The sequence below is a fragment of the Carya illinoinensis genome, chromosome 5 (assembly GCF_018687715.1).
Source record: "Carya illinoinensis cultivar Pawnee chromosome 5, C.illinoinensisPawnee_v1, whole genome shotgun sequence".
In the NCBI taxonomy this organism is placed as follows: domain Eukaryota; kingdom Viridiplantae; phylum Streptophyta; class Magnoliopsida; order Fagales; family Juglandaceae; genus Carya; species Carya illinoinensis.
This window is the reverse complement of record NC_056756.1, coordinates 4,655,845-4,727,933: the sequence shown is the minus strand read 5'-3', so window position 1 is coordinate 4,727,933 and position 72,089 is coordinate 4,655,845. Positions and strand designations below refer to the sequence as shown.

The window sequence follows — 72,089 nt, the reverse complement described above, 5'->3', positions numbered from 1 at the left end:
CTCTCGACAACTCAGGGGACATCACTCAGTTTATTCCGCTCCCGAGTGACCAGAGGAGCTCCACCGAGATAATAACCCATCCCGGCTTGGGCTCGTGATACACACGCACCCGCAATACACTTACGCCAATACACAGGCTTTTCACATAAATCCACAAACACACGTGCATGCACCATGTAATGCCATAACAATGCATAATAAAATAATCCAACAATCAGAAATCAAATAAACAGGCAACTCCGTCCTCCATCCATCCGACCCCCGAAACTCCTCGGACTCAGTCCGGAATCAACAACCAACAACAGTAAATAATTGAATGAGCAATATATATTAAAATCTGAAAATAGGGTTTGGAAAATACTTACAGCACTATATGGCAATTTTAGAAAACACGCGGCGTCGCAAACGGCACCGGAAAAGCAACGTCACAGTGAAAATTCACTGTGGCCGTGGGTTGTGAAAAACCCACTTTCGAACGGGGACAAACTAGGACACGAAATTGATAGGGAATGGTCTAAGGATGGTTGTGAAGCTATTGGAAGTGGTGGTTGGCCGTGGGTGGCGGCGGAATCGCCGGAAATGGCCGGATTACCCAAAACTGAAAGCTAGCTCGTAGGAGCTGTTCCGGTGGTCGTTGGAGGCCGGAAATGGGTGGGTTAGGACGGCAAGGAGTCGGTGATGAAGTGGTGAAGAAGTGGTGGCCGGAGGTGGAGCGACGGCGGCGGATCGGAGCAAAATCCGTGCGCCCTTCTTGGAGCTTTTCCGGCCAAACGGCCGGCCGGTTGGGGTGGGCTTTGGAGGGGTGGTACGCCGGAGGGAGGGGAAGAGAATGGGACCGGTGGGGGGTCAAACGGTGGCCGGACGGCGGCGGTCTGGGCTGTTGAAGGAACGTCCGGCGTGAGGGAGAGGGAGGAGAGAGAGAGAGCTCGGGGGGGGACCGATCGGGGAGAGAGAAGAGAGAAAAAAGAAAAAGAAGAAAAAAGAAAAAGAAAGGAAAAAAAAAAGAAAAGAGATGTAGGGAAAAGAGAAGATCTAATCCTCATCCGGAAAACAAAACTAAACCGCCAAAAAGAGATTAAAACCACAAAACAACTAAAAGAAATAAAACACAACCTCAAATAAATTAAATTAAATTAAAAACCAATTTTAAAACGCAAATAAATTAAAATAATAAACTAATATATTAATTAAATAAAAACAATTATTTAAGCGAAAATACACTTAAAAGCGGGTCATCACATCCAATATGTTTACAGTTTCTTGACTCTCATTCCATGTAACATAAGGCTGGGTTCTAGTAATGTCAAAAGCTCGTGTGCTGTCTGCCACAACCTGATCCTGTTAAAATATTAACATTCAAGATCCATCATTGTCAATGCTTTCATTCTCTGAAAAAAATTATAAATATAAAAATAGTTCAACCACATCTGAACTTAGATAGTTTTGATCATATACCTGGCTAACATGTCTGTCAGTGGAGATAGGGGTCTCTGATGTGCCAAATAAATTTCTGCGTGTGTCGAGGACTGGTGTTTCTTCTCTTGAAAGCTAAGAAGACAAGTAACACAAGCAATAACACATTAAGTTATATGCTAATAACTTTGGTGGCCAATATCTAGAAGTAACAAGTCTACAATACAATTTAAATGAAATTGTATTAACCTGTTTACTTTTCCCCTTGATAGGTGTTTTTTGCTTCTTCGCTTTAACTTTCAACACTCGCTTCTCCAATGTCGATGCTCTCCTCAGAGACGGAGGTCTGCCTTTCCCTCTTACAACAAGTGGATTAGAACCTGTTTTTCATTACCATTTGTAGTCGTCTCAACTGAATGTAAGGCAACATTTGAACCCTGTTACAGTCATACATGGGGGTTGTTGGTTCTGAAGATATAAGTCAATCATTGCATGTAACTTTTGATATGTATCCGTGGTGTGCTCAATGGAACCCGCTGCAAGAGTTATCATCTTATAACATACATTCAATAGACCTGAATATCTATTTGTATCTGGCCTCTGATCCTCTACGTCATAGCTGCAGGGGATCAATGTGTATTGTCTTCTGATATCCTTCCTCCATCAATCTAAAATGTATTTACTTGGCAATGATTTTACTTGGTTAGATTTGAATATTGCCAGAATATGTCGACACAGTATCCCCCTCATCTGAAATAACCCACATGAGCACTTTGCATCACAGTTTTCCTCATTAAACTCCACAGAAAATGTGACCGGTTTAGCGAACTCCTCAACACAAATTTCATCCTCTACAATATAGGTTTTTATGGATCCATCCCTTTTATATAGAGCTGGATCCATATCAAGCACACTCATAACTTGCTGCTGAACTTCCTTAAATTTTGTGTTGGTGTACAACTCTTGAAATTTCTTCTCAATGGGAGATCTAGAAATGCAGGAAATTGTGGCACTAAATGAGTGAAAGTCTGCGCTTGTTTCATTCTCAATTTTCTTTCTCAGCGCGTTGTCAAACTGATCAATAAACTCCTTCAAGTTTGTTTTTGCATGAACATACCCATCAAAAAAGGCATTCATACTCTCGCTCCGCTGGGTTGTACTCATTCCAGCCCAAAAGAACTCTTTCAAAAATACAGGTACCCAATGCCCATGCTCAGCGTATAAACTTTGCAACCAGGCATTTTCGTGCAAACTGTAGGTGTTAATTAACCCCTCCCAACAATTCTCGAACTCTTCGATACTCTGAGTATCATATACACATTTTATCAACTCATTTTTCAACCCATTTTTATAGGCACCATGTGAGCCAAGCTTCTCAGGGACTTTTTTCAATATATGCCATAGGCAAAATCTATGTTGTGTTTTCAGAAATACAAGAGCAATTGCATTTTTCATTGTTCTGTCTTGATCTGTGATGATAGCTTTCGGAGCTATACTATCCATACATTTCAACCAAGTTTGGAATAACCATGTAAAGGTCTCTGTATCCTCACTTGAAATCAACCCTGCTCCCAAAAGAATGGACTGTCTGTGGTGGTTTACAACAACAAATGGTGCAAAAGGCATCCTATATCTGTTTGTGAGGTACGTGGTGTCAAATGTGACCACATCACCAAAATACGTGTACGTTGCCCTACTACGTGGATCTGCCCAAAATACATTCCTTAGCCTCCCATCATCATCTAAGTCCATCAATGCAAAGAAACCATTATTCTTGTACTGCATCCTCAAAAAATAATCTTGGAGTGCTCCAACACCACCAGCACCAAGTCATAGATGCCGTGCTTTGTCGATGTAATTGCGACAATCATTTTCCAAAAATGGAAGGTTCTCAAACCCACCTGCACCAACGACAAGAGATCCAAAACTCTTATTTATCTAGATGCCAGCCAAGTCGTTTGTGTCAAGAACTTTTTTTATGGTCTCACTCACTTCTCTATTACATCGAAAGAAGCGAGATTTCTTTGGACTAAGGCCATGATTATGTGTATTATGGATTGTTGTTAACCGCATCTTCCCCTCGACTTTTAATGCATTAATCTTTGCCTTACAGTCCGTCTTTTCGGTCGAACTTGGGTTGGCAACATTTAAACTCCTATTTCAAGCCTTCCCTCCGCGGGCACATCCAAGGGTGACATATCTGATACTTTGATCCTCTCCCCTCTCACTCCTTTGTGTCATCACGCCAAACCCACATTTCTTAGCATAATCCTTATAATAGCTTTGTAAATCTTCAAATTATTTGAATTCCATCCCCAACTTTGGCTCCTCTATTATATCACCACCATCCGGTTGCACTGACTGTGGTGACCCAGTCGTGCCATCTTTGGTTTCCCTGCAATTTGGTATATCCTCTTTACTTCCTTCATCAATTCTAGAGGAAGGACTTGGTGTTTCAGTTTGCTTACGATTTTGTGTAGTTTCTTCACCAACTCTTGCACTCGTTGCAGAGCTTGTAGAGCCGATGGGAGTCGGCGGTCTCATCCCATATTGAAATGCGTAACCAGCATTCTACATAAAAAAATTACACAAAATTAAACTCCACAAAAACCAAACTTATACATTAAAAGACAAGAACTAAATTAACCCACCTGCTCAATGTTGCTTGTATATTGGTTGCCATCTGCATATGGCAAAAAGGTTGGTGTCCATGAACACTGTGGTCCATAATAACCGTGCATGTAATTTGGCAAGTTCATTGTACCAGTTTGAGGGATGTCCTAAATTTGTATAATAATGATAATTAGGATGATAAACATTGAGCAGACCCATTACAATAAGTTTAATAAATTTTACAATAACATATTGAGATTGGGAGATTTGAGGTAGATGCTGGTAGCGGAGATGGGTGTTCTTCCCCATTTCCAATGCCCTGTAGTAATTGTTCAATATTCAAGGTAAATCTTTGGGAATAATATCAATGACCATGGATTCATGCACATGCAAATGTCCATGGGATTGTCTACACGTTTAACAAATGTTATAAACATCATCTATTATTTGATCTTTTGCCTCAAACATGCTTATAAATTGTGAAATGAATGCAGCATCGATATATTGCCAAACAAATCCACGTTATAAAAGGAAATTAGGACTCTAATTCTAGGTCTTCAAAACTTTTGGCCGGGAAGGGTTTACATGTTGCTTCTAATATCATATCCTTCTCTATATAATATTCTGTTTTTTATCTGATACCATTGTGACATCACAAGCTATTGATTATGATTGAAATGGATAGAATTGAATGCAATTAATTGTCCAATCAAGTCATTTTACCTGGTAAAACTATTTTGTTAGCTACAAAGAGCACTACTTGATTAGTAGTACTCCTTAGACTTCTATAAATTTTTCCTAGTAGTCTTACAGCAAAGGAATTAGTGCTCTGAAAATTCCATAGTGGAAGCCCACTTCAAATATCCATGCACACGGAAACATCTCTCAAAGAAATTTTCTGGACCATTGATTTCTTTTAATTGAATCTTCTTTCGTGGTGTGACTTCAATAAAATCTGCTGGGGGACATGTTATTAAAATCACCAGAGCCACAAAGTTCTGGTAAAGTTAAAATCTTCATAAACATCCTCAATTGTTGGTCACTTTCAGCCTAATACCATCACTATAACTAATAATGAGTTTCCGTTTATCACAAGCACAAAATCTTTATATTTCTGAGCAATTAACTCTACCCGAAAGCAATTTTGTTGCAAACCAACAGATTTGGTCAATATTGTTCCTAACAAAACCACAACCAAGAAATCAGTAAACATGAGCAACGCAAAATACGTTCTTTACCATTGTATAGTTGCTGAACTGTTTTACAATTCAGTGACGACTTGCTCGATGGTAGTGGCTCCGTCCTCTTGAAGATAACCCACACGACGACGATGAGCCACATGAGGGAGAAGACCCACGTAAATATCCACACAGATCACTTCAAAATTTGAAGACCACGAAGCCGCATAACCCAACTCACCAACTCCACGGTCTGAAACTTCTCCAGAAGCATGTATGAAAATAACCGAGCTGCTGGTTTCTAATACTTCTGCACCTGGACGCTGTTGCTCTGATGAAGACGAGCTTGGAAGAGGATCTTCAAAAGAGGGGCTTGAAGACGACCTTGAGAAATGGAGCTGAAGACCACACCTGTGCAATGCAAGAAGCGGGAAAACAGATTTCATTCCAAAAATGGTAACCCTGTTTCGGCTCTGTACTAACTTTTTTTTTTTTAATTGCCATGTCAGCCGACTCCGCGCCAACTGTACGCGGCGACTGTACATAGCACTTCTATCTCTATATATACCCATAACATTGACAGTACCTAGGTACGTCTGTAATATCAACCACGTACTGAACAATTTAGGTGAAACAACGATCATACTACTACGTCAGTACTTTGTACTTCCCTTCCTTCTTGAATCATGTCTACACTCGATCCATCTTTTTCCCAGCACTTGCAAGAAGATGAAATAACCCCAGATCAATACGGTGACTTCATATCCTCCCTCCCAACAACAGGCTTCTTAAGTCAGTACCGTGGATTTTGGTTTCCAACCATGTTCATGCAGGGAGTTTTATCCCTCCAAAAACACTTCCAAGCTCACGACACTGATATTCTAATGATGACCCCTCCCAAAGTTGGGACTACTTGGTTGAAGGCTATCTTGTTCGCTATTCTGAACCGAAAGCATCATCTAGAACTTCAGAAACATCCATTACTCACAAACAATCCACATGTACTTGTGCCTTACTTGGACTTGCATCTCTATAATAAAAAAGAGGTTCCAGATCTGACCTCTTGCCCCTCTCCAAGGCTCTTTTCAGCTCATTTACCTTATACATTGCTACCAACATCTGCTAAGAACTCAAAGTGTAAGATTGTGTATTTGTATAGGAATCCTAAGGACACCTTTGTGTCACTTTGGCACTTCTTGGAAAAGATTGGGATGACAACCGATTTGTTTGAAGAAACTTTTGATAAGTTTTGTCAGGGAGTGAGTAACTTTGGGCCATATTAGGATCATGTTTTGAGCTATTGGAATGAAAGTTTAGAAAAGCCTCAAAGGATACTCTGCTTGAGATATGAGGAACTGAAAGAGCAACCCACCACTCACTTGAAGAGAATAGCCGACTTCTTGGGATGTCCATTTTCTTCAGAAGAAGAGACAAAAGGTACGATAAATGATATTTCAAGATTGTGTAGTTTTGATTATTTGAGCAAGTTGGAGGTGAATAAAAGTGGAACAACCCACAATATGAAGAACGAAAGCCTTTTTCGCCGAGGTGAGGTTGGAGATTGGGTAAATTACTTAACACCTCAAATGTTAGAGAAATTAGATAACATTTTTAAAGAAAAATTTCATGGTACAGAGCTAAAATTTTAGGGCATCCAAAGATTGCATCATCGTCATTGTTGCTAATGCTATATATTATTTGATTTTCTTTATTATTTTCAATGTTTATGCTAGAATGTTGTGATCAATATAATAATAAATCTCTTGCATCCTATACATGTTTAAGTTTGCATTAGCATGGAAAAGTAAATTTGTTTGATTATTGTCAATCATCATGTGTACGTGTGTCGACATGGAATCAATAAAATGCATTATTAATGTTGTATTCTCAATTTTATCGTCGATGTTTTGGTGTCACTTCTTTCTCAATTTTGTTCATATACAACTGATATCACTAACATCCTAAATCAAAATTTGGCTTCGTTCAATCAATCGATCTATTTCTAGTAGCAATATCTCGATCAATAGATTTTGCATATTGGTTCATGCATACACACAGGGGGTTGAACATGATTGTTTTACATCGTGATAGCATATCTCTCCCGAGTTCTCTCTCAATAGGGACTCTATTTGGATCATATTTTGAGTTGTTGGAACAAAAGTTTAAAAAGCGCACTTCAAAAAAAAGAGCAAATTGGGCTATTTTTATTTCCAGAAACACTATTATTGTCGAAAATACTCATATTTTTATTTCAGGCAAAGTTTTGTGGATGTTTAGAAAAACTAGCCAGAATTAAAGGTTTTTTCTCGTGAGTTTTGGTCACCAGAAATAGTAAAAAAGTCACGGGAAAAAGTCTGGCCACATAGACCTCTATTTCCATTTCTAAGTCATCTTAATAACTTATTACAGCAACAAAAGTTTGCCACAATTTCGATCGCCATAAACTTGGCTTATTACCATGACTAAACTTATTACCGCGAATTCTAGTCGTTGTAATAAGTCTTTTGAAAACCTCTCTTCTCCCTGTGTATTAGTTTCCCCCCACTTTCTCCCTGTCTCTCTCTCTCTCTAATTGTCACTCGGATTCGAGAGCAGCATTTGCACTATCACGGAGTCCACCATTTCTCTCCCTTTTCTCTTTGATTTTCTTTTCGTTAGCTACCAAAAAATCTGATAGCAACATTTCTTTCGCACGAAAGCAAGCCACTCCAGTCGTGACTCGTCTACGCAGCACCGCGCAAGCCATCTAGTAAGTATGTGATTTGAGATTTTGCTATTGTACCATCTTTGGGACAATTTTGACAATGGATTTTCAGAATATGTGATTGATTTGTTTTATTGTGATTGTAATCAAGGGATTTTTGATTTTAGGGTTTGTAGTCAAGGAATGTTCGAATATAATTTCTTAATAGCAAATAGGCTATAAGCACCATGTATTCAAATCACAACTTGTTTCGTAGATTCACGCCTGAATGGAAAATTGGAAGATGAGTGTGTTGACGAACATCATCGTGTCATACTTGTTGCGGTTGCATTGACCATAGCTTGTGTATGATTTAGAAGGCTATTTTACATTATGTCTTCAGTTGGTATGTATTGCAAACTGCTTCTATACGAGTCAATGGTTTCACCCAGCCTCGAAGGATGCTTTTCCTGAGATGTGCTCCTCATTGTTTTGGTTTTCAAGTGTGAACTAACAGTCCTTTCGCATGATTAATGTGTCCTTTAAATTAAACTTTCAACTTCTTAAAATCTTTATGTACATATATATATATATTGACACACATTTCACATTGAGTGGTGTTACTTCTACGGAAAATTCAATACTGGATACCAATAGTGTAGATTGTTTCTTCTCTCTTTTTTTCCTTCTTATTTTCTTCAATCATTTTTAAACCCTTTTAAACATTTAAAAAAATAGTATAATTATTAAAAAATATTTTCTTAATCATTAAATAAAAAAATTAAAAAAATCAATACAAAATATGTGCATCGATAGATCTATCGTTTCTTGTTTACATTTGGGGTTGGTCAAAAAAGTTTGCTGTTACAGTGATTGATTAATTTGATTGGTGTAGTCGGTGAACATTTAACAATGTCCCACAAAAGAGTCATTCTCTTGGACCCATTAGCTGTCAATTGTGCCCAATTAATTGTTATTCATGATTGATTGATTAATGCGTGAATCACATTGTTTGTGATTAGGTACGAAAAATCCGGCAAGAATCAAATCTGTGTACCTAATCTACCAATAAGATCCTCATTTTGTTTGTTCATCAGGTTATATTCAATTAGTGTCTTTTCCCTTTACTGGCCATATGTTTTTTCCTTTTAAAAACTCCAAATTATATTTCATAAAACATGGCTTAAAAGGGTTGAGTACATGGGTTCATGATATATACATATATTGAAGGAAGGGAAGTTAGGTGCTAGAGGTAGAATGCAATCTATAGTTATAACTCCAATAAATAAGGTATTAAAACGGAAACTTTTTAGATCTTTTCGACCATTCTGATAGTATCCTTCGATCCAAGTAGATCATGGTAACAGAATGACTACAACACTAACAAAATTTCTGCTGCCTTTGAGGTGTAGGCTAGTGTCACGGACTTAGAATTTCTTCACACGTCCCGTGCGGTCTTAGGAAGTTTTTTCTCCATAAAGCTTCTAAGTAAGCCTTCTAAATGATTAAAGACAATAGAGAACAAAACTAGAGAGAAAAGAAAGAGAGAGAAGCTTTAGAGAACTTGTTTATCTTATTGTTTGGTGATTTACACAAATGAGAGTCCCTCTATTTATAGGGAACTCTTGGTACAAAAAATAGTTAGGATTGTGACACTTGTCACCAATCCAATGGTAAAGAACTTTCTAGATCACTACTCTAAAATTATCTATAAAGCCCTTTCCTAAAGGGTTCTACACCATTCTAGAATACTCCACACAATTCTACAACATTCTACAAGATTCAAGAGTAATCTACAAGGGACTAGGAGACTCTAGAAAGTTAAAGAATTTTCTAGAAAAATCTAGGTGGTGACAATAGGCTGTCCACCCAAATGTTGTGTTGTCCATGTAGGGGTGAGTACAGACTTTGTCTAACTCCGACTTTGTTGGAATTCAAATTTAAACTCTAACTTTGACTCAAAATTGTGTAAGCTCCAATCTCACTCCTACTCCGACTTGTTTTAACCAATTATGAAATACTTTTTGCCAAACCCTAGCTCCCAAAAGCTCTAGCATTGCATACACACATACAGCTTAGCATTGGGCCATTTTGATCAGTTCAACAATAACTGGTGAATGCACACATCGATTTCTGTTATTTCTCTCTAAAATTTAAGTTGTTTAATTATAATATTAATCCAATCTTATTTTCCTTTGCTGGATCAATTTTGTAATGTAAACAGAAAAACAAATTCATTTTTCTTGTTTTTGCAATGAGATGGGAAAATCATAATTCGATTTATCAATTGGGCATATATAAAAATGCAAAAGGGGAAAAGAAAAAGATAAAATGATAAAAAATAAAAAATAAAAAAAAATAAAAATAAAAAGATTAAAAGAGTTCAACCATATGCGCTAGATACATATATATTGATATACATACATACACATATATTTTACATGCATATAATAATATATAATATAATTGAGGCCGGACAAAATAGTAATTATCCTTCAGGCTAGTTTCAACAAATAATTTGTAGAGAAATGATATAAGATTTGTCCAAAACACATAAAAAACTTTGAATAATATTGATTAATAATAAAATTCAAAATTATTTTGTGAAACCCACAGGCTGGACTTAAATAGCTGTAAAATTCGAAATTATGAAAATTAAAAATGGAAAAATATTAAATTATTGTATAAGAAATTAATACATAAATAAAAAAGAATCTTACAAAAAATTTGGTCAAAATCAAAATCAGAATCACTTCCAAATTTGAATTCAAATTTTTACTAACAAAGCAAGAATGAGCATAAATATATGATTTGAAATAAAATAACTGATATTATTCTAATGATTTTAGAGAAAGTAACTGATATCACATACATTACAAGAGAATTGGTTTTTGGAGACAAAAAAATTTGTCTCAAAAAATAAGAATTTTGTCCCTAGAACTTTTTGGAGACGAAAATTTTGTCTCTATTTTGTCTTAGAAAGACCGTCTCAGAAGGTTTTCGAAGATAAAAATTGAATTTCGTCTCCAAAAAGTACTTTTAGGGATGAAATTGGGCGGAACCAGTCGAAACCGTTCGAACGGAAATTTCATCTCAGAATGAAGTTCGAATGAAAAAATTACTGCTCGAACAACAGGAAATGATAATTCGAACCAACAACCATCTCTGACCGAATTCGTTCGAACAACATAGTTTGAAGTGACTTTTGTTCGAAGAAAAATTTTAACTATTCAAACAGACAATATATTTACGGAAATATTTTGTTCGAACGAAGTTTTAAAAACATCGTTATTCGAATGAATATTTAATTGTTCGAACAAAGGCACTAATTGTATTTCCCGATATGTTCAAATGAGTTTTTTTATGTTCGAATGGATATGTTGTTGTTCGAATGTATGCATAAATGGTAATTTACCATTCGAACACATTATTTAAAGTTCAAACGGTATTGATCAGACAGAATAAAATTTAATTAAAATGATAATAGTAATACAAATTGTAATCTATATACATCAATTGTTCAAATGTTTACAAACACCATAAATAAAGGTAATTAAAAAAAATTAAATGAACTATGATTGTGTTGGTACTGGTGGCATAAGGTTTTGAGACATCATTGACTGAAATTGTAATCTATATACATCAATTGTTCAAATGTTTACAAACATCATAAATAAAGGTAATTAAAAAAACTTAAATGAACTATGATTGTGTTGGTACTGGTGGCATAGGGTTTTGAGACATCATTGACTGAAATTGTTTAAACATTTTTTGATTATTTAATTGTAACATCTCTTCTAATCTTGCCTCTAAATCTGCTGCTTGATCTAATCGGATCAGCAACTCTTTTTCCTTTGACCTCAATCGTTCTATCTCAAGTGTAGCTTCCTCTAACCTCTTAGTCTAGTTGTCATTTGATCTAGTTTTAGAAAAGGATGACGATGTTGAGGATGGCTTCACACAACGTCTTAAGCCCCTCAAATATCCAGAATGTGATCCAAGAACTTGAGAAAAGATTTGAGCATCGTTGACAGATGATTCATCAGATGGATCTGCAGCAATGTCTTTAAGAGATTTCATCTTGTCCTACAAAAAGAAAAACATTAAAATTAGTATAGGTAACAAAAATATATCTAGACAATGAAATTAAATAAACTTAAACATATATAATTTGCCTCTGCTTCAGGATTGTTCCAAATACCATCATGATTTTTATGTACTTTAGCATACAATTGGGTCAGATCATAATCAGCAGGATTTTCTTCTTGCTGCAAAATGAAAATTAATATCAGAATTTAAACCAGAAAAGTGTATGTATTAATATTTAATGGAAAATAAAATAACTAACCATTTTTTTTTACAAGCGATGAAAAGATCGAGAACTTGCATGATGGTGCATCGTTAAATTTGATCTATTTGGTTTGTTCACCGTACTCCGTTGTTAAAAAAAAGTATTATAATTTTATATTTAATACATCTATCATATTAAAAAAAGACAGCAGCGAAAGTACCTGATAAGCAGAATCTTCAAACAGATCACAAACTTTCTTCCATTCATTTGGTGGCATTGCCTGGAATGGATTTTGACACGCCTCTATCGTAGTACTGAACTTCTGATAGTGTGCATGGCATCGACCTTTGTACCTCCTGAATGCATTCGACATCAGTTCCTCAATCATTAGTCGATCCTCTCGTCAACCAAAATTTAGTTCAAACTCATCCTTCAAAAAATTAGAAGCAATTAGTATAATTTCAAAATTTATTTAAATAAAAATGTTCTCTTGAGTAACTTATTACCAGACAACGATTTTTTATGTGATCTTTTACATCTTGGAGAACTTTAGCCCAGGAGGATGTGGCCATTGGTGCATACGTACGAGCAAGTGTACCAACATAAGAAGCAAGCCAAGCTGCTGAATCCCCAGAGCCACCGGTGTGATTATCAGGTATATCAACTTTAATTTTACCTACTTTCCTTATTTTCTCTATGCCAACACCCCTAGTAATGCCTCTAACTCGACGCTAATTTACAATAGCTATATATACAAAAATTAAATTATATATTTTAATTAAAATAATCATATAATTTAAAAGATATGCAATGATAAAATACATTGTTCTGGTTCTGGTGATATTGGCCCACCATTTTTGACAGGTGAATCACATGGGGAGTTAGTAGGTAGTGGGGATGGCTCACGTGTTCTTTTGTGTTTATGAGGCATATCTGTTTGAAATTATAATAAGTTATTATTCAAACAAATGGGAGAATCTTTTTATAAGAATTATACCTACACAAATATCTGTTTGAAAATCATTCGGTATCAGTTTTATTGGACCAGTCGCTCTCATCATCAGTAGACACTTCAGTTGATTCATGTTCTTTCGACATTTCACCTTCAATTACTTCGGGTTGAACATCTTCTCTGCACAATGGGACCATGTCGTATTGGCTTAGATCAACAAATAGATTGATGCCTGATTCATTTTCTTGATATGCTTTTTCATGGTCTGGACTATCAACTTCTTCATGTGGTTTGTCTGCCTCTGGAATATAATCATATTCATTTCTTGGTGCAAACTTCTCGACTACCCGCTATGGATTTCCGAACTTCGGATCATCTAAATAAAAAACTTGATTTGTTTGATTTGCGAGAATGAAAGGATCTTCCTCATACCATTTGCGAGAGGTATTGACATTTACAAAATATTCATCTTTACGCACTCCCAACCTAGGATTTGAGACATCCCACCAATTACATTTAAATAACCAGACCATATATCCCCCCACATACTTTAATGCTATGATATCTTCCACAATTCCGTAAAAGTCGATTTTATCATCCCCATGACTTCCTTCGACTACGACCCCACAATTTTAAGTTTTCCTATATCGTTCTCTGTCTGCTGTGTGAAATCTATATCCACGCACCAAACATCTTGAATATTGGATAGCCCGCTTAGACGGACCACATGTCAAAGCATATACTTCTGGTGAGATTTCACCTGAATGTTCACTATATTTCGATGCAACTTACATAAATAAATTTTATTCTACTCATATCAATATCATATATAAATATCAATACCATATACAAAATGTATAAAATTTAAAATAATTGTGCATATTTATTTTTAGTAATACCGTATGTTCAAACCACGAGGCAAATTCTTCTTCGTGAGTCTTTTCTACGTCAGTCACACCATTCGTCCGAAATAGTTGTATATGTTCACCGCATATGTTAATGTGAGCTATTAATTGGTATCAATATATATTATATTATTATAAATACACTTAAAAATACTATTAAATTATGTGATCATCACTAACCTCAAATAATGTTCAATCTCTTCACAGTTATTCAAGACATACCGCAAGCTCTTTCAAACTCTTACCCGCATAGGTCATAGCCTCCTTGTGCACCAATGGAACGTACTTTCTAGGAAAACACAGTAAATGCTGACAAAACTCCCATTTGTCCACCTTCATAATTTCGATTTGGTCTTGTAAATCTAGTATCAACTCCACGAAAATACATTGAACAAAATGTATGCCACTCATTATAAATATATAACTCTGAGATCGATCCTTTCGGACAAGCCTTATTCCCTACAGATCGCTTAAGTTTTTCCAAAAACCGTTTAATAGGATACATCCATCTATACTGAACAGGGCCAGCAATTAAAGCCTCACGAGATAGATGCACAGCCAAATGAACCATTACATCAAAGAATGAAGGCGGGTACAAACTCTCAACTTGCACAATATCAATGCAATGTCAGCTTCCATTTTTATTAAGGCATCAACCTTCAACATTTTACTGCAAATACTCTTGAAAAATCGTCCTAATTCTGTCAGAGCTGCACGAACATCTCGAGTAAGCTTTCCACGCACACCATCTGACAACAATCGCTGCAAAAATATATGGCAGTTGTGACTTTTGAGACCATTTATCTTCCAATTATGAGCTTGGACACATCTTGACATGTTTGAAGCATAACCATCAGGTAATTTGATTGTCATGAACCAGTCACAGAATTTCTTTCTCTCATCACTCGAAAGTGTATACCATCCAAGGGGCATATAAGCTGACGACCCAGTATCTTACAAATGCAACTCCGATCTTATTCCCAACTCTTTCAAATCTTTACGAGAGTTGACTGTATCTTTTGTTTTCCCTTGTATTGACATCAAGGTATCCAAAATATTTTCGTACATATTTTTTTCAATGTGCATAACATCTAGATTGTGACGGAGTGTCAAGGTAGACCAATATGGCAACTCAAAAAAATTACTTTTTTTTGTCCAATTCAATTCCATTGCTTGTCTTTTCCTCTTTCGACATCTTGCATTTTTCCCAAATCTATTATCTGGAACATCTTCCAATTGAGTGAGAATATCAATACCAGAATACTCTGGTGGTGATGACCTACGCTCAACCCTTCCATCAAACAATGCTCTATTTGAACGCCATCTATGATCATGAGATAGATATCAACGGTGTCCCATGAAACATAATTTCCAACCATTCGTTAACCACTAAGACTGTATATCTTTGTTACAAACAGGACAAGCCATCTTTCCTTTCGTACTCCACCTAGACAAATTACTTTATGTTGGGAAATCATTTATTGTCCAAAGCACTGCAGCATGCATCTTGAATTCTCCTGACATGGCCATATCATATGTATTGACACTCTACTCCCACAACTCTTTCAACTCTGCTATCATTGGCTGCAAATATATGTCTATTTCATTTCCTGGTGACCTTGGCCCTGGGATTAATAAAGTCATCATAAAATAGGGATCTTTCATACACTTCCATGGTGGCAAATTATAAGGCATTACTATGACAGGCCAGGTGCTATGAGAAGTGCTCATGTTGCCAAATGGATTAAAGCCATCAGTTGCTAACCCAAGACGTACATTGCGAGGTTCTCTGAAAAACCATAGATACTCGTCATCAAATTTCTTCCATTGTAAAGAATCTGCAGGATGCGTGAGGAATTGATCATTTTGTGTGATGCCAAGTCATATCTGTCGCACCATGGAAGTGTATGAAAGATCCCTATTTTATGATGACTTTATTAATCCCAGGGCCAAGGTATTACTATGACAGGCCAGGTGCTATGAGAAGTGCTCATGTTGCCAAATGGATTAAAGCCATCAGTTGCTAACCCAAGACGTACATTGCGAGGTTCTCTGAAAAACCATAGATACTCGTCATCAAATTTCTTCCATTGTAAAGAATCTGCAGGATGCGTGAGGAATTGATCATTTTGTGTGATGCCAAGTCATATCTGTCGCAGTCATCTGGGAAGTAAATAATCTCTGAAGTCGAGGAATAAGCAGAAAATATCTTAGCACTTTGTGGGGTACATTACGCTTATCTGATGTCCATCTTGACTCATGACACACTGGACATAAATCAAATACTACATATTGCTTCTAGAAGAGAATACAATCATTTTTACATGCATGGATGATATTATAATCAAATCCTAAACCTCGCTTCAATTTCTTCGCTTTATAAAAATTTTGAGGTACTATGTTATCCTGAGGTAGAGCCTCTTTAAATAATTCAAGCAATATATCGATGGTCTTTGCAGAAATAGGACAAATAAACTTAATATAGAGCAGCCGGACAGTGAATGACAACTTGCTATGACGGGTGCACCTTGGGTACAATTCTCGTTGTGCATCCTCCCATAGTAATCTAAATTCTTCATTTCCCTCAAATGATTGTGCAGATATTCCTTCTCTATCCCTGGCACCAAATATACATGCGCCAAGATCCCCTAACATTTCAGTCATATCTTCTCCATTATCATTGCTATCATCAGAAACATCATCATTTATGTCGTCCGTGCTAATCTCATTACATTCATCCATCTGATTGAGGTTACTGCCAAATCGAATTCCCTTAGGAAATGGTTCGCCATGTAAAACCCAATGTGAATATTTTGGATCAAACCCATTTACGAATAAATGATCCTCCACAACCATCATATTATATGAACTAAGGTTTTTGCACTTCTTGCATGAGCATCTTATAAATCCTCGACTATCAACACTCCTAGAAGTAAATTCTAAGAAAGACTTCACCCCTTGTGCATATTGCTTATAGTCTCGACCAAGTCTATCTCCCAACAACATCCAACTCTTATCCATCTATAAGAAACTCAATTCATGGGATAAGCACTATGAATAAACTATTATAATAAACGTGTCTAGGTACCATCTATTCTTAAGATAGTTGGTCTTATCCTATTCGAGAGACTATCATCTATATCGCATATATACTCAGTCCAAAACTCGTATGTTAGTAAAAATTTCGACAGCATTTCCCTACAATTCTTCAAGTATGCCAGTCACGGTAAGTCATCGACCCTATTCATGGGCCGAGAAACTTACGAACTACATACTCGAAGAATGTAAGAAAATGTTAAACCAAAATTTTAATTGACTAACACATGAGTTTTAACTGAATATATATGTCATATAGATGATAGAATCCCAAACTGTTCACTTTGGACAATTCAAGAGTTGTACCCAAACATTCTTTATGAGAATATTTGACCACAACTCTCGAACGGATCTAAGGTTTAACTGTATGTAAAATAATTAAAAAATACAATACCTCAGTAATAAACATAACAAGTATACATCATAAATACATTACAAGATTACAGTACAAGTATACATGATGGGCCCTGCCATATATTTAAGTACTTATAATTCTTTACTTAAAGATTCCATCATGTTAATCATCTTAGTTAGAGTACTTAAATAGAATTAATTATACATTATAATTCTTTAATTAAGTACAATAAGAATATTTAGAGTAGTAATCATCTTAACTAGAGAGCTTAAATAATTCTGCATATTTAATTATAATTTTTTATAACTTATATTTTATAATTATAATTTAAGTATTAATCTATTAATTAGAGTACTTAAATAGAATTAATTATGCATTATAAATCTTTAATTAAGTACAATAAGAATATTTAGAGTATTAATCATCTTAATTAGAGAGCTTAAATAATTCTGCATATTTAATTATAATTTTTTATAACTTATATTTTATAATGATAATTGAAGTATTAATCTATTAATTAGAGTACTTAAATAGAATTAATTATGCATTATAATTCTTTAATTAAGTACAATAAGAATATTTAGAGTATTAATCATCTTAATTAGAGAGCTTAAATAATTCTGCATATTTAATTATAATTTTTATAACTTATATTTTATAATTATAATTGAAGTATTAATCTATTAATTAGAGTACTTAAATAGAATTAATTATACATCATAATTCTTTAATTAAGTACAATAAGAATATTTAGAGTATTAATTATCTTATTTAGAGTACTTAAATATTTTCAAATATTTAATTATAATTTTTTATAACTTATATTTTATGGTTTTTTTTTAGTATTAATCTATTAAATATTTTCACTAATACATTAAACTTCTTTTATTAAATATCAAATAATTATATTTTAAGTTTTCGAATATTACAATACAGTACTTCACTATTTACGATTATACATTATAATTATATTTTATAATTACTTTATAACTATCATCTAATTGATACTGTTCGAACAAACACTCAATATGTTCGAATAGAATAAAGCCATCATTTGATTCCGTTCGAACTGATTACATTCAATTCGAACGGTATTCAGAGTGTTCAAATGAGACAAAACCAGAAACCAGTCATGAAAAAGAGCAAAAAATTGAATCGCAAAACACAATTTTCACATACATGATGGCATATTTCAATACGATACATTGGAAACTATATGATTATCCCTAAATATGATTATTAAATAACTTAGAAAACTATAAAAACTTACCTCTAATTTTTGCACTCCAATAAAAATATCAATCCACAATACCTATATATATGCATAAAACACATTAAACAGATGTTCTATCCCAACAAATAAATGCAAGAAATGAAATTGTACTTATAAACAAAAATCGGAATGAAAAATAACAAAAAAACCATTTACCTCTTCTTCTTTCTTCTCTCTCAAGAATCTCTTCTCTCTCACTTCTTTGAAGCTCTCTCTCTCCACGACACTCTCTAGCAGCCTCTGCCACGCTCTCTCTCCTTTTTTTAAACTTCAATCTGAGTGAAAATGAAGTGAAAGGATCAGGTTAATAATATGTGAATTTACGTTCGAATAGATTTTTTACAAGTTTGAAAGCGAAAATAAAAAAAAACCACAAATTTTTCCCACAATATTTTTCCGTTCGAATTAATAATATTTCAATTCGAACGAAAAAAAAGAATATTCTTTAGCATATACCGATAATTTGACTCGAATTTTCCCTCCAAACAAAAAAGCTTCGTTCAAACAAAATTTATATTTATTCGAAGAACTTAATATGCATTCGAACAGATAATAATAGAAATATATAAATATACTTATATTATTATTAGTATATAATAAAATACAATACACGTTATAATACTAAGTGCCAGTAATAGCATAATACTAAGTTTCTTATCAATCTATAATATTATGTATTACTAAATAGACTAGTATCTTTTTTTCTTTTCCTTTTTTTTTATAAAAAAGTCAGGACCCCATGTACGAGAGGAGCCTCTACCCCAATATTATTAAAAAACCATCACTTATGGCGGAGGAATACCTTTAATTACAAACCCTTCCCAACAAAAGAATCATTTCTCTCTAATAAAGGCTATCCCCATCCGATCAAGGCAAATCAATCCTCTAAGCTGTGTATACTGAAAATCCATCCCAACAAAATCTATATTCTCCCCCATAGTCCCCTTCTTAGCTAAAAAATCTGCTACCATATTAGTTTCATGAAAAATATGACTAAAACGAGCATTAATCTCTATGGAAATATCCCTTATCTCTTCCCAAAACTCCCACAAAAACTAAAGACGAGAAATACCGGAGGCCAGCCAACTCAAGATAACCTTAGAATCAGATTCTACTAAAACATTATGCAATCCCAAATTTTTACAAATCCCCAGTCCATCTAATAAAGCACGGCATTCAACCACCATATTTGTAGCAACCCCGTAATGATGCGCAAAACCAGCAATACATCTCCCAGTACAATCTCGAATAATACCCCCACCCCCTGCATCTCCTGGATTCACACGAGCCCCACCATCAACATCCAATTTCACCATACCCCTCTTTGGCAATTCCCATTTAACAAAGGACACTTGTATTTTTTTTAATAGGAATAATCGGCACCTGTAGCCCTTCCATAACTAAAAAGTCATTTCGCTTCGTAACCTGAAAATTCTTCAAATTTCTGGACATATTATTAATCATAATTTTCACTTGTCTAATAATATCCTTTACCTAAAATATAGCCCCTTCCATCCTTGCCGAACACCTAGCTTTCCAAAGGCACCAAGAGATAACAATGGGCAACACTCCATAAATCCAACCAGCTTGATTAATTTTTGCAACTCTACTCCACCAAAAAACCATCATCCCTTTCCAGTTTCTGATCTGTGGCAACCTGATTTGACAAATATTAGCAAAATATTTCCAAACCATTTGGGCATTCGAACCCTCACACATAATATGTTGCAAGGTCTCAGACTTTGATTCTATACAACAGTGGCATTTAGAAGCTAAAGGAATTCCCAACCACTGAATAACATCATCGGTCGACACGACACCTCTTTTTAATCTCCAACAAAGGAAAGACATTTTTTTTGGAAGTTTATCAAGCTAAAGCCACCTCCTCCACTCACATAATTCCCCACGTTTTCTGCAGATGTCCCATGTTGATTTGGTTGTGAAGTTGCCATCCCAAGAGTTCTTCCATATAATAACATCTGCCCTTTGTCTAATCCTCACGTTGGCTTCGGAAATCACCTGCAGAATATCCGACGGGACCAGATTACGTAAGGCGTCCAGCTTAGGCCCTCTCTCATCAATGACGTCGACAACCTGCAGGTGTTCACTTCCCACAACCGGACACAAGTCCTTCAAAGGACCTCCCCGTAGCCAATTGTCCATCCAGAAGTTAATATTCCCAACCCCTATCAACCACTTAGAATTAAGAATAATTTTCGACCTATATTTTATTTAGTATTATTAATAGTGTTATACTTATAATTAGTATCACTATAAGTATAACACTAAGTATCACTATTAGTATAATACTATCTATTATAGTATAGATAGCATAAATATTTGAAAACTAATAGTACTATAATACTTTCTAATATATTCTAAGTACTTGGTTTATTAACTACTAATACACAAACTAAATATTAGATATATGTATTTTATACTTATATTTAATGCAATGTTTTACTATAGACTTAGTATATTACAATATAATGCAATGCTTTACCTGAGACTATTTTATGCTCATCTAATGCATAATTTAAATGTTAGTACTAATACTAGTATATACTGTTTTACCTCTTGTAATTATATATATTAAATTTTTTTTGAATTATTACAATATCCATTCGAACATATACCCTTTCCGTTTGAACTTATACCCTTTCTGTTTAAACAAATTTACGTTATTTAAGCCGCGATACAGTTTCTTCTCCAGCCATTCGTGCATCCTCTCATTCGAACCGTCTGATCGAATCCTCCGTTGTTCGCAGCCCCAACGCCGCCGCAAACTCCGACCAAGTCCTCAAATCCCCTACAACAAGAGGTATGGGTTAAATTCCATGAGTTTTAACCGATTATATTTTAAGTTTTGGGGGGGTTCAGATTTTGAATCAATCCGACCCCATTTTTTTATTTTGGGGTTAAATGACACAAAAGTAATCGGTAGAAATGATGGGGCTTTACTCCTCAATCATTTCTACCGATTAAAATATTGGTACATTGAGCATAAAGAATTTGTAGATTCAGGACTGAGTCGACTCAGCCATGTCTGTTTGGCTCAGTCCCGTTCGAATGAACTTATAATATTCTGTTTGAATGAAATTTATTTCAATTCGAATGGAATTTATGCTCATTTGAATGGAAAAGATGTTCATTCGAATGGACTTCTTGCTCATTCGAATTAATGTTTTATGAGGTCATTCGAATTACTTTTATGGTCATTCGAATGACGTTAAATTCCATTCGAATGGACTTCTACTTTATTCAAATGAAAATTGAGATCATTCGAATTGAATTTTAATCATTCGAACTAAACATGATATTTGGCAGCCCTTATTTGAACGAATTTTAATCCATTCGAATAAAGACTTGCCAAACACTACAGGACAACATCATCAGTAGACAATATTCACTTTAGTTAAATTACATAATTATTTTGTATATCAACAATATACTAATGGCAAGCAGCAGCAGAAGAAAACGTTCCCGACCCCAAACAGGCCAAAGTAGCGAAGCAGCTCCTTCTCAACTTGTCATGCGGCCTATACTTGTTGAGCAGGAGATCATTCTAGATGACTTCCGTGATCTCACTTGGGAGGGATGGAGCATACATGACATCATCATCGATCGTGGATGGACCTCGATCTGTCGGTAGAGGGGCACAGCATATCCTGAGATGATCGGTGAGTTTTACCGTGCCATGGGAGAGCAATCTGGTGATGCTCTATACTACAACTTAGTAGTCCGGGGAGTGAGTATTATCTTCTCTCCCCGCGTTATTGTTGAGTTTCTTGATCTGCAGCGGGAGCCCGGTGCATATCCTGCAGCACCAGCACCAGAGAGAGTAGCGACTGCACCATCTGGAGATGACACACCAGTCACATCTTCATCGCCAGCACTGGATGTACAGACCGCAGAGCTGGATATCGACTCGGATGATAGTAAGAGCCGCGTTGAGGTACCTGATGATGGTCTCACAGACGATCAGGTTCGTGGCATTGTGCGAGAGCCTTCAGCTCCTCCATATGATGGCAGTAAAGTGATCCGACAGGCTGACTGTATAGCATTTTTCAGAATTTTTAATCTGATTGTCGAATATAATATTGATCCAAAAAAACATAAGACTGATTTCGGGATCGAGTGGGCCAGATTTTTGTTACGGTTAGCACGGGGGGAGCCGATTGATCTGGCATTATATTTCTTCTTCCGCATTCGATCAGAGTCACACTATTCGGGTGGAGGTAGTCTACCATTTGCACTACTAATATCTAACCTCCTACTCCAATCGGGGGTTCAAGTGACTTCGACTGAGCAGAGGACACCACAGATGGGTCCCGTTAATAGGATCACATTTAGCAAGAGCAGGGGTCACTTGCCGAGGACTCATGCAGTACAGGATCAGGATCAGCCTCCACCTACTGATCCAGCTTCTACTGTTGCTGCCCCTATTGAGAGATAGCCTGTTGGGGCTATTCCAGATGAGATACGAGCTATATTGGCGGAGCACCGCCAAATTATATTCAGGGACTTCATTCAGCCCATTATGGATAGGCTTCAAGACTTGGAAGGACGCTTACAAACCTTACAGGAGGATTTTGATTTACTTAATAAATAGATATTGTTAGTTATTATTTTACTTTTTTTATGTTGTATAGAACGTTTAACTCTTTTTGGGATGTGATTAATGTATGATTTTTATTTTTAGTGTTTGCTATTATCTTTATTGTTAATTATATTTTCTTCTCATTATATTTAATGTTCACGATAATTGAAAAAATGACACTATCTTTAAAGTAATATTTATTTAACTAAAATATTTTTAAAATAATTACATAAAATTAATTTATGAATTCGTAAATATTTTAATTCATTGTAAATCATAATATATAATATATAGAAATTTTTATTTAATTTGAAAATGATGAAAATTAATAGAAAAAATATGTATTATTACAATTTTAACAATATATCTTTTCAATTAAATAATACCATTCGAACGAATTAATACTAATTCGAATAGATTATATTGCATTCGAATAGATTAATTTTCTGGTCGAATTAAATTTTATTAGTTTGAACGGTTTCGATTTTTTGAGACGATCTAATTTGTCCCAGAATCTCCGGTTCGAACTAATATTTATTAGTTCGAACGGATTTATAAGGTTCTCCCTATTTTGAGATGAAATTTAAATTTTGTCTCTGAAAAGTATCTTTAGATTTGTCCCTAACAAATTTCATCCCTAAAAAAAAAATTTCTTGTAGTGATATTAATTTGGATCTACGCCATTCTCACTGGGTTGGAGAGAGTTCGTCATCGAATTTTAAACTTTTTTGCCTCGATCTCTTAGATGTTCAATTAGACCAATCTTTCTTTCTTTTTGTTGTATCATCTCGATGATTATAGAAAAACTAAAATTAATTTTATTGGCTCGAAATAAAATAATATTGAACATCTAATACTCTAAAATTAAGTTTCTTTCATACATCTCAGATCCAGGAAAAATATTTTGCATAAAAGAATTTGAAAAAAAATCCTCAACTCCAAGAAAATCAACATATATAGTTAATTATCTTAAAAGTTGTTTTATGATATTTAAACTTCAAAACTTCATCACCATTTTCTTTTTCCAAATTTTCTATATTTTCAATAGAAATAGTTACCTCATCCACTAGGTTATCTTTATCATGACAGATATTATAATCACTTCCAAACTTAAAACTAGATTTTTACTAACAAGGCAAGAATTAGCATAAATATATGATTTAAAATAAAATAACTGATATTATTCTGAATAATTTTAGATAAAGTAACTGATATCTCATATTAATTTGAATTTGTACCAACAATATATATTATAAAATATATACACGGAGAAATTAACCCATGAAATATGTAAAATAAATACATGAATAAATAAATATAAAATATATATTATATTATATATATGTGTACGTTGGCATTCACTTGGTAAATAAAATAAAGAAAATTTCTATACACCATACTATCATCCTATTTTTATCCCACAAAGTATGATGTGGCACATTTATCATCATTAAATGATCATTTATTACATATTTCTATATCATCCAATGGTGATAAATGAGCAACTTAATAGGATGAAAGTGTGTTGTATAGCATTACTCTAAAATAAATACGTAATAATATTAATATTGTCAATGTACGTATGTGTTGACATTGAGTGATCGGTAAAAGGCATTGTTGTATTCTCAAATTTCTCTCTAGTCTCCTATGTCAATAAGAACGAAAATATTGAGTTGACATCCCCCCGATCAACTCACCTCTTTCCTTTGATAGACGTACTACAAGTACAGATGAAGCAAACTGACCTTCGTGGTTCCACACTTTTCTATTATAATGTGGAGCATGCTTTGAATGACATGAGCCCCTTGACATAGGGTACGAAATGTCCCCATAAATTTTGTTTAAAAGCCGGCCCCCAAGCACAAAAAAGTCTTTTTGAATTATGCTATTTTCCTGTCATTATTATACATACATGAGACTAACTTAAGTATCAGAAGTTCACTAATCTACCACAAACCCACTTTCTCTCATGTGTTTGCAGGTGAAGATCTCGATTCGAATTATTAGGACCTTGTTCAAGCATATGAAATACAACGTTAACACCGCGTATATGTAAATGGACGTTATTTTAAGTTTTCTCACTGCAACACGAGCCAAGATCCCAATACAACTACCCCTTTCTCTTCCTACTAAAACTATCTACACTTCAACAACCTTCTTCTCCTTTCCTGGAGCTAGGCCTGCAACCCCGACTTGGAACCATTGGGTTTGTGCATGAACCGACCCGAACGTCCCCACTTAAGGCGCCAAACCGATCCGCTACCCAAACAAAATAAAAGCAGGTCGAACCCGTATACCCAACCTTAAAAAAAAAAATGTCATTTCTGCACATCGATGAACTCGATGCAGTTCTCCTTGTTTGCAGAAGCCGTCTTCTTCATGAACTCGATGCAATAGGCGACGGCGTTGCCTCTGATCCTGGGATGCAAAGACTGATCTTTGATTTCTTAGGGCTTGTAGACGAGGTGGGGATACAAATGAGTATTTGCTGTTCGTCCTGTTTGATGGACTTCTCCATGACTCATATATGATATATCCATTTATCATGGAACCGATGCGTCGCCTACAATTTTTTTGGGCTCATATATGATATATCCATTTATCTAAAACCAAATACATTCAATTTGTTATTGGCATAATAGAGTTTTTTAAAGCAAAATCGTATTTTTGTTCTAGAGAAGAAACGGTGGAATAGATAGAGGATTTTGGCAGATCTGTGAGAGAAAATGAAAGAAAGCAAGAGAGAAAGATTGGGGGATTGACCTGGTGCGAGTCTTAGGCGAAGAAAATCGCAACCCAGGGCGATTGGTTGAGCTTCACGTTCTTGCCAATCCTCATATTTAGGAAGATATACTAGCAGGTGGAGACTGGAGAGAGATCGAGAGAGAGATTGGTTTCTTAGACCGTGCAGATTTGTGAAAAAGGAATAATGGGAAGAGAGAGTAACAGAGGGGAGAAGTACCAATGACTCAGAGCGTGCAGATCTGACCGACGGCGAACAGCAACAAATGGTCGACGGTGAACAGCAACAAAAGGTCAATGGCGAACAGCAACGGAAGACATCTAACGGAGAGGAGGAATGGAGTGGGGGTATAGGGTTTGAGGAGAAGAGGAATGGACGGTGATCGGTTTCGACCGATAATCACTTGTTTAAACCCGTATTGGAGTTTGATCCGATGAAACCGACTTTATTCAGGTGGACCATGCCGGATATTACGGATGGATCGGGCCCAAGGCTTATTATGCACAGCCCAACCTGGAGCACCTGCAAGAATGATCATAATTAAAGAGAACATGCATGGGTCCAAGAATCTGCATGATACTAAACAGCAAAGCATGATCATAATTAAAGCGAACATGCATGGGTCCAAGAACCTGCAAGATGTTGTTGAACTACTTGATGATGTTCTGGAGATTTATATACTTGAAAAAATTGATACTAGTATATATTATTATTAGCTTTTGCTTCCTTTCATATCTCATTTTTTTAAATTCTATAAAATATTTTAATTTAAATTATTTCATTAATATTTACAAATAATTTTATTATTATTAACAAATTTCACATCTCATCTGGTTTTTGTAATCAAACGAGGCAAACTCTAATATATATTTCTGAGTGGACAAGAAATAAATACTAGATTTGAAGATTTTATAATATTTCTAGTTATTTGAGTGAATTTTTTGTAATAATATTGTTAAATATTCAATAAATGTATAGGGTTTATTTATATGTTTATTTACCTCTCAAGTGAATTATAAGCCTGAAATTCGAATAAATATTCTAATTTTATATACACCCCAACAAAAGTATAATAAAGTAGAGCAATGTAAAAGCTCGACAAATGCTATAATTCAATAACAAAGTGATATATCTTGTACAAATAGAAGATTTATTAATGATTTCATAGTACTTTTTTTTTTAAATATTTTATAATGTCTATCGACTCAAATGGGTTCAAGTTCTTGCCCTCGCGACATTAAACAACAAAAAGATAGAAATCTCAAAAATTATGTCTGCCACAATGAATCTTATACATGCGCCCCTGCCTCATGCAACTCTACCAGCGTTTTGAGAGCAAAATGGGACTGTATGTTCTCAGAAGGTAAAATCCGATTCTAGTTTTGGCTATTTTCCACGTGCTGGGATGTGATTCTTTGTTGGTGGTATTGGCTTTAGTTTAATATGTCATTTTTATACTTGGATTTTGGGTGTTTTTGTAACCCCCAAGCGTCTATTTTGTTTTATAATTTTCCTCCACCATAAGGGTCTTTAATATAAAATTGGAATCAAGTCACTCTTAAATATGTGGTCCATCTTCTTTTTCAAAAAAAATGAAAAAAGAAAAAAAACCTCTACCAACACAAATGTCTATGCATGCAACGGCAAAAAAATAATAAATAAATATTTTATAAGTAATAATTATCACTCTACGTATGAAAAAGAAAGAGAGATCGAGAAAAGATTCATTGGCTTTAATAAAGAAGGTCAAATATAATTAATGGGTAATGACCCTGTCCCACAACTTTAATAAAGGTGTTGTGACTGCTGTCGGTACAATTTTTCCCATTAAACAATAAGCTCTAGTGGCGCTATAGGGATCCATCCAACTGGATCCTATTAAATCAAACTTTTTGTGATTTCGATATTTCCATCCCAACTAGTCTCATCAACGCTCTAGGTCTCTCTTACCCTATCTTCTATTTACTTTTCTCAAATCTACCCACCAAATTTGATGGACGATCAGGATAGTTTGCAAAAAGTGACTCAATTATTGGCCTCATGTCTGTATGAAACCAACACCAAATGGGGGAAAAGAGGCAACTACTTCACATAATATTATTTGTTATCTTCTCACTGTCTGAATTATTTGTTTGTTCCCTTCGTTGTCCTTCTGACTTGCTTTGTCTTGTTCAATTTCAGACCACACATATTACAAATCCTCTCTCGTTGAAGTCTCTCTTTCACGAGTTTTCTATATTCTATTTAATTAAATATTTTATTTATTAGACCATCTATTAAAAGAGAATCTATCTCACACATAAACGAAAATATTAAAATATAAAATAAATAATAAAATTTATATCTTCTAATCAGTTTAAATTTTTTAGATAAGTAATAATTTTACACTATTAAACTTTTTTTTGGTGGCTTTGGGCCAGAGTATTTTTATAAAATAATAATATTTTTATAATTTATTTGATAAAATATGTTTAATTTAGAATAGAATTGTGTAAAAGTCTATGAAAAATGTTAAATTTGTATATATATTCTTTTTTATTTATAACAGATGCATGCTTGTAGGTTAGAATAAGAAAGTAAATTAAGGGTTAAATATGCTCTACTTGACAGTCATTGTTGGCAAAGAAGTGCTAGATTTGTAAAGATAATTACAAAAAATTATAAATTTATTAGACTTGATATAATATATCAAAATATATTTTATAGATTAACCTATTATGATTCTCGTAATTGATTTGCCACGTAGATCTTTGGTCTTGGAACATGTTATTTTCGGAAAAACTAAATAAAATCGATCATGTGAAAGCATGTCATGCCAACCCGGCGAATCATTGAAAGTTAAGGGGATATTGATGCGATTGCAGATAACTATTTTTATTTAATAATTTGTGGTTTTGGATCAGACATTGGTTAGTGGACACGTGGAATGTTATCACTCCACGTATAAGAGAGAGGGATTGAGATCAAATTCGTTATCTTGGTAGAGAATTAAAAAAAAAAAAAATTATACGAGGACTTGGAATTATTAAAGTTAGATAATCGCATGATTTAATTGAAAAATGGTAGATGAGAGAAAATCCTCTCTCATATTGCCGGCTTTCTCCCTCTCAAGTTCTCTCTTAATATTTTTTTACGTCATGATTCGTGTAAAAAAAATTTTCTTTTCTTTTATTTTCTTCCCTAACAGCATATCTACCTACTCTCAACTACTCTCGCCAACACTGTCTATCTCTCTCGCCCTATATTCGCTTTATTTTTCTCTTACGGATCAGTAGCCTCTCAAGAGAAATTGGCCAAACTCTTATTTGCTACACCTCCGCAAAACCATCAATCACGAGTTGCCATTAATCCCTTCCGTCGTTGCACCTAGACGGACTAAGAGAAAAGGAGAGAGAAATGAAGGTTTCTATAGGGACTCTTCACAAATATGTGTATATGTATTATATGAGAAAAATTAAATATTAGTAGTGAATACTATTGATTAATAGATAATTTACCACATATTAATGTATAAATATTAATCCATAGTTATGCTTGTAATTAGATTTTTTCCTTTTATAATTCTCTTAACTGATTTTCCATGTAGATCTTTGGTCTTGTAATATGTTTTCGGCTAAAGTGAGTATTGTAAGCTCATCGAACTGAACTTCGAAGCCCAATAAAGTACGTCATGAACCATTGAAAGTTAAGGGAATATTGATGCAATTACAGATAACAATTTTTATTTAATAATTTGTGGTTTTGGATCCGACATTGATTATAAGTACTCCTTAACTATTAAATAAATAAAAAATTATAAAAACATTCAATACAAATTATATGCACAATTGTTTTATGGCTCCATCATTTTTGTTTGTTGGGCAAGAAAGTTTGATGTTGATTGATTGGTGTAGCCAGTGAATTGGTTGGTCAACTAATTCTCATCAATTTCTCCAATTATTCACCTTCGATCAGCTTACGAAAAGAAGCTCACAAGTCTCATGAATGACATGATCTGGTGAACGCATACACTGATCTCTGCTATTTCTCCCCAAAATTTAAGTTGTTTAGTTATAATATTAATTCATTCTTTTACTTCTCCTTCTCTCGATCGGTTTCGTAATGTAAACAAAAAAGAAAATTCGTTTTGCTTGTTTTTGCAATGAGATGGAAAAATCATAATTCGGTTTATCAATTGGGCCATACATCGAAATGCAGAAGGGGAAAAGAAAAGGATAAAAAGAAGAAGAGAATAAAAGAGTTCAACCATATGCGTTAGATACATATATACTGATATACATACATACACATATATTTTACATAATATAATTGATGCTAGACAGAATAACGATTATCTTTTAAGCTAATTTTAATAGATAATTTGTAGAGAAAAGATATAAGATTTGTCTAAAATGCAGAGAAAATTCTGAATAATATTGATTAATAATAAAATTTGAAATTATTTTATGAAACCCATAAGTTAGATTTAAATAGCTACAAAATTCAAAATTATGAAAATTTTTTCAAAAATGAAAAAATCTAAATTATTGTATGAAAAATTAATACATAAATAAAAAAAATCCTACCAAAAATTTGGTCAAATCAGAATCACCTCCAAACTTGAAAACAAATTTTTACTAACAAGACAAGAGTGAGTATAAATATATGATTTAAAATAAAATAATTAATATTATTCTGAATGATTCTGGAGAAAGTAATTATTGATTTTTCATATGAATTTGGATCTGCATCATTCTCAGTGTGTTGGAGAGAATTCATTCTTGAATTTTTAACTTTCTTGCCTTGATCTCTTGAATGTTCAATTAGACCAATTTTTCTTTTTCTTTTTTTATTGTATTATCTCAATAATCATGGAAAAATTAAAATTAATTATATTGGCTCGAAATAAAATAATATTGAACATTTTATACTCCAAAATTAATTTTCTTTCCCACATCTCATATCCAGCAAAAAATATTTTGTATAGGAGAATTTTTTAACTCCAAAAAAAATTTCTCAACTCCAAAAAAATTTACATGAGAAATGCTAAGTATGTCCCGAAAGATTATTTATTTATTTATTTATTTTACTTAATGATTAAGGAAGTATTTTTTAGTGATGTTATATTTTTTTAAAATAAAATATAAAAATATAAAAAAGATAAATCAAAAAAATCAAAAAATAAAATTACCTCTTTCGATAAGTATTCAGGATCTCTTGGGAGAGATAGCACTACCCAATCAACATAGCTACGTCAGAATTAGCCCATACTTTTAGGAGAAAAAAAAATGTGTACATTGACACTTAACGATGAGAGAAATGTATATTGTCGTCTCTAACTCACCTTTCCTAACCCCCACTTCAAAGACAGACAGCGACTCGAGCAATTTGGATGAATAAAAGCGGAAAGTGGCGTATCCCAAATCATAACACAATACTATTTCGCCATAGCATAGACAACCTGTCATTTTTTTCACCGAGGTAATAGTGGAGGTTGAGTGAATTACTTCACACCTAGTTGTCTTTAGACTACAAGCATTGTCCCCCAAATCCAATCACACTCAAAGTCACACAATCACAAAAGGATGAAAAGAATGGTTGGGCAGAGCTAAGTGTCACGGACTTAGAATTTCTTCACTCGACCCGTGCGGCCTTAGGAGGCTTTCTCTCCCACAAAGTTCCTAAGTAAGCCTTCTAAAGGACTCAAGACAATAGAGAACAAACTAGAGAGAGAAGATAGAGAGAGATGCTTTAGAGAACTTGTTTCTCTTATTGCTTGGTGATTTACACAAATGAGAGCCCCTCTATTTATAGGGAACTCTTGGTACAAAGAATGGTTAGGATTGTGACACTTGTCATCAATCCAAGGGTAAAGAACTTTCTAGATTCCTACTCTAGAATTGTCTATAACGCCCTTTCTAGAACACTACTCTAAATTGTCTATAATGCCCCTTCTAGATGACTCTACACAATTCCACAAGATTACAAAGGATTAGGAGACATCTAGAAGGTTAGGAAATTCTCTAGAAAAATCTAGGTGGTGACATTCTCCCCCACCAAGCTTCGCGACGTCCTCGACGCGGTGTCTTCATGGAACCTTCGGATGTGATTTTCAAATTGCCACCACGACTCCTTTGGTTCCCAAGTTGGAACAAAACTGGTGCCCCATATGGTGCCTTTGAGGGTTGGATGAATCCGGCATCAAGTAGCTCCTTGAGTTGTCTCCTTAGTTCTTCAAGTTCTGGAGGTGACATGCGATAAGGTGCTTTGGCCGGTGGCTTGGTGCCAGGTTCCAACTCAATCTGATGGTCCACCTCTCTCCTAGGTGGTAGTTGCTTGGGCAACTTTGGAGGCATGACATCCTCATGGTCCCTAAGGACTTTTTGGATCTCCTTAGGTGGAGGGGAGGAAATCTTCACTTCACCTTCCTCCATAGAAGCCAAGTATGACACCTCGCCCTTCTTCCATTCTTTCTTGAATTGCATGACAGATAGAAGTTGGGTGGTGTTTGGCTTGGACACGGTGGGTATCATGCATGGACCCCCTTCCAAGATGCACACCGAGTTATAGTGGGGAAGAGACACTACATTGAACTGTCTCAAGAATTCCATCCCCAACACGATGTCGAAATCATCCATAGGAGCGACCGAGAAATCCACCGTTCCTTTCCACGTGCCAAGTTGTAGCTCTACCCCGTGAGCTACGCCATCAAGGGGTTTGGCTTCAGAATTCACAGTCTTCAGCCATCCTTGACCCTTCTTAAGAGGAATCCCTAGCCGTGTGGCCTCTTCCTTCTTAATGAAGTTATGAGAAGCTCCTGAGTCGACCATGGCGTGACTCTTCTTCCCATTAACGAGCACCTCTACAAACATCAAAGACCTATCCTTAGTGGTTGTCTTTGTGCTTGCCTTTAGGGAGTTGAGAAGTTGTAGACACCCCAGGTGCGACTTCTCTTGAACTTCCTTCTCCTCCAACATAGCGTTGAGGGCCTTCCTCTTGGGACAATCTCTAGTCCAATGTGGTCCGTTACAAAGGAAGCAAGCATCCTTTGGCTTCTTATCTTTGGAGTTGTCCTTCTTGCCCTCCTTTGATGTTGAAGGCTTGTCTCCACGGTCTTTGTACTGTGGCTTGAACCCCTTCGCTCCCCCACCCTTACGGTGATCATCCTTTGGAGATTTGGGCCTTGAAGAGTTGTCACTCTTATGATACTCAAATTCTTCTAAGGTTTCCGCCACGGTCAGGGCGGTGGAGATGTCGTTGACTCCATGACGCTTGAGTTCTTGAGCCACCCAAGACTTGAGACCATCGGTGAAGTTGAAGAGGAGATCTTCTTCACTCATGTTTGTAATTTGAAGCATGAGGGCAGAAAATTCCTCAACATAGTTGCGGATAGAAGAAGTGTGCTTCAACTCCTTCATTCTCTTCCGCGCATGAATAGCCACATTCTCGGGATAGAATTGCCTCTTGAGTTCACGCTTGAACTCTTCCCAGGAATCAATGGAGCAAGTACCATTCTCTATCTCACTATGCTTACGACGCCACCAAGTACCAGCAAGGTTAGTAAGATAGAGGGAAGCAGTACGTACCTTGACACGCTCGTCTTGCATGTTCAAAGCTTCAAAGTAGCGCTCCATGTGCCACATGTAGCTGTCAAGTTCTTTGGCATCCCGCTTGCCATCGAACTCTTTTGGTTTGGAGGTATCCACCCTTGGTGTCACCATCATCCCAGCTCCGACGACGCCCCCATTGGCCACTGCACGCTTGCATATAGCCCAATCCGCCTTGGTCTCCTCCAGACCGACGCGGTATTCCTCCATTTGCCCATGGAGTTTTGTTAGCTCCCCCAAGACCCGGTCTTGGAAAGCAACGTTCTCAACACGTTGTGCTTCGATGGTAGGGTGGATGGTGCTCAGAATGGACTCCTTGAGCGATTCAGATTGTCCCTCCAATCCTAGCTCCTCCAAACCTTGCTCCACGATGTCAAGTCAGTCCCTGACATACGCTACTGCCACCTCCATCCTGGTCACCGTGTTGTCGAGGGTGCTCACCTCCCTGTGAGACTGATCCCATTCCTCGATCTTGGCCAATATCTTGGCCATGGCCCTCTCGATCCCATCGAGACGAGACTCCATAGATGAGCTTGAGTCCTTCGACCTCTTGCTCTTTCTTGTCTCCTGGACCTCCATGGTGATCTCACTTGGATCCGCCATCCTAACCTGGATAGCTCTGATACCAACTGTCACGGACTTAGAATTTCTTCACTCGACCCGTGCGGCCTTAGGAGGCTTTCTCTCCCACAAAGCTCCTAAGTAAGCCTTCTAAAGGACTCAAGACAATAGAGAACAAACTAGAGAGAGAAGATAGAGAGAGATGCTTTAGAGAACTTGTTTCTCTTATTGCTTGGTGATTTACACAAATGAGAGCCCCTCTATTTATAGGGAACTCTTGGTACAAAGAATGGTTAGGATTGTGACACTTGTCATCAATTCAAGGGTAAAGAACTTTCTAGATTCCTACTCTAGAATTGTCTATAACGCCCTTTCTAGAACACTACTCTAAATTGTCTATAACGCCCCTTCTAGATGACTCTACACAATTCCACAAGATTACAAAGGACTAGGAGGCATCTAGAAGGTTAGGAAATTCTCTAGAAAAATCTAGGTGGTGACATAAGGACCTGCCTAAAATCGACTTGCGCACTCAGTTGCGCAATGGGCAGCTACGAACTTTTTGTTCGGTAGCATTCCATTAGATTTTATTCCCCCTAGTATCTTGCTTTTAGATAGTGGAAAAGACCCACCACATAGTTTGTAATATGTTTTTTATTAATATATGCATGCTTGATTAGAAAAAAAAAAAAAAAAAGGACATGCCTAAAAACCCATCTCAATCATTATTTTGGCCGTCGAACTTGTTTATACGAATAAAAATTATATAAATACACGACATCAATTTGTATGATTAAAATAAATTATATTATTTTCAAAAACCAAAGTTGAACTTCCTTCTCTCTAAAATACAAATTTCTACGAAGACGGGTCACTTGCGCTCATTGCCCTGCTGTTGCTGTTAGGCAAGTAAGGATACGTATGTTAAAAACATGATGGATGGGATTTTGCCCAAGACCTTAAAGAAAAGAAAACACAATTCTCTCTACGGAATAAAGAGATAATAACATGATCAAGTTATCTATGAGAGGTTATATATTGTCAGGAACTCCAAAATGGATAATATTAAAGAGTAATGATGGATATATACATTAGTTATTAGCTGTGCAAAAGCTGCTTACTCATATATATTTTTCATATGTATCTTATATTTTATTATTTTTTTCAAAAAGAGTGCAATGCTTGAACACACATTCTGTGATAAATTTCGTATTTATTTACTGTAGAGAATGACGTGAACCCCCTTACATGGGGTACAAAATATCCCATAAATCTCTTATAAAAGCCGGCTCTTAAGTACGAAAGCTTTTTCTGGATTCTGATATTTTTCAGCCATTACTGTACACATGACTCATGAGAGACAAATTAAGGCATCAGAAGTTTGCCGAACCACCCCGAGCCCACTTTCCCCCTTGTCTTTGTAGGTGAAGATCTCAATCCGAATTGACAGGATCTTGTTCACACATATGAAATACGACGTTAACCCCTCGTATATGCAAGTGGACGTTATTTTAAGTTTTGACCACAACACAAGCCCCCAATACAACTACCCTTTCTCTTTCTACTAAGTATATATCCATTTTATATATATCTATTTCTATATATCAAGCTGCCTATACTGCACACTAGATCTATTTTCGTTAATTTTAATTTTTTTGCTTTATTCCTTCTAAATTAATGAGTTTTTTTACTCATCATTCATACATCACAAATTATTTATCATTAATGATCATAAATAATTATTAACCTCCTTAGTTTATATATGTAAAAGAATTGGTAGTGAAATTAAGAAAAAGACTAAATGAAGACAATCAATTACAATAGTTAGTATGTAATTGTTAAGAAAAAGTAAAATTTTGTTGTATTTGATTTAAAATAATAAGTAATTAAAAGAGTAGTAAGTGGATGATTTTCCTTATAATCAACGGAGAAATCACACTGCATCGATCTTGGAGTCTCAGAGATTCTGTTAAATTTTTACATGCATCGCTTTATATTGTTGTATTCACTCATGCATGGGTCCGGAAATCTGAATTATTTGGGAAGGGAAAAATATAGTTGCAAGTATAATTATGCATTAATCTGTATACCAATGTGATGTGATTGGTCAAAAAGTAGATTTTATTGAAAACAGTATTAGTTTAAATTTTAAATATGAATAAATCAGTATTGGTACACAGATTAGTGCGCGACTGTGCTTGTATATAGCAAAACTCGGTAGGGAGGGGGTGCAGACGAGATATAATTAAATTTTTTTCTATCCAGCTGATTATATCGTTCACTAGGTTTCAATTTTTTATTTTTTATTTTTTATTTTTTTAATTCCTATGGGGTATTTTATCTAGAATTATGTTTTCACATGCCCTTTAGTACAACATAAGTCCGCCATTAATATTTTGATTACATGCATGCTTGGGTCCAAAAATCTGTATCATCTTGTACTTGTGACTGTAACAAATTAAAGGGGCTCAAGCTGTATCATCTTGTACTTGTGACTGTAACATATTAAGAGTACTTATGATGACAAAACGAAATCTCATTATTATTAATAGATTTCTCATCTCATCTAGTTTTTGTAATTAAACAAGGCAAACTCTAGTATATATTTCTGAGTGGACAAGAAATAAATACTTGATTTGAAGATTTTATAATATTTCTAGTTATTTGAGTGAATTTTTTGTAATAATATTGTTAAATATTCAATAAATTTATAGGATTTATTTATATATTTATATACATCTCAAGTGAATTACAAGCCTGAAATTCAAATAAAGATTCTAATCTTATATACACCCCAACAAAAATATAATAAAACAGAGCGATGTAAGAGCTTGATAAAAGCTATAATTCAATAACAAAGTAGTAGCAGAGTGATGTAAGAGCTTGATAAATGCTATAATTCAATAACAAAGTGGTATATCTTATATGAATGGAGGACTTATTAATGATTTCATAGTACTGTTTTTTTTTTAAATTTTATTTTATAATGTCGATCGACTCAAATGGATTCAAGTTCTTGCCCTCATGACATTAAACAACAAAAAGATAGAAATCTCAAAAATTATGTCTGCCACAATCAAAATGCAAAACATGCCTTCCATGAATTTTATGCATGTGCCCCCACCACATACAATATTGTATCAGCACAAATGTCCATTCATGCAACAGCACAAAGATAGCAAATAAATATTTTATAGCCAACAATTATCACTTCACATATGGTATGTCATCACTCCACGTATGAGAGGGAGAGACCAGAGAGGGATCGAGATCAGATTCATTGCATTTGAAATCTGCCAAGTTAGCTCTATCTATTTTAATAAAGAAGATCGAATATAATTGTGTAATCTGAGAGTCCCAAAACTTTAATAAAGGTGTTGTGACTGCTATCGTTACACTTTTTCCCATTAAACAATAAGCTCTAGTGGCGCACTATACTCTATAGGGATCCATCCAACTGGATCCTATTAAATCACATCTAATCTTACCTAGCAGAGTATTAAGATATAAAATAAATGATAAAATTTATATCTTTTTATTAATTTAAATTTTTTAGACAAGTAATAATTTTACATTATTAAACTTTTATTTGGTGGCTTTGGGACTAGAGTATTTTTATAAAACAATAATATTTTTATAATTTATTTTATAAAATATGTTTAATTTAGAATAGGATTGTGTAAAAGTCTGTGAAAAATGTTATATGTGTATATATACTTTTTTATTTATAACAGATGCACGCCTGTAGGTTAGAATAAGAAAGTAAAGGGTTAAATATGCTCTACTTGACAGTCATTGTTAGCAAACAGCTGCTAGGTTTGTAAAGATAATTACAAAAAATTATAAATTTATTGAACTTGATATAATATATCAAAAGATATTTAATAGATTTAACCTGTTATATCTTGCAACGTCGATATATGAACTTACTTTTATAATTCTCTTAACTGATTTGCCACGTAGATCTTTGGTCTTGGAACATGTTTTCGGCTAAAGTGAGTATTGTAAGCTCATCGAACTGAACTTCGTAGCCCAATAAAGTACGTCATAAACCATTGAAAGTTAAGGGAATATTGATGCAATTACAGATAACAATTTTAATTTATTTAATAATTTGTGGTTTTGGGTCAGACATTGATTAGTGGACACATATAGAATGTTATCACTCCACGTATGAGAGAGAGGGATCCAGATCAGATTCATTACCTTAGAGGAGAAATCCAAAAAAAAATTATGAGGATTTGGAATTATTGAAGTTAGATAATAACATGCATGATCTAATTGAAAATTGGTAGAAGGGAGAAATTAAATCCTCTCTCATTGCCGGCTCTCTCTCTCCCGAGTTCTCTCTCAATATGATGATATATACCTCGATCGGGCTATATATACCCATAACATTGAGAGTAGCTAGGTTCATCTGTAATATCAACCACGTACAGAACATTTAGGTGAAACCACAATCATACTACTTTGTACTTTCCTTCCTTCTTGAATCATGTCCACACTCGATCCACCTTTTTCCGACCACTTGCAAGAAGATGAAATAACCCCAGATCAATACGGGGACTTCATATCCTCCCTTCCAACAGTAGGCTTCCTAAGTCAGTACCGTGGATTTTGGTTTCCAACTTGGCACATGCAGGGAGTTTTATCCTTCCAAAAACACTTCCAAGCTCATGAGACTGATATTCTATTGATGACCCCTCCCAAAGTTGGGACTACTTGGTTGAAGGCTATCTTGTTTGCTATAGTGAACCGAAAGCATCATCTGGACCTTCAAAAACATCCATTGCTCACAAACAATCCTCATATTCTTGTGCCCTACTTGGACATACAACTCTATAATACAAAAGAGGTTCCAGATCTCACCTCCTTCCCCTCTCCAAGGCTCTTTTCAACTCATTTACCTTATACATTGCTACCAGCATCTATTAAGGACTCAACGTGTAAGATTGTGTATTTGTATAGGAATCCTAAGGATACCTTTGTGTCACTTTGGCACTTCATGGAAAAGAATGAGACGACAACCGATTCATTTGAAGAAACTTTTGATAAGTTTTGTCAGGGTGTGAATCCCTTTGGGCCATATTGGGATCATGTTTTAAGTTATTGGAATGAAAGTTTAGAAAAGTCTCAAAGGGTACTGTACTTGAGATATGAAGAACTAAAAGAGCAGCCCACCACTCATTTGAAGAGAATAGCTGAGTTCTTGGAGTGTCCATTTTCTTCAGAAGAAGAGACAAAAGGTATGGTAAATGATATTTCAAGATTGTGTAGTTTTGATCATTTGAGCAAGTTGGAGGTGAATAAAAGTGGAACAACCATCGACATGAAGACTGAAAGCCTTTTTCACCGAGGTAAGGTTGGAGATTGGGTAAATTACTTCACACCTCAAATGTCAGAGAAATTAGATGACATTTTTAAAGAAAAGTTTCATGGTACTAGGTTAACATTTTAAGACATCCAAAGGTTGCATCCTCGTCATCGCTGCTATATATTATTTGAATGTCTTTATTATTGTCAATGTTTATGCTTATTTGAATGTTTATTATTTGTTAGATTATTGTCAATCATCATGTGTACATGTGTCGACATGGAATCATTAAAATGCATTATTAATGTTGTATTTTCAATTTTATTGTGAATGTTTTGGTGTCACTTCTTTCTCAATTTTGTTCATATACAACTGATATCACTAACAAGAGTATACTAAATCAAAACTTGGCTCCGTTCAATCGATCGATCTATTTTCTAGTAGCAAGACCTTGATCATCAATAGATTTTGCATATTGGTCCATGCATAAACAAATACAGCTAGCATTGGGCCATTTTGATCAGTTCAACAATAACACGAGTACTTTTTTTTTTTTTTAGAAAGAGACGAGGTCACCTGTCCATGAGTGACTCATTCCTAATTTTATTAAAAACTCTCACAGAGGAAAACTGTAGTTACGACCCGATGTCTAAGGGTTACAAGAAAGCCCAAAACCCAGGAATCAAAAAACCAAAGAAACCAACAACAGACAAGACCAAAAGGAAAAACAACCAAAATAAACCAACCTACAAAATAGCTCACACCTAAGAATTAAAAGAAAAAAACAATTACAAGAACATACCTCATTTCTAAAGCCTCAAGTATGGTAAGCCAATTCTGTCCATACGACGGAGACCGCGCAATTAGCTTGGCAAATCTTCCTTCTCATCAAACCAATCCCGAGTAAGGCCCCCAACTCCCTACTTAGCAAGAAAATCAACCACAGCATTACCTTCCCAAAAAACATGAGTTAGTCTATAATCCAAGCATGCAAGACACGCACGAAGTTCATTCCAAAAATCTTCAAGATACCAAATATTGCAGGCACCCTTAGTAACCCAGTTGACCAGAAGTTGAGAATCAACCTCAATATAAACCTGAAAAAAACCATACCGAAAGCACCTTCTCACACCTTCAAGTAAACCTTTCAATTCAGCATAATTATTGGAACCATTATCTAAAGCCATGGAGTAACACCCCCAGCACCAGACTGACTCGGGTTACCCAAGCTACTACCATTAGTATCAAGCTTCACCCAACCCTGTTGAGGCTTAATCCATTTCACCATCATCACCTTCTTAGGTGGAGAAGGAGGGACCAGAATATCTAACCTCCTTAAAATATCACCATCTTGTTTAGACAATCTCAACTGTTTTATAGACCCTTTAATAAGCTGACAAATCCAAAATTTAATACTGCTCCATATCGATTCAGATGTGTCCTCCTTCCCCTCAAGTCTAGCTTTACAACGTCTAGCCCATAGTTTCCAAGAAACTATAGACGGAATAAGGCCAAAAATAATTCGAGTATAAGGAGTTACCAGCACAGCAAAACCAAAAATTGACCTGCTCCTGCCAAGTATTAAAAGAACCCATGTGCACACCCAAATGAACCGTAGCCAAACACCAAAATTGCCTTGCAAACTCACCCATACACAAAATATGACTAAGATCCTCAAGATAACCCACGGAACAACAATTGCATTTAGAGACTATGGGAATACCCGCCAACCTAATCTTATCATCCACCGTTAAACAATTATTAGTAGCTTTCCACATCAGAATAGAAATTTTTTTAGGGAGAATAGCATGCCAAATCCAATGAGCCCAAGGTAAAACAAGCGCCCTAACCCTTATACAATTCCAAGCAAACTTAGTGTTAAAGTTGTCAGCAGTATCATTATTCCAAATAAGGATATCGTGCCCCTCCTTACGAGTGGCGAAGAAATGCACCAACTTCATAGCTTTCTAATGACCCACAAGCCTTTCCAATAAAGGAATATCCCACCCATTATCAACACGACACTCTTTAATCTTCAGAAGAGGCTTATCGATAACCGGATAATAATCATACAGAGGACCATCATCATCCCAAGTATCATACCAGAAGGAAACATTACCATCTTTCACTAGCAACTGAGAATTATTTAAAATATCTGGGATACTTTTAACAATCACGTTCCAAAACCGCGTACCTCTATTAGAATCCACGAGAGATAAATGCTTACCTCGCACATATTTACCTCTGAAAAAATCCACCCATAAAGAGTTCCCCGAGAGCAATTTCCAGGTGAATTTCATATGTAAAGCTTTTTGTATATCACCAAAATCACGGATTCCAATCCCACCTTCTTGAATGGGTTTACAAATATGTCTCCAAACTACCCATTTTCTCTTACCTTTGATCGCAGTATCACCCCAGAAGAAAGAACTCCAAAGTCTATTCAACGCCAACAAGACCACATTAGGAACATATAAAACAGCAAGCAAATGAGTAGCCATACTCGACAAAACATGCCTCAAAAGAATACTTCTACCACCAGCCGAAAGCAATTTCATTTTCCACCAAGCAATTTTCCTTTTAACTTTCCCAAGTAAATCATCTAAATCAGAAGCCTTCAACCTACCGGTCACAATAGGGACACCATGTACTTAAAAGGAAAGAAACCCTCTGAAAAACTGGTCATCTGAAGAATCCATCTCTTACGGGGAGCCAGAATGCAATTAGAGAAATATATCGCACTTTTTTTCCCTACTAAAGGCTTGGCCCGACCAATCCTCATAAAGCTTCAACACTTGAGTCAAACCTCTCATAGACCATTTACCACCATTTGCAAATATAACAATATCATCAGCATACATGAGATGAGAAACAAGAGGAGTACCCCTAGCTTGAGAGAACTACTCAATTTTACCATGATCAAAATAGCGTCGAAGAAGAGGCGAAACACCTCCTGCATAATGATAAACAAATAATGAGATAAAGGATCTCCCTGCCGAAGGCCACAAGAACCTTTAAAAAATCCCAGGGGAGTGTCATTCATCATGACCGAGTACCAAGGCAGAGAAATACAAGCCTTAATCAAATCACAAACCTGCGGAGAAAACCCAAACGCATCCATAACATGAAGTAAGAAATTCCAATCCACTCTATCATACGCCTTGGATATATCCAATTTGATAACCACATTACCCCCGTTCATTTTTTATTAATAGAGTGGACCATCTCCTAGGTTAAACTAATATTATAAAAAATACTACAACCAAGAATAAAAGCCCCTTGTCCCTAAGAAATCATTTTAGAAAGCAGACTCGTCAAGCGGGCCGCAAGAATTTTGGAGTAGACCTTATAAATAACCGAGCAGAGACTGATGGGCCGAAATTTATCAAAACCAGAAGGCTTATCCACCTTAGGAATGAGAACAATATATGAAGTCATGTAAAACCTAGGAAAAGATTTAGTATGAAAAAACTCAATAACAGCTTCCAATAAATCATCCTTAATAAAGTCCCAACAAACACGATAAAAATCAGAACCAAAACTATCAAGACCAAGACCACTATCAATAGGGATACTGAAGAGAGCATTTTTAATCTCCTCCATCGAGGGATCCTGACAAAGAGAAGAATTTTCACCAGCATCAATCACAGGAGAGACAAAATCACTCAAATCAGGTAAATCGATTCTGCGACTATCGCCCAAAAATTTTTGGAAATAATCAATAGCAGCCTTATGGATCTCAAGGGAAGATTGTAAGCCAGTACCATCCACAAGACACATTTCACTAATCCTTTTATGATATTTAGACTTTAAAATAGCATGAAAAAATTTAGAATTTTGGTCCCTATCTTTCAACTAGGTCTTTTTAGCCATATGAGCAAGCCTCATCCCCTCTTGCTTCTTCGAAGTAGAAAGTTCCAAATTAGAGACCATGAGATCATTATCATCCTCATCATTAAAACAAACCTGAAGATGGTTATCTAACCTCTCAATGCGAGATTCTAGATCTTTTATGATAACCGTAGTTCTCCCAAACACACTCTGATTCCACTTCCCAAAGGCCACCTTGACCCTTTTCAATTTAGAAGAAAACTTTTATAGCCCAAAACCAAACTCAACTTGATTCCAAACCCCTTTAATAAAACTTAGAAAATCCTCATGATCAGTCCACATATATTGAAAACGAAAAGGCCATACTTAAAAGGGTCTTCCCCCATATCAATCACCAGAAGGAAATGATCTGAAGTGGAACAACCCAAAACATGATAATAAACATTCGGAAAAAGGTTCAAAAATTAGAATCAATGAAACACCTATCTAATCTAGCCCAACTCCGAGCTAGACCACCTTGACCATTGCACCAAGTCATAAGAGGACCCTTAAAACACATATCCATCAGGCCACAATTATGAAGACAAAGGTTAAAGTCCTCCATAGCAGAGAAATTCTGAGGATACCCACCTCTCCTCTCTGAATCCTCTTTAATAATATTAAAGTCCCCACATAGAAGCCACGGAAGAGTACTAGTACTACCAGTAGCCTCCAAATCCTCCCAAAGGATCTGTCTTTCAGCTTACATTTTGCATACACAACTGTAAGAAGGAACTCATGATCATTATCCTTCACCTGCACAATCACATATTGACTGGAACCAGCCAACAAGTTAACAGAAACAACAGAATTCCACAACACCTAAATTTTTCCATCATGCATAGCATTCATAAGCTAAGAATCACATCTAAACCTATTTAAAAAACTAGGAATTCTATTATCCGGCAAAAAAGGTTTAGCAAGAGCAATGATATTAGGCTTATAACTATGAATAATATTTTTTAAACGCATTTGAGATGTACCAATTCCCCTTATGTTCCAAAAAAGAATAGGACTAATCATATATTAAATTTAGAGGGTCGTATTACCTGCTTGACGGAACTTCGTGTCTTTACCTTATCAACATTACCTCGAGGTATATATGTGTCAGTGCAATACTCTTTTTGCATATCCTCCCTTAGCATATCCCGATCATCTTCATTTTCCAATTGAGTGTCGTCCAAACTGAATTCCATCTCAAAATCCTTACCACCGGCGACCAAAGAATTATTGGGTATATGTTGAACTTGCCATAATTCCAACAGCTCCTCCAAAGCATCAGTTTCCTCCACCGAATGTCCCACCACATGCAACATTAACACCATCCATGCCATAGTAATTATCAACGTGGGACTCACCTCCAAGCCGTTTATATTAGGAGTACATGTCGTAGGATGCTCCAAATTAGCCCCATTAATAACTACGGTTGTCTCTACTGGGTTCAAGCAGGACTTCATCTCATGCATATTGCATGGTTCATCAAATCCAAACTGCACAGCGACCACAGGCTCCACGTGAAGATCTTGATTCTTGGCCACCACATTCTCCATGACTACGGCATCACGTTCTGAAGGTTCCAAAACAACCTCAATAATATCATTTGAGTTACTGGTTCCCCCCTCCCATCCATCATCTTCTATCAAATATTTCGGCTCCTCCATTTCTTCCACCTTCAAGACCACGTGCTCCCTAATTTGAGTGTCCCCTACAACTTGCACGTCCAGCTTTGGTTTCTCAGATTTCGGGACCCAGGCCTTCCTTTCATTGTTTTGTTTAATCTTATTATCAATACCCAAATGGCAGTTTTTTTTAATATGGCCCTGTTTTCTATAGCTTCTGCAATATGCCGGCAACGTTTCATATATAATACTCTGTTTTCAGCTACTTGGCATACCAGGTTTTCCGATCCAAAAGTATGGGATAGGGTCCTTAGATGCATCTATTTCAATGCATACCCTAGCCCATCCATTCTTGTAGCACATCGGGTAGGATTGTCTCGACAAATCAGTCTTCCAATCGGTGCCATAAGAGACTTCAACACCGAAGTATGATAAAGATTAGGAGGAAGCCCAGGCAAAAAGATCCATACCGGTACACATGGAGGCTCACTTTCTTCATCAAACTCAGAAGTCCAGGCAAAGTGCCAATAGTAGACCCCATTGATATCACAAGATTCTCTGGAAAGCGCCTTGAAGAAATCTGCTTTATTGGACATACGGATGAAAACGTGCCCGCTGCATGGATGACACTACAGGAACATCATTCAACCCCATCTGCTTCAGATATAACCACAGATAGTATCAAGAGCGGGTCTCTTGTTCAAGAATTTTATTACCAACGAGAAGTGAAAAGGCTGTGCCGTGCGATCGATTTCTTTAGTTGAGAAAATAAAACAGAGCTCACAGTCCATAATCTTAGGAGGACGCATTGCAATGTCCATCTCAGGGAGAGGTTGCGGCACCGTTAAAACAGTCTCAGAGAACAACTGTTGATGGCCTACCGGTGGAGGCAAGTCAAGTCATCCACAGCCGCCATGCAAAGAGGCCCTAGCAACATTCGGCAAAACCCTAGCAGAGCATTCTTACGTAGTTTCCTTATCGAGCGTCTTTTAAACACAAGTACTTGAAGGTATATACAAGACAAACTACATGCAAGAATCAAACTTTTGTTTTCGATCCGCTTAATTTCCACATTTCTTCATTGGAAATTAATTAATAGCTTCGAGCTAGAGATTTAAAAAAAAATAAAATAAAAAAAAAGAGACGTTGAAATCATTTAATACAAGCTCAAAAGTAATCACCATGTACTTGTAATTGTAACAAATTAAAGGGGCTCAAGCTGTATCATCTTGTGATTGTAACATATCAAGAGTACTTACGATGACAAAACGAAACGGAAAAAGAAAAAAAAAATGACATGTGATCTATTGTTTTCAATTAATACCTGATCACCTCATTCTCATCCATTTCTCCAATTATTATTCTTTGATCAGCTTACGAAAGGAAGCTCTCAAGTCTCATGAATGACATGATCTGGTGAACGCACACACTGATCTTCGCTATTTCTCTCCAAAATTTAAGTTGTTTAATCATAATATTAATCAATTATTTTCCTTCTCCTTCTCTAGATCGATTTCTTTCGTAATGTAAACAAAAAAGCAAATTCGTTATGCTTGTTTTTGCAATGAGATGGGAAAATCATAATTCGATTTATCGATTGGGTCATGCGTAGAAATACAGACGGGGAAAAGAAAAAAGATAAAAAGAAGAGAATAAAAGAGTTCAACCATATGTGCTAAATTAGTTAGCTGATGATATTAAAGTTGGAACCGTTGGTAGAATGACACAAAAGTGACAGACAATGACAAATACTCTATGTGATAAGATTTTCATTCAACAATAAGAATAGTGCCACTGATCTCGACAAATGCATCTCGATAATTATATTTTTTATTTATATAAAGAAACATGTTTTTAAATAATGTTCTGAAATTATTTTTATACGTGCAGGAACATAAAAAAATAAATGAAAAAAAAATCAAAATAAAAAAAGTCAAATAGTCTTATCGGGACCCATATATCTTCAGCTACACCCTCGATGGATATAGCACCAACGTACCTTAAAAATAATGTTATATGTCCGATGAATGTTACCGACAATATATCTCAATAATTATTAGTATTTTTTATTTAAAGATTAAGGAATTATTTTTTAATGATATTGTAAATTTTTTTTAAAATATTTAAGGATATAAAAAAATGTATAAAAAAATAAAAATAAAAAGATTAAATAGCCTTATTAGGAGAATCTTTCGAACAACACTATGGGTGGGTATAACACGATCATTCATTTAATTTGTTTGTAAGGTTAATTACTATTATTTTCTGACCAGACTTCTTTTTCTTTTAAAAATTACAAATCATATTGAGGCCTGCTTTAAATAGTGAAATCAGGATAAATACTTTGAAAACGGGGATGAACAAATGTTTTATAAATACTTTGAACAAGAAATAAATACTCGATTTCAAGATTTTATAATATTTTTAGTTATTAGATTCATGAATCTTTTAATAATGTTAAATATTCAATAAATATGTAGTAGGGCTCATTTATATGTTTATATCTCTCTCAAGTGATCACTATAACATATTTGGCCTTTTGCGGCCACTTTTTTTCTAGCGCTTCATAATTTGCCATAAATACTTACTTGTATCCACAAAATTAATGTCTTGGAAAAATAAATGATCTAATCATAACTAAAAGTTATATTTTTCCAGCAAAAGCATGTGGCCGAAAATATTTTTGACAAAAAAAGTCAATTTTGACAATTATTCAATATTTTACAACGGCATTCAATTGCCACTAATGTTACTGAGTTAAATTTAATCATTTACGAGGATTAAAACAGTGGCAAAAGTTTCCGATGATTTAAATCGTGGCAAAATTTAAAACATTAATCTACTTCCATTTCTTTTTCTCCCCCTTCTCAGAAACTCTTTCCCTTTCTCTCTAGCTTGATGCCCTCTTTTTCTTCTTTGAGATTTTCGTAGGCCGTCCATGTGTCGTCAGCGACTCAACACACTACGGCAATGTCGCCACCCTATCTAGCCGACGAGTCTCTCTTCTCCATTTCTCTTTTTCTCGCTCTCCATCCACGTGTCTCTCCCTTGCTCTCTCTCTCTCTCTCTCTCTCTCTCTCTCTCTCTCTCTCTCTCTCTCTCTCTCTCTCTCTCTCTCTCTCTCTCTCTCTCTCCATGATTAGGTTTCCTCACCGTCGTGCACCATAGCCCAGGTATTCCACCACCTACTCAAGATTAGTCTCCACTTGTAAGCTCTTTCTATCTCTCCCCCTCGGTCTCTTCTCTCTCAATTTGAAGGTAAGAGATCCCCTGTGCTTTCTATACTGTTCGTCTCCCTCTCTTTTTAAAAGTAGGTGTTTCTTTTCTATTTTGGTGCCTTATAAACTTGCAGGTTTTGTTTGGTACCGTAAAAAGAAATGCTTTTATTTACATGAACCACACTACTTTGGTATTTTTCATGTTTACACCTTTTATGAATTGGATGTGCTGCTCTAAATTATGATACACTCTACTCGTTTGATTAAATGATGAAAAAATGCAATTAGATAAATTATTTATGGGTGATTTGCGCTTGAGCTCAAAATGAGTTAAGTTGCAACCATAGAGTGCATGCATAAGGTACCTGACTTCGTGAGTTAAAATGTTGTAAAAGATGCAGCTTTTATCACTCACATATGTTGATCGATTAATATATTGAAATTAGTATATTTTTTTCAATAAATATATGCATGTATTTCTCTGTTGTAAACTTTATACCATGTAAAAATATTGAACTTCATTTAATTATCTTGTGTGTAGTAAATGTGAAACCTGGTCAACTTGGACTCACTTTAGCTATTGAAGATCTTGGTAGTATAGTGGCATATTTGTGAAGCTCGACTATGTTTCTTTTATAACTTCCATTGAAGTTGACTGTGCTTTTTTACTTGGTTGACTCACAGATTCTTGGTTTACTGTGAATGACTTTCAAACCTCCTATGCCTTTGTTTCCTTGTTTTAAAAGCATTAATTCTTAGGTAAGTGGAGAGTCTAAATGCAACCACTTCAAAATTAGATACCTTAAGGTTTTTGGTTTAGGCTCAACAAGTTTGTGCTTTGCTCTATTTTAGTTTTGTTATGTATTTGATATGTGTGCACCCGTAAGTGGGCTTTCATGCTTATAAATACATATGTGATTATTATCCATCGGAAGTCATGCTTATGAGTACAAAGTCTTGCTTGTGTATGGTTTTTTGAACTAATCATGTTATATAAATCCTTATCATTTCTTGATGTTGGATAGGTAATTCTTTTCAATGAATATTGTTCGAAAACCTTTCTCTATATAGCTGTGTACATGTGCTTGTAACATGTTTTTTTAACCATTGGTACATCTCTACCCATATGCCAAATTTTCTTATTGCTAGTCATGGAGGTCTATTCATTTACGGACTTTCTATGTTCATTAACAATTTAGTTGCAATTGCGGTACTTGGTTTTATGATTCATATATCCATACTCATGAAACAATTTATTCTCTTGAAATAATACAAACCCCATTCTTTCTTTGGCTTGATGTTGGAATTTTTGAAAAAGAGCTTTTTCACCTCGGGTGAAATAACTAGCTCATATTAATCTTGAAAGCAATACATGCCAAAATCCACATCCCTTGTTCACGTGAGGTGAAATATTCTTTGTAATTTCCATGAAGAGGGAAATCTTGCTTTACATCTAGTTGCTCTCAAATTAATGTCTTTTCTATTTATTAGTTCAATAGTGAATTAGTTTATTCCTTATGATTTCATTTGGCTTAATGTTGCATGTGTTCATAATGCATAACTAGTTCTTTTTACTTGTAGTTCTAATCGTTGTTTCTGAATCATTGTATGGGATCAAATTTTTTTTTTTTTTTTTTTTTTTTTTTTTTTGGGTAATGATTCCCTCTATTGTTTGTCTTGGTTTCATGATTGAGAGGTGGATCTATACTTTACCTATAGGGAGGCAAGCTTCACATTAGTCTCATAGGAAGCAAAGCTTTCATCATATTTGCTCTTAAATGATGTCACCGGCTTTATTGTTTATCATAATTTAATAGTTTTAACAATCTAATGTTCCCATTTTGTTAGTTGTAGTTGCTAGTGTCAGAAACTTATATGCTGCCAAAAGTTTTGAGTACCCACCATATCAGAAACTTTTGTTTTCTAACTTCTCATCTTAGTAATTGAATTGGTTTTCATATCTTTATTTTGTGCCATAAGTTGTATATATAATTTCCTATTCTTATGCAAGGGATACTTATGTTACCTACTTTCTAATATCATTTGAAGGGTACCATATCTATTGGAAAAGTCCCCTTAATCTAGTAAAGGTACATCCCATTGAACTCTTTCCTTTGTAGTTATTTCCCAACCTTCCAAAGAGAAGCTATTTGGAATTTTGAGCTTGAGAATAGACCAATTGTGCACAGTACTAGTACAATCTATTTTTCTCAATTGGATGATTTACTTCTGTAAGGAACTTTGTTGAAGAGACGTAAAGGGGGACTTGATGATTGGCAAAGTAAGAGAAGATTTCAAACAAATGAGGAAATCAGATTATTGGATTTTCTTGTTATAGAGACTTTGGTCCCATTTCATTTTCTCTCGATTTCTTTTACTGCAATTTTTCCATTTAATATATCTTCTTTTAGAACTAGGTGTAGTTGTTATGATGGTATAGGCGTATTGAGAAGCTTGAAGAGAGACATTAGGTATTTTTCACTACAAAGTTAAGCAATTTCTTTCTATTTTGTTTTTGCCAAAATTTAAATAAACTCTTTCTTGTTAATTTAAGGCATATTGAAAAACATCACCTAGAAGCAATACCAGGAGTATTAGTTTTCTTGTAGGTTCTTGTCTGATGCTGCTGCAAGACAAATTTTATTTCTTTCTATTTGCTTAGGTGTTCATGTGTAGTATATTTTCTACAATTATATCTATAGAATATTTGACATGTTGAAACTTTGCCATGTGGCTAGGGTATACTTGTTGCACATCTTCCCCCAGAAGAAGGTATAAATATTTACCATTTTGGTGAATATATAACCTTTGGCTCTCTCTCTCTCTCTCTCTCTCTCTCTCTCTCTCTCTCTCTCTCTCTCTCTCTCTCTCTCTCTCTCTCTCTCTCTCTCTCTCTCTCTCTCTCTCTCTCTCTCTCTCTCTCTCTCTCTCTCTCTCTCTCTCTCTCTCTCTCTCTCTCTCTCTCTATATATATATATATATATATATATATGTATGTATGTATGTATGTACATATGTGTGTGTGCACATGCATGCAAACGTTGTTGCAAATTTACTCTATTTGCCTTTAAACTTACTGCATTTTTGGTACTATTTTTTTTGTTAAGTCCTACGTATATAAGGAAATACACATGATCTTGAAAGCTGATTTGGTGTAACCCAAAGTTTTTAACAAGGCAAGACTCATCTACTCCTCTGTTATTTGTTATACTTTTGTAATAACAGAGGAATTGTTTTTCTTTGTAATTTGCTAAAATCTCCCGTGCCCTACAGTTTGAGCAATTGATTTATGCCCTACAGTTTGAGCATTTGATGCTGACAAGTCATCTTTACTTTTATTAGAGAAAAGTAAATGAGGGTTTCAAGCCTGAAAGTAAACAACCATCTTTCAATAAGGTTCTTAGACTGTTAAAACTACATTCTTATATGTTTTCATACAAATGGTCTTCATTTGATCTCTATATATGTATATATGTGTGTGTATATATATACACAGGCAGTGTACACCACCACTACAACATATATAGCCTTTAGCTCTCTCTCTCTCTCCTCTCTCTCTCTCTCTCTCTCTCTCTCTCTCTCTCTCTCTCTCTCTCTCTCTCTCTCTCCTCTCTCTCTCTCTCTCTCTCTCTCTCTCTCTCTCTCTCTCTCTCTCTCTCTCTCTCTCTCTCTCTATATATATATATATATATATCGAATGACCTCTTATAAATGAAAAGTACCATATTGATGCTTTCTTATTAAATTATAATTTTTTTTTTTTGTAAAGGACATCTAACATTACTTTTGGTATTTATATCAACATCATATTTGATCTTTAATGCAATACAAGCCATAATCTCATCCCCTATTCACCAAAAGTGAAATATTCTTTGTAATTTCTATAAAGATGGAAATCTAGATCTGTCATAGTTGCTCTCAAATTAATGTCTTTTTTGTTTATTATTTTAACATCGAATTAGTTTATTCCTTATGATTTCGTTTTACTTTGTGTAACAAGCGTACATTTGTATCCTAGTTTCATAATTGAGAGGTGGATCTATGCTTTACCTATAGAGAGGTTGTCTTCTCATTAGTCTTGTAGGAAGTATCTTTCATTATTTGTGCTATTAAATTATGTCATCGACTTTATCTTTTATCATATTTTAACAATTTTAACAATCTAGTATTCTCTTTTGGTTAGTAGTAGTTGCTAGTGTTAGAAATTTATATGCGCTGCCAAGAATTTTGTTATTTGAGCTTCTCATCTTAGTCGGGACATGTTCAATGACATTTTAATGTTAATTATTTTAGAGAGGGGATCCAAGGGGATCAAGGCCAATAATTTGGATGTTAGGTATAGAGAGCTACTCATCACTAGTACTGCATTTGTTTATCCCATCTTAATTGGGTTAGTCTTGAAGCTTTTTGAACATTTTATTTATCCCATCTTAGGCTACTTGTTGTTTCATAGCTTTCTTTTGTGCCATGGTTGTCTAAATTTATGTTCTTATGCAAGGGATACTTATGTTACCTACTTTTCAATATCATTTGAAAGGTACTTAATCTACTGGAAAAGTCCCCTTAATCGAGTAAAGGTACTTAATTCCCACTGGGCTCTTTCGTTTGTAGTAATTTTTGAACTTTCCAAGAAGTTGTTTCTTATTTTCATTCTTTATACTTGCCTAGAAGCTATTTGCTTGGTTAGCTTGCAAGAAGTGTCTATTTATAGCTTGAGCTAGGGATTTAAATTATCAACTCTTTCAGCAACAGAATTTCACCAAACAAAGTTAATGATTTTTATGGGATTGACTTCTTTTGCTATTGTATGAATTTGCTTACAGCTTCAACAGCTGTAGCATCTATCACTACAACTTATGCTATTCAATCATTAGCTAAATTCATTCTAAAAAGTTCTAGCATACAGATGTTGTTTGGGTAGGTGCAATGCTCAAAGGAGGTTTCTATGTATGTTGGTTATGATTTTGAACTTGAGAATGGATCAACTGTGCATGTTTGTGCTGGTGTAATCTATTTTTTTCAATTGTGTGATTTAATATCTAATGTTTCTCATATCCAATTCTGGATGAATAATTGAAATCTAGTTAACATATTAGTATCTAATGATGTTTCTCATATCAAATTTTATACAAATAATTGAAATCGAGTACAACATGACGAAGAACATACCAGCAAGTTACATCATTACAACTTGTATTTAGATGTTCAATTAACAGACTTTGGAGCATTTTTAAGAAAGTTGATTTTGGCTTTCTTTGTACAAGATGGATATGCATGCTTGTCAAGAATAATGACTATAAAGTAGCATACACTTGCATGTCACGTTATGAGTCTCAGAGGGAGTCTCATAACAAGACTCCCATTGATGCCTAGGCATCTTAGGTACATGACTACATTCTTGCTTTTGACTTTTTTGAAGGGGTTTTTGAAGATAAAATAACACTTGGGTTGATGGGATGATGGTATTTTGATAACTTTTGTTGAGCAACTTACGATATGGCTTAGTTGGAACCAGTAAAGAATCATATATATAGAACTATAATAGTTTTGGATAGATGCACAGAGGACATTTTGGTGCATACTTCCTCAGTGGTAAGCAATTCTATTTCCTGTTGTTATTGCATATTTGTTCCTAACTAGTATTTTTTACACTAGAGAATGCGATTTATGTGACACTTAAAAAGGTGTAGTTGTTGGATATGAACTGAAGGTTTAGATTAGTTTGTTATTGATGAGATATCTCTACCTGAGATTGTCAAGTCTTCTATTTTGGAACCTTTGCTGATAAAATTAAGGTTGTGGTTAATTTTGCTTTCATTATATACGTGCAGCAGGTCTGTATAACTGGGGGCAAGGAGAGTTTTGAATCGTTGTACTGCTAAAGACACAACGAGTCCAGCTGAGACAAACAAGTGAATTGGAGGAGGTGTGCTTTTGAGCCAAGACCGCAGCTGCATTTGACCAGGGAAGTAGACTATAGAGTGCCATGCTGATATATTGAATCTAGATGTATGAACTGCTTCTGGAAGTTGCCATATACATGGAAGTTTATGTGTTGTTATGATGTTTATGTTAGCTACACCTAGATGTTGAACTTTTATGTGGACCATGTTTCATTAAAACATAAGTGATATATAAAATATGTGCATATATGCTGGTGATGTGTCTTGTTTTGGACTTGGTAGAGTTTATTCACATTATAATCATAGGATGATTGCATTATGCAGCAATATTAAATTGCAGAGTATATTAACTTCATGAACATTCTATTTATGATGGTTAATGACCAAGCATATTTCAATTAGATCATTATCGTATGCCCAATCCAGGACTATATATTTAATTGGAAAAATGATGGCCTCATCTCAGAACAGGTAGCAAATAAGTCATCAAAGATGACTAATATGTAATTGGGAGGAAAATTCTAGGTTGAGGACAATGCAACCTAACAATAAAGCATATGAGCTGAGCTGTTATATTAACTACAATGTATCATTGCAGAAAAGGAACATGTAGTGGCGATCTAGTAGGCTAGCAATTTAGTAAAAAATCCTCTTTTCCTACGCCATCTAAATAGTGGAAAAAAAAACATCATTCATAAATCCATCGACCACATGTTAAACTGACGAAAATGTTCTGCAGAAATAGAAGCTTAGTGGCAAATACAAGCTCATCAGTTTTGATATTTTCTATGAAACATGTAGTCGATGGATTGCAGCACGGAGATTGAAACTGTGCAGAAGTTGCACTTTAGCTACAAAAAATAATCGTGATCACAATCATGTTTTCAATGAACATTCTCATCAATAAATCACAAAACTGACAAAATATAGTAGCCGTAAAATCTTTTAAAGGAGAATAATCAATTGTCAATAAAAGTATTTTCTAGGAACCGTTTTGCCAATTTAAATCTATTCTATAGATTTTTAGTTGTAGTGATTGTATTTTGTTGGTGGTAGTAGCTCGTTAGAATAATACATTTTCCATTGTATGCATCATCGATAGCATCTTGTTATGAGGATGTGGAGTTGCTGCAAATCATGAAGCGTGGCGGCTCTCAATGCCGAAATAATACATTTACTGCAATAGGTACTTGTTGTATGTAGTTAATAGCGAGATTGCAAATTGATGCAATTTTTCTTTTGTGGCAACGTTGCAGCACCGGGAATTCAATATATTGTTCAATGTTGAAAGCTCAGGTTGAGATATTTCTGACAGATAATTTTATTATTAGCAACAAACATACTTTGCCGTAATAAGTGAGTATTTTCCACTAACGAGACGTTTGCCAATATAATCACTTAAATTGGCATTTTTTTATCTGCAAACATGCGGCATAGGTTTCCTGCTAGTATTGCTCAAATGCTGCAAGTTTTTTTGCTTTTTGCAGCAAAACCCCTCGCGGTAGTAGTGTGAATACTACGCCTAAAATTCAAATAGAGATTCTAAAAGAACCAAATCTTAAACGCAAACCCCAACCAAAATACAACAAAGCAAAGGGATGTAAGAATTCGACAGATATATGCTATTTGGGCATATATGAATATATAGAACGTACGTGTCTAAAGTTTTTGCATTTGGCCTTTGATTATAAATAATTATTAACCTTCTTAGTTTATATAAGTAAAAAAATTGGTAGTGTAATTAAGAAAAATACTAAATGAAGACAATCAGAAGCAATTACAATAGTTAGTATGTAATTGTTAAGAAAAAAGTAAAATTTTGTAGTATTTGATTTAACATACTAAGTTATTAAAAGAGTTGTAAGTGGATTGTTGTATTCACTCGTGCATGGGTTCAAAAATCTGAATTATTTGGAGAGGGGGTGCGGACGAGATATAATTAAATTTTTTCTATGCAGCAGATTATATCGTTCACTAGGTTTTATTTTATTTTTTAATTCCTATGGGGTATTTTATGTAGAATTATGTTTTCACATGCCCTTTAGTACAACATAAGTCCGCCATTGATATTTTGATTACATGCATGCTTGGGTCCAAAAATCTGAATGGTCAGAAAAGACCACATGCATGTCCCAAAATCTCAATAATTTGTTTTGTTTTATTTGAGGTGGGGGCGACTTGGTTGCAGGGGTATCAAATCGTGTTAATTAAGGGGTCGTATTCGTATCATGTTAAAGTATGTATATTATATTATATACGTCAATCCTAACCTGGCCCGTTAAGATTATCATGTCAAAATCTCAAATCCTAACACGACCTATTAACATAACGTGTCGTGTCAATCCGTTTTGATCCATTAGTAAATATTACTAAATAGGTTAACACGACACAATACGACCCGTTTCAAACTGTTTATGTAAATAAGTTAAATACGTCTGAAATTAACCTATTACCTATTTGACCTGATTACATTTAGTATAATTTTCTATAAATATTAAAGTTACAATATCTATAAAAAATTATAAAACTAACTACAAGTCTAAAATTAAAATCTAAACAATAAAAATATCGAAATTAAAATTTTTACTTTTGGGTAAAAGAGTATAATTATAACTTTAACTTTCTTAATGTGTTATAACGGGTCGTTTTGACCCGAACTTGTTAAGACTAAACCCTAACTCGCTATTATCGTGTTGTGTTCGTATTGGGTTAACAGATCGTGTAACATATTGCCACTCCTAACTACAGACGAGACATAATTAAGACTTTTTCTATCCTGCTGACTATATCGTTTTTTTTTTATAATTTTATTCTTTTTAAATTAAATGACTTTCTTCTATTTATCATTTATGTATTATAAATTTATTAAAAAAATAAAAAATAAAATAATATAACTATTAAATATATCTATTAAATGTGTCCACTATTATATTATTTATTATTTATTTATTTTTAATAGTTAAGAAAGTGACTATTAAAAAATTTATATTTTTTAATTTTTTTAATGATTAATAATATTTAAAAAATAATTATAAAAAACTCATTTATATTAATGTCCACTTTTTATAATCATACTATTATTATCCAAATAAAAATAAAAATATAAGGTAGAAACGAAAATCTTTCGTAAGATTATCTGGTTGGAGATAAGGAGCAGCAGTACTACTAGCTCTATATCCACCATATAAATATATAGAAAGGGCCAGCAAACATTAAATTAAATTATATATGTCAGAGAATTACCTTAGAAGAAAAAAAAAAAACGTGTACATTGACACGTAACATGTGTCTTGATATATAATGTACTGATCACGACGTACGGTTTACCACCTGAAATAGCACATGGTGTGTTATTTAAGATGGACAAAGAATTAAGAACAATGCCATGTCACAGGAAGAATCCTCACCGATTAACTTTTTTTTTTTTTTTAAAGAAAAATTTTCAATATATTTTTAAAGTATTTAAATATGTTTTAAAAAAAAAATCAGAAATTCATTTAAAAACAATTCCTTTGTCATTAAATAAAAAAATGTATTTCGTTAAGTTTGGCATGCCTTCGTTGTTCATTTTCCTTACAAGTATAATCATAGAACAAAGAGAGACTCAATAGTAATATCAAATTTCTAATAAAATTATGTCTACACTTCAATTGCCATCTTTTAGTGCTATTCTTTAGCGCTTGGAAGAAGATGGACCAAATCAAGAATGGTAAGACATCAACATATCTTCCCTGCCAAAGGAGAAAGGCCAACTCAGTCTGTACCATGGATTTTGGATCCCAACGTGGTCCATGCTAGGACTTATAGCACTCCATAAACACTTTCAAGCTCGTGACACTGATATCATATTAGTGACCCCTCCCAAAGCTGGAACTACTTGGTTTAAGGCCATCTTGATCGCCTTGCTGAACCGGATGCGCTATTTAGACCTTCAAGAACATAAACATCTCTCATGCAGCTTGGGTCCAAAAAATATGAATGGTAGTACACAGCTTGAGTCCAAAAATATGACTGGTCAGAAAAATCACATGCATCATGCATGCATGGGTCAAAAAATCTGAATAATTTGTGCACATGAGATATAATCATGTGGTTGGAGATCAGGAACCGCTAGCAGTAGTACTAGCTCTATATCCACCACATATATACATATGTAGAAAGGCCAGCAAACATTAACGCTTCTTTTAATTATATATATGAGATAAGATGAAATTTAAAAATCAAATAAAATATTATTAGGATATAACTTTTTTAATATCTTTTTGATTTTAAGATTTAAAAAAATTAAATTATTTATTGTATTTTGTATAGAAATTTTGAAAAAATTTTATAATTATATGAGATCAATAAGAATATAATTTGTGTAACTAAATAAGACCTAAATATTATGTCGGAAAATTACCCCTACTTTTAGATAAAAAAAAACGTGTCTATTGACACGTAAGGAGAGATGATCGATTTTCTTTAATTGGACTAAGCTAAGTAAATCCTCCATATACAGTTCTTTTTTTTTTTTTTTTAATCTCATCCCCCGTCAATGCTATCAGGCATCATGTACATGAGTTTGTTGAGAGCAATGGGTGTTTTGGGAAGTTGAAGCACATGATGATATATACCTCGATCGGGCTATATATACCCATAACATTGAGAGTACGTAGCTAGGTTCGTCTGTAATATCAATCACGTACAGAACACTTTAGCTAGGTGAAACCACGATCATACTACTAAGTTGTACTTCCCTTCCTTCTTGAATCATGTCTACACTCGATCCACCTTTTTCCGACCACTTGCAAGAAGATGAACTAACCCCAGATCAATACGGGGACTTCATATCCTCCCTCCCTACAGCAGGCTTCCTAAGTCAGTACTGTGGAGTTTGGTTTCCAACTCGGGTCATGCAGGGAGTTTTATCCCTCAAAAAACACTTCCAAGCTCATGAGACTGATATTCTAATGATGACCCCTCCCAAAGTTGGGACTACTTGGTTGAAGGCTATCTTGTTTGCTATAGTGAACCGAAAGCATCATCTAGACCTTCAAAAACATCCATTGCTCACAAACAATCCTCATATTCTTGTGCCCTACTTGGACTTACATCTCTACAATAAAAAAGAGGTTCCAGATCTCACCTCCTTCCCCTCTCCAAGGCTCTTTTCAGCTCATTTACCTTAAACATTACTACCAACATCTGTTAAAGACTCAAACTGTAAGATTGTGTATTTGTATAGGAATCCTAAGGATACCTTTGTGTCACTTTGGCACTTCTTGAAAAATAATGAGAGGACAACCAATTCGTTTGAAGAAACTTTTGATAAGTTTTGTCAGGGAGTGAGTAATTTTGGGCCATATTGGGATCATGTTTTGAGCTATTGGAAGGAAAGTTCAGAAAAACCTCAAAGGATACTCTGCTTGAGATACGAAGAATTGAAACAGCAACCCACCACTCACTTGAAGAGAATAGCTGAGTTCTTGGGATGTCCATTTTCCAAAGAAGAAAAGACAAAAGGTTTAATAAATGATATTTCAAGATTGTGTAGTTTTGATCATTTGAGCAAGTTGGAGGTGAATAAAAGTGGAACAACCCTCAACGTGAAGACTGAAAGCCTTTTTCGCCGAGGTGAGGTAGAGATTAGGTAAATTACTTAACACCTCAAATGTCAAAGAAATTAGATGACATTTTTAAAAAAAAAAGTTTCATGGTACCGGGCTGACATTTTAGGACATCCAAAGGTTGCATCATCGTCATCGTTGCTATATATTATTTGGATGTCTTTATTATTGTCAATGTTTATGCTAGAATGTCGTGATCAATATAATAATAAATCTCTTGTATCATGTAAACATACTGTAAGTTTGCATTAGCATGAGAACGTAAATTTGTTAGATTATTGTCAATCATCATGTGTATGTGTGTCGACATGGAATTAATAAAATGCATTATTAATGTTGTATTTTCAATTTTATTGTGGATATTTTGGTGTCACTTCTTTCTCAATTTTGTTCATAAACAACTGATATCACTAACAAGAGTATACAAAATCAAAACTTGGCTCCATTCAATCGATCGATCTATTTCTAGTAGGAAGACCTTGATCGTCAATAGATTTTGCATATTGGTCGATGCATACACACATACAGCTAGCATTGGGCCATTTTGATCAGTTCAACAATAACACAAGTACTTGAAGGTATATACAAGACAGACTACATGCAAGAATCAAACTTTTGTTTCCGATCCGCTTAATTTCCACACTTCTTCATTGGAAATTAATTAATAGCTTCGAGCTAGAGATCAAAAAAAGACTTTGAAATCAATTAATACAGGCTGAAAAGTAATCATCATGTATTACTTGTGATTTTAACAAATTAAAGGGGCTAAAGTTGTATCATCTTGTCCTTGTGATTGTAACATATTAAGAGTCCTTGTGATCTGTCGTTTTCAATAAGTACCCGATCACCTAATTCTCAACCATTCTTCCAATTATTCTCCTTTGATCAGTTTACTAAAAGAAGCTCTCAAGTCTCATGAATGACATTTGGTGAACGCACACACTGATCTATGATTCTATACTAAAGGGGCTCAAGCGGAATGAAGGGAATAAAAAAAAAACCAAGTAAAAAGAGGAAAAAAAAGGCAATTTCTTTTAAAACCCCAATGATAGGGGCATATATATATATATATATATATATATTGCTAGAGCCCACAGTACTTAAAAAAAAAAAAAAAAAAAAAAAACATATTATATATTCATGATTAATGCGATATAAGGCCAAAGAAGACCAGGTTCTTTAATTTGTGTTCTTCCACCAATAGGAACTCTCTCCCCGACCAGAAACGAAGGAGAATTTCCTGGTTTTTGTCTCCTCTACTTCCAATAAATCCCATCTTTCCTGTTTCAAGAGCATGTTTGTTTTGTTTATTAGTTTATTGGTTGATAAACAGTCAAGTGCGAGACCCAATAGTACTATCATTTCTATTGAAATTATATCCACACTTCAATCAGCTTCTTCTACTATTGTTCTCGAGCACTTAGAAGAAGATGAACCGAGTAAAGAATTCAAAGACGTCGACAAATCTTCCTTGGCAATAGATAAAAGTCATCTTAGCGAGTACCATGGATTTTGGATCCCAACTTGGTCCATGCCAGGAGTTACAACATTCCAAAAACACTTTCAAGCTCGTGTGACACCGATATTCTTTTGGTGTCCCCTCCCAAAGCCGGTGCTACTTGGTTAAAGGTCATCTTGTTCACCTTAGTGAACCGGATGCGTTATTCAGACCTTTAAAGGCATCATTTGCTCACAAACTTCTCTCATGCTCTTGTGCCCATATTGGATGGAGATATCTACAATGGAAAATACTATATGCAAGCATTGTGGTGTACTGCTTGCGCACCCACCAACTAAACACCACGTGGCAATATTAAACGGTGAGTTTCGGCATTTTGAAACTTGCGTTTTCCCCTCTTCTCCCTAACGCAAAATCATCTCTCATTCTTCTCTTTTCCTCCGCAGAATATGAGAGCACAACCATGATGCAAAAATCTTACATATTTCAGATGTGAATACAAAAATCTTGCAGATGGATATATACTTAGATTCCTTCAACATTTCTCCCAATACCCTGGTTTGAGATAAGGAATCAAAGCAGTGAACTTTGACGGCTTGCAGAGTAGGCAAACTGGGATTATATTTCAAACTCAAATGAAATCCATTTCACAGAATCACAAACAGTGTTTACCATGGAAAACCAAAGCTGAAAAAATCTCACGCCAAAATCTCTAGCCCTAAATGGTTAGAGATGCCAATTTGGAAGGTCTGAACTTTTTATACTAAACTGGAAAAGAAAAAAGAAGGAAAAAATAAAAACTGAGAGTGATATTAAAAATTGTAGTCTCTTCTTTGCAAAATTGTAGATCAACTCGTGCTGGAAAATTTTTGGTTGGCATAAAGTCTTTTAGACTAGAGTCTAGAGAGCCAAAACAAAGGGTAAAAGGCACTTTTATGGAAGAAAATATGGAGAAGGGTCTTGACTCTTGAGAAGTGTCTGTAACGAATATGGGATGTGCTAAAAATTTGCAGGAACAGAGAAAAAGGCGTGAGGGGTATATATCAATGTCGGAGAAGAGAATGGGAGAGGACGCTGTTTTCAAAACGCCAAAAGCGTAGCAATACCATGTTTCGTGCACAATGGGTGCGCCACAGCGCTTGCATATAGCATTTTCCATCTACAATAGAATAGAGGTTCCATACCTCAACTCTTTTGAATCTCCAAGACTATTTTCAACTCATTTATCTTATGCTTTGCTACCAACATCTGTGCAGGACTCAGCATGCAAAATTGTGTATGTATGTAGGAACCCTAAAGATACTTTTGTTTCACTTTGGCATTTCCTGAATAGGGTGCATTCAATGGCTGACCCACTTGAAGAAGATTTTGATAAGTTTTGTAGAGGAGTGAGTCCATTCGGTCCCTATTAGGATCATGTTTTAGCTGTTGGAAGGAAAATATAGAAAAGCCAGCTCAAAAGATACTTTTCTTGAAGTAGGACGAAATGAAAAAGCAACCCACCACCCTTTTGAAGAGGATAGCTGAGTTCTTGGAGTGTCCATTTTCTCTGGAAGAAGAGGCCAAAGGTACAGTAAATGACATTTTAAAGTTGTGTAGTTTTGATAACATGATGAGCAGCTTGGATGTAAATAAAATCAGAAAGTGGCGTATACTAGATCATAACACTGCACTATTTTGCCATGGCTTAGATAATGCAGTATTTTTTTTGCCAAGGCAATAGTGGAGATTGGATGAATTACTTGACACCTTATATGGCAGAGAAATTAGATCATATTACTGAAGAAAAACTTCTTGGTACTGGATTAAAATTTTAAATCTTTAAGTTACATTATCGTTATCATCAATTCCTATTATGTACTAAATGTATTATTGATGTTTTTTAGTTAGTAGACATTTCGCCAACAAAGTAATTAAATTTGTTGTATTACTATCAACGCCAGCTTGTGGTGACGATTGGTTATAAAATGAGTTTGCTGTATAAATATTGTCAACGGTTATATATGTTGAGATTTGTGGAAATAAAATAAAGGTGTACTAACATTATTGTCAATTAAAAGAAAATGGAAAGTCCAAACGATGTTCTTATCTACAATACATGATCGGAAGAGCTCTATTTTTTTTAATATATCCAAAGATGCTTATCATATCAATTATCAAGTGCTCGTTCAGGTCTACTGGGTTAGGACTTCAAGTTGCATCACCATAATCGCTGCTACATACTATGTGAACGTCTTTATTATTGTGTCTTTGTGATGAAATATCGTGAGCAGAGTAAATGCCTTGCATTACTGTCAACGTGCACGTTGGCAGTCGCTTGGTAAAATAAATATGTAATATTATTATCAATCTATGTGTTGACATCCAATCAGTAAAGCCCCGTATTAAAACCCTATATATGCTAGCTTTAGAATGGGAGAAGGATGACATGTACTATTGTAACACAGGATATAAGAATTCAACTTTGCATGGCACTAAAAGATGCATTGTGCAGTAAAAACGAAAATAGAAAAATAGATGTCATAATGGTTGAAGGTTAATCATACCAACTCAATCAAAATTTGACTCTGCTTCTATTGTTGGCAGCAAGACCTCAATGGATTTTGCATAGTGGTGAAACTGCAACCAGCCATACAGCATTGGACCATTTTCAATTCAACAATTATGGAAGTCACAGTTACCAAACCAACTGACTTGGCAAAAGCAATACAAGCAAGAATATAAGTTTTTTTTTTTTTGTTTCCTCATTGAGAATGAAAAAAAACAGTGATGGAGCTTGATCTAGTTATATTTAAGATGCTCAAACACACAGGCATTTGGAAATCCTAGGCTCTACTTGGTTGACTTCAACTACTGTTTTGATATTCAAAAAGCTCTTGTTTTTCAAGAAAAGTTCCTAAGGGCATTGTTAATAGCCAAAATTAAAAAACAAAGCCTTCCGTAGTAAGTTGAAACCTAGCATGTTTCTTTTATGAATTCGATTTACTAAATCCCCCAGAATTCATAAAATTCCAGTTATTCCTTCGAAGGACTTCAACACCTTAGAAAGGAAAAAGTGACTGAAGTGATTACCTAGTTAATTTTCAGAGACTGTCTATAGGATTTGGATTCCTAGAGTTATTGACCGAACTATGGAGCCTAGAGTGGGATAGAGATAAACACATGACCATAAGATTTATGAGCATTTAATGCTGCCCAAGAAATGCATTCGGGCAGCTATAAATACTGTAGGGTCCACTTCATGTGTATATCTCTTTCCTACTCCAGGCCATACAATACCCAAACTCAGGATATAAATCATGTTTATATGCAAGGGTACAGTGCAAGTTTCAATTTCATGAGAGACATACACACTGAGAAGGGAATCTAATAAAGTGCACCTCTTTCACAATCTCCTCAGATTTTTTAATTAACTCCTGCACTTTAGCTGCTCCAGATTCTTTTACTGAATTAACCCTTGAATTTATAGCATCCACCTTACAGCATAGAAGAAACTGAAATATTAGACAGCTTCATATGAAATGGCTTAGTCCACGATTAAAAGGAGATGCAAAGTACCTCAACAACCACAGCTTCAACATTCCTTTGTCTAGCTTCTAGATCACGTCTCCTAGATTCCACCTCCGACTTCATATTATTGAACTCTTTGGTAGCCTCCTCGCATTTTAGATCTCTTTCCTTCTCCAACTGCTTTCTTAAGTCATCCAACTGTTCAACTGGGGATGAAGGAGAAAGGTTTAAGCTCACGAATACTACTTCAGGAAACAACATAACAGAATGTATCCGGGATAAGAAATTACCTTTGCCTTGTCGTTCCACCAATTTAGCCTCAAGTGACTTATCCAGCATTCCCTCATCACTCAGTTTAGCCTTTAAAGCCTTAAAGTCCTTTTCAATAGATTTGGCTGAGTTTACCTATTAAAGGCGTTGATGTTATAAACGATACAGAGCTCAAAAGCCTGATCAAGAACAAATTCAAGTATGATTGTATCTTAAGCAATATTTTTTTTATTTTTTATAAGTATGATTGTATCTTAAGCATAGAAGAGCTTATAATTCTTTTCTATTTATGGACATCAAGAATTCATTCAAATCATAGAAATGCCTTTCCCATGGCCAACAAAGAACCTGTCAGCTCTTAATACTCGGCTGCAAAGCACATCTAGCTCCAGCATATGCTCACCTGTTCTTGTATTGCTTGCATCTGGGTAAAGTGTTTGAACATTTTCTTGAACACCTGCGAAAAAGGCACACAAAGAAATCATGAGTTAGCCTCTATTTAAGCTCAAATATTTTGTGCTTTTCTTCATGCATGTTTACCAATATATACATTATATATATTGCACGTTTACCAATATTGATTCTGCTAAGTCTTGGATTAATTGGTTCCATAAATCAGAGAACAGCAATACCACTGAAGGTACTACTCTCTACATGTTATAGCTATTACCAATAAATGTGCGTTGTTATGTTTTCCTTGGAGTAAAAGATCAGATAATTTGGCCATAAGTACTGCAAAGTAACTCTGAGTTTAGCAAAACTTTGCAAAGAAATTAACATCCATATGAATGGTATGATTTCGGAATGACAATATAACTGTAACTAATTGAAAATTCTGAGGAATATATATGTGCAGGCATCTTTGTCCAGTGCTGGAAATTGAAGCTCCCATGAATGACTGGACTCAAGTAGCACAAGTTTGATTGACTTCTAATTCATAAATGACGAAGGAGACGCAACATATCCACATGAAACATCCAATTAATAGAAGTTAACATCAGATTAGTAAAACCTTTTTCTTCAGTGAAGGCATTAAATTTCTGAAGCTTTTCCGAAAACAACTGAGCAAGCATTCTAAGTCCATGAACATATTTTAGGAATTACGGCTAATTTGTGTAAGCCTTCTTAAATGTTAAAAGGCAAGAGTTCATTTATAAATGGGTTCATGAAATAAATCAGTAGGCAAAGCAATGAGAATAAATAACTAACACAGTCGTTGATGGAAGTATACCTTTGTATAAAGCTCAACAATGGCATTCTTATCCTGATAAGATTGTATTGCTATTTTTTCAGCATTCTTTGCCACCTCCCGAGCTGATTTCTTCTCCTCTAAAGCCCTCTTTAGGCAAAGATGTGAAGAAGTTACTTACGTGTTGATAAAAAGAGCAGAGAGAAAATTCTTTATGTGTGAAATATAGAAACAAACACACCAAACAGAAAGAGAAAAACATCTTGTAATTGATAGTCCAAACCGTTTAAATTCTTTAAACTACAAGTAACATTAAAAGAATCAAAATACATCATCGAAAAGCCCATCAAACGAGAATAATATCATAAAGCCCTTTATTTGAAAAACTACGACATGAGATCTAGGATCATATATAGCATCCAACTTCTATCATGAATTTGAAAGTAAAACATAAGCTTGATATTCCCACAAAAGCTGTAAGATGTTTAACCCTTCATGCACAAAACTCAATATTTTTTTATAGGTAAAATAACATTTTATTGATAGAAGTAAACAGGCACTGCCCAAGTATACAGGAGGTATACAAAGAGAACACCTAGTTGCAAGTTACAGACCAGAAGTAGATACAAGAAAATCATGAAAACTGGCCCAGTTCAGAACACCATATTCACAGACATGTATATACTAATGCTGATAAAATAAAGAGTGGGTAATGAAGATATAGAAAAAATGGCAAGAGAAAAACCTCCCTATTGTCTCTAAATCAGCAACCACCCCTCTTTCTCTCCTTATCCTCGCTTGACATTTCCCCAAACAACTCCCTATCCTCCAAGAGGTGCTTCCTTTGATTTCCACATTCCCAAAAACTTCCACATTCCACTTCTTCACGTCTTGTTTTAAAGCTTTGAGTTTCCCAGCCAAAACAAAACTCAGAGTACCAGAAAAATGGTATGAAGACCACCAACTCCTCACCCTATCCACAAAGCCATCATCGTCCAGCCATATATTTTCATATTTGAAGTACCTATGTCCCCCATTAATGTCCCCACAGTCCAAAATAATAAAATAATGATCCAAACATAACCTTGGAAGCCTCTTCTGACATAAATCAGGAAAATGTGCTTCTCAAGAAGAAGACACCAAAAATCTGTCCAGCCTAGACCAAGCCCTCCCATTAGACCACGTAAAATCCCCACCCGCCATAATCCACAAATTTTTCAATATATGATATTTTTTTATAAGTTAAAATTCTGACTCAAAACATATTCTGTTCTTCATGCTGCAATGAGGTCAAAATTCTGACTCAAAACATAAACTGGGCCTTTTTGTTTGTGTCTGACTATAGCACGTATCAAATAACTTTATAAGTATATGGCTCCAAAATCTCAATATGAGCATAAATATTAAATGTTAGCATCTCCTCTATGATATGCAATATCTTACTTCATGAGATAAAAAGCAATACCTGTAACTTTTCTGGAGATTGTACAATTTTCGAACGTAAGTTTGCATTTTCTTGAACACTTTGCACTAGAACAAACTCGGCATTGGAAATCTAGAAGAAACAGGAAAATTTGTATCAATGGTAACAATAGCAGGTTAAAAATAAGAATTCATAATTGAATGGCTAGTCTACATGATGGGTTTAACATATAAAACTTTCTTTGCAAATACAGCATAATGACCTTAACTGTTAAAGCCAACTCCATAACAACAAAGAAGAACGTTTTAAATATACTGCGTAACAAAAGCAAAAACAGTAATGGTTGAAAATAATTAACCTGCCACATTAGCACAAACAATATAACAACAAGAAAATAATTATTCAATCTGGGAAAGATATAATTGTGGTTGACGCAGATGATACAAACACTGCTCAAAAAATAAGTAACCCAATTGAATGCAGAGAAACTTCACCAATTACAGTTAGTGCAGGATGTTGATACCTTACTACATATGTATTGTGTGTGTGTGTATATATATATGCTTGCCAATATCATTATGCAGATATAACCAATCAAAAACTAAGAATCTTTCCAATTGATTCGTCATAAAACAAAGAATTGCTGAAATTGTTTCTTAGATTAACTGTTAAAAAGAATGATACTACCAAATTTATAATTTAAATCAAACAACAAACAATTACCTCAGCTGACCTAGCAGACCCAAAATTTGTAAAATTATCCTTATGCAATTGATCTTTTTATCAGTAAATAATAATTTTATTAATAAGAACTAGGCATAGCCCAATTGATTTTAATCAATATATCTACTCATTTTCAATAACCAGACCTTCTCATCCATTTCTCCGGTCTTCTCCTTCAGCTTGCGAAAAGAAGCTCTCAATGACATCTGGTGATTGTTAAGTCCTGCAATGGTTTGACGCAATTCTTTAACTTTTGCATCTACCTCCTGAACAAGGGGCAACTCCCTCTCTCTTGCTTCATTGTGGTCCTCAATCTCTGCATTCAACTGCAATGCAAACATTTAGCACAAGTGAACGCTTATCTTAAAGCATTTATTCCTGTGTATATACTAGAGAACCTGAGATATCTTAGCTTCCCACTCTCTTTGCTGCTCCTCCAGAAGGTTCACTTCATCCACAATTGGACGTAAAAAATCCAGTTTTGCCCGTCTAAGATTGAAAACAAAGGACTGAGTATTTTACAAATAAATAATGGAACTTCATTTAACTGCACAAAAGGCACATCCAAGTACACAGCGTGTATACAAGCAAGTCACGTATCTAGAAGTTGAGAAGGTTACAAAAAACATGAAAAGTTAAACCAATTGGGGCTCAAGAGGAAGAGAGCATTAAAAATTAAAGTTTGAGCTTCTCAAACGTTCATGATACTCAGTTCATGTTTGTTCCATTCCCTCCAAATATAGTATACCAAGCAAGTAGGAACATCTTTCACACTGCTATAATGCGTGGGCTTCCTCCTAACCCTCTCCAAGAATTAAAAAAGGTTGACGACTCTTCTAGGTAAGATCCAAGCCAAAGGAACCCGTCTGAAGAAGTTATTCCACAAGCACTAGATATCTCGCAATGGAGTGAACCATGATAAAATAGAAGAAATATGCTTCAGAGCCAACTAGACAAACTCCACTGATATATAGTTCATTTGTAAAAGCAAACTACGTTTTCATACTTAAAGGCAGCAAAATTCATCTCCTAAACGTTCAAAAAGCAGAATATTTTTATTTTGTTTGTAGAATTCCCTATATGAATGTGCATTCTCAAATCTAGAGTCACTGATAAACAATCATATCTTTATATAACAAATTTGGCATTAACCACAGTTTCTTAATGCGAATGAACCAATCCTCATTGCATTCGTATAAACCTCAACAATAATCAAGAATCATCTCTACAGCAATTCACAGTTTATTATTCAAGACAAACTCAGTCAAAGAACTCACAACCTTTTCTTGTGTAGGTGATCAATAACTAGGTTCCTCATAAAAGCTGAAAAACTTCAAGAACAAAAAACTTACCTGTGAAGACCAAAATTGAGAATTGCGCTGAGGAAAAATTCAGTCCTGTCAGTATCCGGTCTTATCAGGTCTTTGAGGGTAAATCTCTTAGGGCAATCTGTCGAGGCCAGCACTTCCTTTATCCTGTTGTACAGCTTCATGATCCGAGCAGATTCAACATGGAAGTCCGGGTTCTCAAGCTGCTCAAGCGCTGCGAACTCCAGTTGCCCATGATCTTCCCTGCCGGAATTAGAACCCCATGAAGGAAAGATAAATGATATTTGCTATCCTAGGGTGTGCAAGTTCATGCACTCCTTTGAAAAAAGTGGGTAAATCTCAAACTCCGAACTCACATAAAAAACTTATTTTTTTAATAGTGGACTCCACTTTTTTCAAATGGAATGTGCAGAGATTGCACACTCTATATCTGTATTTAGCATTACCATAAAGGAAAATAGCTTAGGAGCTCAAAAAACAAAATTCGAAATCCAATTTTGCCAAGAAAAAAAAAAAATAGAAACTCTAATTTTCAAAGATTCCCTTTCAGTTCTCAGAAGCTAAAGTAAGAAGATATATTTTTATTCTATCTGCAATTCAGGATAACTTTCCCTAATTCAGGAAGATTAGAGAACAATGAAACAGAAATATATATATATATATATATATATATATATATATATATATATATATATATATATATATATATATATATTTATAAATAAAAAGGCTACGTCAAATCAATTTTTTTTCCACATTCCCACTTTGCCGGGAATTCCACTTTCACTTTCATGAACAGTAAAAATCTAAGTCTAAATTTCGGTTCATTTTCACTCGCATTTTCACAGCAACCAAACAGACCACTAGGACCCAATTCCCCTCTCCACACCACCGCCAATTCATAAACATGTTTACAGAAAAAAAAATTAATCAGCATAAGCTAATCAAACAAGTACAGAACTTATGAAAAAAAATCAAACAAGTACAGAATAAATCTTCTGTGACATGTTGCAATCATCTAAAAATATGCTTAAAAAACCTAACTCAAATTGTTGCGGTTTAAGTGGAAGAGAAGCGATGAGGAGAAAGAGAGGAAATTACTCATGGAGAGCGTCGATGTGGAAGAGGAGACGGGTGTAGAGCTCGGAGATGAAATCCGGGTTGGGGTTAAAGAGATCGTGCTCGGATATGTTGGCGATCTGGGACTCCGCCAATATTGCCACTATCTCACCGCGCGACATGATTGGGTACTCGAACTTCGACATCCTTTAAATTGCTAAGTGAGAGATTTGGTCTATGATTCCACAGATTTATCATACATTCACGGCCATATACAGAGAGAGAAGGGGGAAATGAGATCGGCTTTTTTCCCGCCCAAAAATTAAACGATAAGGCCCCGATAAGAGGATATGGAGAGGAGATGCCTAGATGGAATAAAGAAATACGTGAATTGTAAGAGAGTACGTGAATAGTAATAAAATGGTAAAATGTAATATATATTTATTTAGTTAGGTTTTGGTAGTGAGATAAAAAAATTTTATTTTAGATAAAAGTTTAAAATATTATATTTTAATATTATTATTGTTTTAAAATTTGAAAATGTTAAATTAGAATTTAAAAAAATTAAATTGTTTATTTTATTTTAAGTATAAATTTTAAAAAGTTGTAATAATAAAATAAGATGAAAATTTTAAATTTTATCCCATGCTCCAAATCCAACCTAGTTTTTGAGAAATGAGAGATAAAGGGGTGGATATGTTTGGATTCAACTCATGCTATTATTATAATTTTTGCAATTTTTCATATAACATACAATACACAATTCAAAATTTTCAAATATCAATTCAATTTGTCCAAAGTCTCGTAATCCCCTCAAAAGGAAAAGTAGAATTATGATCCTGTGACACTTTATTATGTGTATTATTCGGGGGTGGGGGGGTTTCTATAAGAAGGGAGAGAAGAAATTATCATAATCATTTTATGATGCATGACAACCTATTCATTGACTTTAATATCATTGGACATAAGCGAGTATTTGTGTGACTCTTTTTTAATGATATTCAAGAATTAAAATTGATTGACCCTTGAAAGATGTTTCTTCTACTGGCACGTCAAAATTTTTTAGTAATCATGGTCTTAAGTTTCTATGGAAAAAGAGGTGAAGTTTCATTTTTCTAACTATCAATTTGAATCCGAGAGTTCGTGATGGTTTTTCTGAAAATACTATAAATCCAAGTCATTTTTCTGCACGAGTTAAGTTAGCCTAATATAAAAGTTTTGTAAATCTAACATGACATCAAAAGGTCACAGTATCACTCATCAATTCTACAACTTCGTAGATTGAATGTATCTTTTTGAATATATTAAGTTGATCTTGAATGGGCTATGTTTTACTCCTATCGTCA

The 72,089-nt window shown here is 34.8% G+C and overlaps 4 protein-coding genes, 1 long non-coding RNA gene and 1 pseudogene across 9 annotated transcripts; 2 read left to right on the top strand and 4 right to left on the bottom strand.

Moving 5' to 3' along the window:
* Positions 1–1,221: 1,221 nt before the first annotated feature.
* On the bottom strand, positions 1,222–3,198 carry LOC122309519 (protein FAR1-RELATED SEQUENCE 5-like). The gene is made up of 4 exons (XM_043123029.1): positions 2,178–3,198; positions 1,663–1,793; positions 1,456–1,548; positions 1,222–1,338 (listed from the first exon to the last, which is right to left on the bottom strand). The coding sequence occupies exons 1-4, from the start codon at positions 3,196–3,198 to the stop codon at positions 1,222–1,224; spliced, it is 1,362 nt and encodes a 453-aa protein (XP_042978963.1).
* A 21,608-nt stretch (positions 3,199–24,806) lies between these two features.
* On the bottom strand, positions 24,807–26,505 carry LOC122311374. The gene is made up of 2 exons (XR_006242771.1): positions 26,322–26,505; positions 24,807–26,226 (listed from the first exon to the last, which is right to left on the bottom strand). It is a non-coding gene; the product is annotated as an uncharacterized LOC122311374 (long non-coding RNA).
* A 12,040-nt stretch (positions 26,506–38,545) lies between these two features.
* LOC122309346 (cytosolic sulfotransferase 5-like) lies at positions 38,546–39,894 on the top strand. Its single transcript, XM_043122822.1, has one exon. The coding sequence runs from the start codon at positions 38,745–38,747 to the stop codon at positions 39,705–39,707; it is 963 nt and encodes a 320-aa protein (XP_042978756.1). The 5' UTR covers positions 38,546–38,744; the 3' UTR covers positions 39,708–39,894.
* A 2,954-nt stretch (positions 39,895–42,848) lies between these two features.
* LOC122309511 lies at positions 42,849–43,343 on the bottom strand. Its single transcript, XM_043123021.1, has one exon. It carries the CDS (start codon positions 43,341–43,343, stop codon positions 42,849–42,851), a length of 495 nt encoding a protein of 164 aa, XP_042978955.1.
* A 14,341-nt stretch (positions 43,344–57,684) lies between these two features.
* On the bottom strand, positions 57,685–71,110 carry LOC122311349 (kinetochore protein NUF2 homolog). Of its 5 annotated transcripts, none has more exons than XM_043125891.1 (12): positions 70,786–71,110; positions 69,709–69,927; positions 68,755–68,845; positions 68,503–68,682; positions 67,676–67,765; positions 66,253–66,360; positions 65,425–65,478; positions 65,042–65,156; positions 64,800–64,957; positions 64,622–64,717; positions 63,788–63,860; positions 57,685–58,102 (listed from the first exon to the last, which is right to left on the bottom strand). In XM_043125891.1, exons 1-11 carry the CDS (start codon positions 70,947–70,949, stop codon positions 63,792–63,794), a joined length of 1,344 nt encoding a protein of 447 aa, XP_042981825.1. In that variant the 5' UTR covers positions 70,950–71,110; the 3' UTR covers positions 57,685–58,102; positions 63,788–63,791. The 5 variants fall into 5 exon arrangements, with proteins under 5 accessions (XP_042981825.1, XP_042981827.1, XP_042981828.1 ...); XM_043125893.1 differs by lacking the exon at positions 57,685–58,102 and adding an exon at positions 60,224–61,063; XM_043125894.1 differs by lacking the exon at positions 57,685–58,102 and adding an exon at positions 62,317–62,790.
* On the top strand, positions 58,802–60,130 carry LOC122311350 (annotated as a pseudogene).
* Positions 71,111–72,089: the final 979 nt, after the last annotated feature.

Coding starts and splice junctions, on each gene's coding strand:
- LOC122309519 (XM_043123029.1), bottom strand. CDS start 3,198: ATGCAGTACAAGAATAATGGTTTCTTTGCATTGATGGACTTAGATGAT. Junction 1,794..2,177: donor CTGTGATGCAAAGTGCTCAT/GTGGGTTATTTC, acceptor AATGAAAAACAG/GTTCTAATCCACTTGTTGTA. Junction 1,549..1,662: donor TCAAGGGGAAAAGTAAACAG/GTTAATACAATT, acceptor TTGTCTTCTTAG/CTTTCAAGAGAAGAAACACC.
- LOC122309346 (XM_043122822.1), top strand. CDS start 38,745: ATGTCCACACTCGATCCACCTTTTTCCGACCACTTGCAAGAAGATGAA.
- LOC122309511 (XM_043123021.1), bottom strand. CDS start 43,343: ATGTGTCTTGTGGATGGTACTGGCTTACAATCTTCCCTTGAGATCCAT.
- LOC122311349 (XM_043125891.1), bottom strand. CDS start 70,949: ATGTCGAAGTTCGAGTACCCAATCATGTCGCGCGGTGAGATAGTGGCA. Junction 68,846..69,708: donor CTCAATTTTGGTCTTCACAG/GTAAGTTTTTTG, acceptor TTTCAATCTTAG/ACGGGCAAAACTGGATTTTT. Junction 65,157..65,424: donor TGCAAGCAATACAAGAACAG/GTGAGCATATGC, acceptor CGCCTTTAATAG/GTAAACTCAGCCAAATCTAT.